General features: G+C 36.6%; 2 protein-coding genes and 1 long non-coding RNA gene across 4 annotated transcripts; all 3 read left to right on the forward strand.

Moving 5' to 3' along the window:
- Positions 1–379: 379 nt before the first annotated feature.
- On the forward strand, positions 380–25,985 carry LOC128548957 (uncharacterized). 2 transcript variants are annotated; one of them, XR_008367384.1, is made up of 10 exons: positions 380–492; positions 16,878–17,014; positions 17,329–17,394; positions 19,613–19,733; positions 20,080–20,159; positions 20,778–20,843; positions 21,204–21,283; positions 21,669–21,778; positions 22,017–22,102; positions 25,355–25,985. It is a non-coding gene; the product is annotated as an uncharacterized LOC128548957 (long non-coding RNA). The 2 variants fall into 2 exon arrangements; XR_008367383.1 differs by having other exon boundaries at positions 22,017–25,985.
- Positions 25,986–25,989: 4 nt separating this feature from the next.
- On the forward strand, positions 25,990–31,984 carry LOC123548074 (uncharacterized). The gene has a single exon (XM_053524762.1). It carries the CDS (start codon positions 29,215–29,217, stop codon positions 31,273–31,275), a length of 2,061 nt encoding a protein of 686 aa, XP_053380737.1. The 5' UTR covers positions 25,990–29,214; the 3' UTR covers positions 31,276–31,984.
- A 1,469-nt stretch (positions 31,985–33,453) lies between these two features.
- LOC123548085 (L-proline trans-4-hydroxylase-like) lies at positions 33,454–46,168 on the forward strand. Its single transcript, XM_053524763.1, has 8 exons — positions 33,454–33,610; positions 34,980–35,061; positions 38,049–38,159; positions 39,655–39,746; positions 42,091–42,181; positions 42,546–42,675; positions 44,001–44,152; positions 45,829–46,168. Exons 1-8 carry the CDS (start codon positions 33,519–33,521, stop codon positions 45,940–45,942), a joined length of 864 nt encoding a protein of 287 aa, XP_053380738.1. The 5' UTR covers positions 33,454–33,518; the 3' UTR covers positions 45,943–46,168.
- Positions 46,169–58,999: the final 12,831 nt, after the last annotated feature.

Below are 58,999 nucleotides of genomic sequence, written 5' to 3' on the forward strand. Positions count from 1 at the left end.
AGCTCTCACTGTTATTTGAATACTCTTAAGCAAAACACCATTCTATCATGTTTTATAAAGGCTTTAATGCTCATTATGTTAACTCATTAAGGCCTCACCAGATTAAAAAGTTATTCATCGGATTTGCCGCTCGTATATTTTCAGAACGTTTTTGGCTAATTGCGCTCGCCCCATTGGAAAAAATCAATCCACAATTTTTTGGTGCGCTACTTTTTACGGACGTAAAAGTGTATAAATGCTTATATAATTCCAGTCCTAGATTGTTCTCAGATGGATTTTAATCAAAATAAATACATATTACGCACACATCGTCTATAATAAATCATAACACTTATATTTAGTTGCATTAAAGTTGTTTCCCCTTGATGCAGTTACGCCATTTTCTTCAAATGTTTACCAAATTACATGCTACAAAAATTGATTTATTTCATTGAAAAGTGGATGAAGAAAAGCATACTAATTTATTTGATAACATCAATCTACATTATTTTGGTAAGGGTAAATACTTATTGATGCATGTCACTTATCTTTTTTCTGTTTTTTTTTCTGTCCAAATGATCAGCATTTGCATACAAAAGTTGGTGGGGTAAGGAATTTACATTATCACAGCAGTTTCGCCACAAGAGTACACAGCATGTATGCAGCAGGAGTACACAGCATGTACGCCGCAGGACTCGGGCCAGGAGTACACAGCATGTACGCCACAGGAGTACACAGCATGTACGCCGCAGGGGTAGTACACCGCAGGCTCATTTGCATGTGAAAAGTGTATGTGCCGCGTACATGCTGCGTACTATTTCCCGCATACTAAATTCCTCCAGCGTACATCCTGTGTACTATGTAGTCCACAGCATGTACGCAGCAAGTAGTACGCGGCAGAGCTCATTTGCATGTCAAAAGTGTACTACAAACGTACTATCGGTGTATGTGCGGTGTATATCCTGCGTACTATTTAAAGCCCTTGATTTCAGTACACATCATGTACGCATCATATACGCTGTATGTACACAGCAAGAGTACGCAGCAGGCCTTTTTCTTCTGTAAGGGACGTTAAACCCAAACTCAAACACACACACACACGTGTAGTTAAATGCATGACGACTGATCTACTATTTCACATCAATCAATCAGAAGCGTTTTGAAATCTAGACCGGAACTGCAACAGGGAGGTTCATCAAAGTTTTTTCTGAAATGTTGATAAAACTTAAACTATTATGCATTGTTTCTCAAAGATAAAAAATACTGAGGAATTGTGACTGGTACACAATGGAAGATAAATTATCACTTGTTCAATATCCATAGTATACATTTATTGCACTGCACATTTTAATTGAGAAATGCGCGATTGAAATGGGTTAGTGTATTTTCCCATTCATGACCATGGTTCTTAACGATACCCAGGGGTAGGGTATAATATGTACAGAGGCATTTTCTTTCTGGTCTGGTGCCAGTGATAAGATAAGCCATCTTAAGGACGGTTGCGGCAGTTTTGTAAAAAATAAAATCCAGTAATAGAATTTGTTTGATCTTTGTATAGTTTGTATATGAACAAAGTTTCATGTTAGAAACAGAATAATAAAAAAAATGCTTGTTCAGGAATTACCTGCCTGTGAATATGCAGATTTTAAGAAAAATCCAGTTTTAAGGGCAGCTAACTCTGAACAAGCACAGTAACCCGTGATTTCTTTTCAAAAATTGCATTTTTTAGTTTCTAACATGTTCATATACAACTGATGGGGAATATTTGCCCCATCTCTCACACAGCATCTTTAACATGGCCCTATGGGAAAAAAACAAACATACACAGACTCATATTGGAAACAAGATTGATTCATAACTCCTAATGGAATGGTCACAATATATGATATATCAAACGTGTACAATATATTTATATTTCATTTAATAACATTAGAATATAATATATAGTATGTTCCAACAGTCTGCAAGTCAAACAAGAGCCTTTTTTATTTTTAAACACATATGCCCCATCCCCAATGGTGACCTGTTGGGAGTCGAGTAGGTAGCTACGACCTTGACCTTTAACCAAATGACCTCAAAAATATGATCTCCTACAAAGACTGACAGCCAAAGTATTTTTTCATTATAGAGCAGAAACTGTTTACTGTCTCTAGATCACTTTCTCCTACTGAACCCCAAAACCATATGAGTCGTATACTTTTTTATTTCAATGTAAATGAGATGTGAAACCAAAATTTGTAGTTTTGTTTGGCACCATATAACCTATACTGTGTTGGTGCTTTGTAAAACCCAAATAAAAAAAATCATACACTGTCTACAGGCCGTCATCCTGTTAAGTTAAATCATAGTGAGACCAAACATGCTCCAGTTGTTGACCAGAAACCAAACAGTATACCAATAGACCTACTAATGCACAGCCAGACAGACAGTGAGTCCATCCATTTTGAAGGGGGGCATAATTAATTGATAACCATTCAGGGTTAAAAGGTGTGGCCATGACAAATGCCCCTAGATATTAAAATTATTCCATTCTTCTAAATGAACTCATTTCCGCAAAGCATACATATAAAATAAAGATTATAATAAGTACCATTACAAAAAAAAACACAATAATTATGAGGATACATGTATTAATTGAAATAAGCACCACAAACACTTTCTAACAAATATTGAATTATTGGCAGTTGTCCCTTAATTTAAAATAAACATCACAAATCCTAGGTTGTTTTGTGTGATGGTGTCTGTCTTAATTTGTGTTTATTTAAAACAGGGTCTTTCTGTTTTTTAATTCTTCATCTATAGGTGATTCCCTTCATAAGCCCAATGGCTGGAGTGTTAATGCTTGGATTTAGGAACTGAAAACGCCCAAAAGAAATATTTATACTAAATATTATCTGAGTCTTTTGGGCAAAAAGTTTCAATATTTATTATTAACAAGTCATCTTTAGGTATATACTTCGTATGAATTTCCACATTTTTCTTCAGGTAGTTCTGCACGTTCCCATCATTTTTTTTCTACAATGTAGAATCTGAATAAACCCTGACTTTTCAGAACTTTTTGCTAGACTGATCTTAAAAATTAGAACCTCACACAAATTTTCATTATGAAACTCTATGGGGAAATCACAATTTTCGTAACCTTTTCACCAATGGACATTTTTTCTATAATGTAGATTTTAATGAAACTTCTCAAGTTTTAAATATTCATATTAAGCCATTATTTTGAATTTTTTATGTGTCACATATTTTAACAATAAAAGGGCATAATTACTGGCTTTAAGCTTTTTATCTAGAAATACAATGTATGCACGTTTTGCGGCGGAAATATTGTGCAACTCCAGGATCACAATATATTTCTCTTAAGGAACAGCTGCTGTTTTTTTTCGACGCAAACCTAATAATCTTTTTATTTCACATATATTTACCAAAACTGATATTTAACAAGAAATATCTTTAAAAATGATGGTCGGCGAATTGTAATAAGGAAATAAGTTTATGAATTTTTCATCTAACATTCATCTTTCATCTAACATTTTTCAAATTGCAAAACTAAACACCGCACTTTAACAATTTAAATGGTTCTCTTTTATTTTTTCGCAAAGGTTTCGTAGGGTTGCAATTTTGTTTCGTTTATCCTTAGACGAATAATTACAGCAGTAGTTTGATGAAGATTCATGAAGCGGTTAATGAGAAGAGGTCATTAAACGTGTTTATATTATAGTCCCTATCCCCATTTGTAACAAAATAGCAGGAGACCTTACGATATTGTTACACATCCATTACATTTTAGTGGTTAATGCGAAGAAAGGCATATCTACTTTTAGCTATAGTGGTCCCTAATAGGGCCCAAGTTCCTATATAAATAAATTTGGAAGAGGACCTTATAATGATGCTCCAGACCAAGTATGACAAAGATCTACCAAGCTGTTCATGAGACCCTGTATAAAGGCATTTCTAGTTTTAGCTCTAGCAGCCCCTAAAAGGGGTCAAATGTCCCAGCTGAACAAAGTTGGCTGCGGGCCTAATAAAGATGCTACAAATCAAGTTTGATTAGAATACATGAGAAAAAATCAATTAAAGGATTTTTTTATTTATTATTTTTATTTATTTCTAAAATAGGCCAACTGATCCCGCTTTAACAAATGCATATTCGCTATTCATGAATCTTTGGACAATGACGTCACACATATAAAAAAGTGAAGGTCAAGCAAAACATACAATTGTAATTATTTCAATATTTCTGTTTCATAAGCAAAATTTGACCGTAGTCATATCACATAGATAAACTGTATGCAGCGTACCTTCATTTCAGTGTAATGAGATTCAGTCATTATATAGCATATATATAATGAAACAGATTTCAACTGAGTTCAATATTTGCATACCATACTAAAGAAAAATATTCATAATAAATCAGTTAAATAATTTATAACAAATATATCAAAGCAAACAAGTACTCATTTTAATATGCAATCTGAATAAGTCACAAAAGCAAGAAATCTTTTCATATACAGACAATTGTAACAAGGAAAATCTTTTAAAAAGCACTTCTCTACATAAAAGACTCTTATCACACCCTTATTCATGTGATACGCAGACCGTATTCAGCTCTTTCTTCAATTTGATATATGTTGGTATTTGAACAGGTTTTTATCATATTTATTAAACTTACTTATCATTTTGAGATATATCAATATTCTTGCTAAATATACTGAGCCAAAGTTAGCTTTAAAACTGTGAACAGCGTCGCTTAGGATAAACGCTTTGTCTACATTTCACTCAGCGTAGCACAATCAACAGAGTGAAAGAAATTGACACTCTCGTCCAATCAGGCAGAGTGTTGCATAAATCTTCCATTTTGATAAATTATCTATAAAGCGTTATCAAGTAGTTTGATTTGCAAACTGAAGTCACGTGGCATAGATAACGAAAACGAATTTAGACGGCGTCGCCGAAAAAATGTAAAAACTTTGTTCAAGAGCTTAAAGCGGTTAATCAGATTTTGGTCAACTAAAACTTGGTCAATGAATGGATTAGTTCAAACGTAACAACTAAGCATTTAGTTTATACAGAATTTATTTTAGGTCGATTGTGAAGGAAGTTCTACAACTTATATTAATCACTCTCGACACCTCACTCCTGATGGAATCCATCGCCACGAGGGTATGAGAGAAGAAGTCAGTTTCCCTTTAAATGCTGAGCGCCAAGCAATGTAGGTACTGGTACCATTTTTTTTTACGTCTTTGGTATGACGCGGCCTTGGATCAAACCCACGACCTCCCGCACTCGAAGCGGACGCTCTACCACTATAGGCTATCGAGGCATCATTTACTTATCTGTGTTCATAGTGTTCTTAATACATGTTAGATCTAGATTTTCACTGAAATTATTTTTGAAAAATTTTCCTACCAAGATGGCATTATTTTATTTAATAAACATATTTTGCCTGTTAGATTTTCACCGAAATTATTTTTGAAAAAATTTCCTACCAAGATGGCATTATTTTATTTAATAAACATATTTTGCCTGAGAACTAATATGAATATAATCACTACTGTAACAAATTTGTCAAAGATGTGCATTGAACAGTATATATTTTACCAAAACTCATTAGAAATTAGAAAGTTTATATAGTTATTACCTCCCTTTATCTATACTTTATATAAATACTTTTACATTAAAGGGAGGCAATTACAAAATTTCCTGAAAAGTAATAAAAAATAAATTTTGAGTAGGAATCTAACTATATGTAGTTGGTCTTTTTGTTTCTTAAAATAAATCTTTAACATAATACATGAAAACTGAAAAATATAAAATGTTGCTCAGATGTGATCGTCCACCCTTGAAAACAAATTGACAATACTGATGTTAATAAATAGTTTATCGCAAAGACACACATTAAAATGAAATCATGTGCAAACAATGAAATACAGATGTCAGTACAAAAAAAAGTCCACATTATCAGTTCCACTTCAACTTAATGGAGGATAAAAATAAGAGCTGTCTGACAGTAAGACAGCGCGCTCGACTTTTCTCAGTGCTGGACTCTGAATTTGAGCATTGCCAGTAAAATTTATTTATTTGGGTTTTACGGCGCACCAACACAGTATAGGTTATATGTTGGTGCGCCGTAAAACCCAAATAAATAAATAAATAAATTTTACTGGCAATTAAAAAGAAAATTCCTAGTTATAAAGGGACACAACTCTGTCAAAATTCAAACCAGAGTAATGGGGATTAAGTTTCAAGTCAAAAGCTTTAATGGTAACAGAGATATTAGACTTTATCAAAAATTTTAACAAAAAAATTTAAGTTAAAAAGGGGCATAATTCTGTCAAAATTCAAACAGAGTGATGGGGATTGTTTCTCGTGGTGTAGACTTTGATGGTAAATAAGTATATAAAGTTTCAAGTCAATAGCTTTGAAAGTAACAGAGATATTTGACTTTATCAAAAACTTTACCACCAATGCCGACGCAGACTGTAACCGGGGCGAGTGCAATAGCTCTACTTTTTCTTCGAAAAGTTGAACTAAAAAAAGCATGTAATAGCTCATGCTATCCTGGCGCTAGTGTCATATGATGTAGGTGACATCAAACAAATATGTTAAGTTTGAACCAAATCTGTTCAGTACTAAAAATCAGACTAGTTCAACAATTGTTTAGTGAGTTATGGCCCTTTGTTTATTTCTATAATTTACATAGATTTATATAGGGAAAAACTTTGAAAATCTTCTTGTCCACAACCACAGAGCCTAGGGCTTTGATATTTGGTATGAAGCATCATCTAGTGGTCCTCTACCAAGATGATTCAAATTCTTTCCCTGGGGTCTAATATGGCCCCGCCCCGGGGGTCACATGGTTTATATAGACTTATATAGGGAAAAACTTTGAAAAACCTCTTATTCAAAACCACAGGGCCTAGGGCTTTGATATTTTGTTTGTGACATCATCTAGTGGTTTTCTACTAAGATTGTTCAAATTATCCCCCTAGGGTCAAATATGGCCCTGCCCCGGGGGTCACATGGTTTACATAGACTTATATAGGGAAAAACTTTTTAAATCTTCTTGTCCAAACCACAAAGCCTAGGGCTTTGGTATTTGTAATGTAGCATCATCTAGTGGTTCTCTACCAAGTTTGTTTAAATTATCTCCCTAGAGTCAAATATGGCCCCGCCCTGGGGGTCACATGGTTCATATGGAAGCTTTTAAGGTATTGGACCCCTAATAGTAATGTTTAAAAACTTGCATTTGCTTGATATATTCTTAAAGTTGACCACGTTTCGCACTGTGTTGCAGATTTTAAACAACTTTTACCGTGTCGTTTTTTTTGTAAATTTTGTATGATGTATGGTATTTCCTCAAGCTCAAGTAGAGGCAAATTTCAGTGTGATGGTTACTATTAAAACGTTTGCAAAAATTCATTACAGCATTAATTTTGTTTATAAAAGAAACAACGGACTATTGTTAAACAATTATAAAACACAAAATACTAATGTAAACATCATTTTTTCTAGGGTGCCTCAAGTAAACAGATTTAATGAGACAGCATTCTAACTCCAACATTGAAAAATTAAGGTCGAATCCTGTGGGTCTGTTTTAAATTTTGCTCACTTCATTTAAAAATAACCTTGGGGCAGAGGTAAAAACTACCTGCATTTCTTTCGCAATATGTAATCTAAAGAATGAAGGCAAAATAGAGAACTTTTACCGCACGTAACTCAGGATTCTGAAAGATGTCTAACTCTACCCCTCCTGATTCAGAAGTAAATTCACTTTGAACAGCAAGAAATTGGTTATAAAATGAAAATTTTACACTTTTATACAAAACATCCATAATAAGTCTTGAAAGAAGTAAAAACTTACCAGAAAAAAGGAAAATATGGGAGAAAAAAATTGTTCCCAGTGGGGCTTGAACCTACAACCGCCCCCCCCCCCCTGAAAATAGCAGTCAAAGTAGGTTTATATTAGGAACTGAATACTCTTCAAAAAGGAGGTACTCTATTACGGGTCCAATACCTTAAAATCTTCTTGTCAATAACCTACAACATTCAAATTTGGACCACATGTATGGTTTTGAGTGGCAAGATGAACCTTGACATGAGATGACCTTGATTTTGACCTAGTGACCTACTTTCACATTTTTGAAGGTACAGGCTTCAACTTTGGACCACATGCATATTTCTGTGTTCCGAAACAAACTTTGACCTTGATTTTGACCTAGCAACCTACTTTCACATTTCTCAAACTACAGCCTTCAAATTTGGACCACTTGCATAGTTTTGTGTACCGAAATGAACTTTGACCTTAAGATTGACCTAGTGACCTACTTTCACATTTCTGTTGCTACAGGCTTCAAATTTAGACCACATGCATAGGATTGTGCACTGAAACAAACTTTGACCTTGACATTGACCTAGTGACCTACTTTCACATTTTTGAAGGTACAGGCTTTAAATTTTGACCACATGCATAGATTTGTGTTTTGAAGTGTAATTTAACCTTGATTTTGACCTATTGACCTACTTTCACATTTCTCAAGCTGCAGCATTCAAATTTGGACTACTTGCATAGTTTTGAGTACCGAAATAAACTTTGACTTTAAGATTGACCTAGTGACCTACTTTTAAATTTCTCAAACTACAGCCTTCAAACTTGATGCATATGCATAGTTTTGTGTACAAAGACCTTTGTCCTTGAAATTGATCTAGTGACCTACTTTCACATTTCTCAAACTACAGTTTTTGAATTTGGACCACATGTGTTGTGTACGGAAATGAAATTTGACTTTGAGCTAGTCAATAAGTCTTGAAATTTGGAACACTCAAAAATGACACTCTGTGATCTCTTGTTTTTTATAATGTCAAATATTTGAGTTAAAAACAACAAAGTTATTTCTGTTTTATTTAAAACAATATAGTTTTAAGACAACCAAGGCAGCAGCTCCTTTTCCCTCTGCTTTTCCAAGGACTTGGGACCTCCAGATTTTAAGTTTGTCATTGCTCTGATTAACATTTTTACATAGAGATTTTTTTCTATTGCTATCAACTTCCCATTAACAGCCAAATATAAACAGTCTCAATCAAGCAATTTTAGACAAACTTAAAATCGGGTAGCATTAGAAAAGAGTCATTTTTTCCCCAAAAAAATGTTTTTATTTATTTTGTTATTTTACATTACTGTAAAATCATTTAATTTCGTGGGCATGAAATTTCGTAGTTTTGGTCAAAACGGTATTTTCGTGGGGATATGAATTCGTGGATTTCAACTTTTGAATATAAAATGCATGGGAATTGTACTTGTTTGTTGGGCTTAAATTTCGTGGACTGACTCAACCACGAAAATTAGTCCCCCACGAATATTAAAGATTTCACAGTATTTTATTTATTGTGAAGAACTGATGAGATAATTCACTCACTTGACTTTTTGAAATCCAAATTAAATGCGATTTTTTTAGATTAATTTTTGCCCTTGTGAATCGTTCCTCCATGTGACTGCACATGGACAATAACTAAATGAAAAATGTTAACTTACTGATATATGTGTCCCCACTTTCAGAAGCTATTGCCAGGCTTGAAGCTGTTGTCAGGCTTTTTGTACATCAGCCGAAGACAGTCTTCCTAGGAATTATCAGGTTTCACCTCAACACACCTGAAAGAAATAAAGCATCTCATAACATAAACAATATCTGCCATTTACAAGACGCTTTTTTACATGAATCCTTAAAGTACCAGTCCATAGTTTGAATGACCTATTGTCCAGTACATAGTTAGACCTACTGACCAGTCCATAATTTAACTTATTGACCAGTCCATAGTTTGACCTACTGACCAGTTAATAATTCAGCACTATTTTGCTGTATTCAAGTCAAACTTGATGGGAACAGTTCTTACAAACAACCAAATATCATGGTAAGTCTGTAGCCCAACGGTACTTTAAGATATAAATTTTTGGTACAAATGATACTTAGTTATAATACTACGTAAGTTATGCATGTTCCAATTGTTATCTACAAAAATTGCAGAATTTTGAATAAAATTCTATCAAAACATGTCATCTGCTTGTCCATTCCTTTCTCTCCTGCATCTTTAATCACCCTCATCCACATTTCCCTGAAATATCTAAAAGTTAGAAAATACATCCTTAATTAGCAATATTACATTATGACTCACCATCTCATTGTTCTTGTTTATACTTTTCATCTGTCAGCTTCATTCTGACCTCCATGTCATCTGTTTGTCCATTCCTTTCTCTCCTGCATCTTTAATCACCCTCATCCACATTTCCCTGAAATAGCTAAAAGTTAGAAAATACATCCTTAATTAGCAATATTACATACTCAGCATCTCATTGTTCTTGTTTATACTTTTCATCTGTCAGTCTCATTCTGACCTCCATGTCATCTGTTTGTCCATTCCATTCTCTCCTACATCTTTAATCACCCTCATCCACATTTCCCTGAAATATCTAAAAGTTAGAAAATACATCCTTAATTAGCAATATTACATCATACTCACCATCTCATTGTTCTTGTTTATACTTTTCATCTGTCAGCTCCATTCTGACCTCCATGTCATCTGTTTGTCCATTCCTTTCTCCCCTGCATCTTTAATCGCCCTCATTCACATTTCCCTGAAATATCTAAAAGATAGAAAATACATCCTTAATTAGCAATATTACATACTCACCATCTCATTGTTCTTGTTTATGGTTTTCATGTCAGCTTCATTCTGACCTCCATGTCATCTGTTTGTCCATTCCTTTCTCCCCTGCATCTTTAATCGCCCTCATCCACATTTCCCTGAAATATCTAAAAGATAGAAAATACATCCTTAATTAGCAATATTACATTATGACTCACCATCTCATTGTTCTTGTTTATGCTTTTCATCTGTCAGCTTCATTCTGACCTCCATGTCATGTTTGTCCATTCCATTCTCTCCTGCATCTTTAATCGCCCTCATCCACATTTCCCTGAAATATCTAAAAGTTAGAAAATACATCCTTAATTAGCAATATTACATACTCATCATCTCATTGTTTTTGTTTATGCTTTTCATCTGTCCGCTTCATTCTGATCTCCATGTCATCTGTTTGTCCATTCCTTTCTCTCCTGCATCTTTAATCGCCCTCATCCACATTTCCTTGAAATATCTAAAAGTTAGAAAATACATCCTTAATTAGCAATATTACATACTCACCATCTCATTGTTCTTGTTTATCCTTTTCATCTGTCAGCTTCATTCTGACCTCCATGTCATCTGTTTGTCCATTCCATTCTCTCCTGCATCTTTAATCGCCCTCATTCACATTTCCCTGAAATATCTAAAAGATAGAAAATACATCCTTAATTAGCAATATAACATACTCACCATCTCATTGTTCTTGTTTATGCTTTTCATCTGTCAGCTTCATTCTGACCTCCATGTCATCTGTTTGTCCATTCCTTTCTCTCCTGCATCTTTAATCACCCTCATCCACATTTCCCTGAAATATCTAAAAGATAGAAAATACATCCTTAATTAGCAATATTACATACTCACCATCTCATTGTTCTTGTTTATGCTTTTCATCTGTCAGCTTCATTCTGACCTCCATGTCATCTGTTTGTCCATTCCTTTCTCTCCTGCATCTTTAATCACCCTCATCCACATTTCCCTGAAATATCTAAAAGTTAGAAAATACATCCTTAATTAGCAATATTACATACTCACCATCTCATTGTTCTTGTTTATGCTTTTCATCTGTCAGCTTCATTCTGACCTCCATGTCATCTATTTGTCCATTCCTTTCTCTCCTGCATCCTTAATCACCCTCATCCACATTTCCCTGAAATATCTAAAAGTTAGAAAATACATCCTTAATTAGCAATATTACACACTCACCATCACATTGTTCTTGATTATGCTTTTCATCTGTCAGCTTCATTTTGACCTCCATGTCATCTGCAAGTCCTAAGTTGTCCCTTTCCTTCGATGCTTGTCCCTCTCCTTCGATGCAAGTCCTAAGTTGTCCCTCTCCTTCGATGCAAGTCCTAAGTTGTCCCTCTCCTTCGATGCAAGTCCTAAGTTGTCCCTCTCCTTCGATGCAAGTCCTAAGTTGTCCCTCTCCTTCGATGCAAGTCCTAAGTTGTCCCTCTCCCACGATGCTTGTCCCTCTCCTTCGATGCAAGTCCTAAGTTGTCCCTCTCCTTCGATGCTTGTCCCCTTCTTCGATGCAAGTCCTAAGTTGTCCCTCTCCTTCGATGCTTGTCCCTCTCCTTCGAATCAAGGCCGTAGTTGTCCCTCTCCTTCGATGCAAGTCCTAAGTTATCCTCTCCTTCGATGCTTGTCCCTCTCCTTCGATGCAAGTCCTAAGTTGTCCCTCTCATTCGATGCAAGTCCTATGTTGTCCTTCTCCATCGATGCAAGTCCTAAGTTGTCCCTCTCCTTCGATGCAAGTCCTAAGTTGTCCCTGTCCTTCGATGCAAGTCCTAAGTTGTCCCTCTCCTTCGATGCTTGTCCCTCTCCTTCGATGCAAGTCCTAAGTTGTCCCTCTCCTTCGATGCAAGTCCTAAGTTGTCCCTCTCCTTTGATGCAAGTCCTAAGTTGTCCCTGTCCTTCGATGCAAGTCCTAAGTTGTCCCTCTCCTTCGATGCAAGTCCTAAGTTGTCCCTCTCCTTCGATGCAAGTTCTAAGTTGTCCCTCTCCTTCGATGCAAGTCCTAAGTTGTCCCTCTCCGTCGATGCAAGTCCTATGTTGTCCCTCTCCTTCGATGCAAGTCCTAAGTTGTCCCTCTCCTTCGATGCTTGTCCCTCTCCTTCGATGCTTGTCCCTCTCCTTCGATGCTAGTCCTAAGTTGTCCCTCTCCTTTGATGCAAGTCCTTAAAGTTGTCCCTCTCCTTCGATGCAAGTCCTAAGTTGTCCCTCTCCTTCGATGCAAGTCCTAAGTTGTCCCTCTCCTTCGATGCAAGTCCTCGATGCAAGTCCTAAGTTGTCCCTCTCCTTCGATGCAAGTCCTAAGTTGCCACACTCCTTCGATGCAAGTCCTAAGTTGCCACACTCCTTCGATGCAAGTCCTAAGTTGTTCCTCTCCTTCGATGCAAGTCCTAAGTGGTGACTCTCCTTCGATGCAAGTCCTAAGTTGTCCCTCTCTTTCGATGCTTGTCCCTCATTCAAATTTATATTTAGCAAGCAAACTCACATGAAGTGAGGGCCTGAAAGGGGTATGTAAAATGGGGACTGTACGAACGTTGACTGATGATAAATTCGACCACTTTGTCATTTACAAATTTTCCTCATAGTATTATATTGAAACTTTCCCAAAAATGCTGGAACAATCATTCCGGATCAAATAATGAAAAGTGACCCAATGTCAGGCCTTTATGTGTTGACAGTGAGCATGCTTAAAAAAACATCCTCTTCCCCAGAAATTTTAGATAAATATTTTGTTATACAGATAATTGTAAGTCTTTTATTTTACAGAATATTTACCAATTTTGTTTTTGTTTACACCAGTTGGTGTTATAAGTGGTTGCTATTAGATGGTGTGTTCAATTATATAAATAACCGATTGCAATCAAATAATTCCAAGGTGGTCGACTTTATCATCTGTCCGGGTCATAAGACAGTACCAGTAAGGCCGCATTTAAAAAAGTCTTTGTTTGCTGTCTCCTGAGCCTACTCTGTGAAGTTGGGTAGGTAGGTAGGCAAATTACTTTTAGCTCGACTATTAGTCTAGCTATTCTACTCACCCTGGCGTTAGCGTCGGCGTTCACACCTTGGTTAAGTTTTTGCATGCAAGTACATACAGCTATCATTTAAAGTCATTTAGCTTTGAAACTTATTTTTTCTTTTTCTAGGTCAATTACCAACCTCACTGGGTCAAGTCCCATAACTCTGATATGTATTTTGAGCAAATTATGCCCCCTTTTGGACTTAGAAAATTCTGGATAAAGTTTTACATGCCAGTTGTAACTATCTCCTAATCTAATGCAGATATTGAATTGAAACTTCACATGTGTCTTTGGGGTTATAAAACTAGTTGATAGCAGCAAGTCCCATAACTCTGACCTTCATTTTGGCCAAATTATGCCCCCTTTTGGACTTAGAAAATCCTGGTTAAAGTTTTGCGTGCAAGTACATACAGCTATTACTAAAAGGCATATAGATTTGAAACTTATTTTTTCTTTTTCTAGATCAATTACCAACCTCACTGTGTCAAGTCCCATAACTCTGACATATATTTTGGGCAAATTATTCCCCCTTTTGGACTTAGAAAATTCTGGTTAAAGTTTTATATGCAAGTTACTATCTCCAAAACTAATGCAGATATTGAATTGAAACTTCACATGTGCCTTCGGGGTTATAAAACTAGTTGATAACAGCAAGTCCCATAACTCTGACCTTCATTTTGGTCAAATTATGTCCCCTTTTGAACTTAAAACTCTTTTGATATTTAACCTTTTTGGGTAATATTTTCCTGCTTCTGGACAATATTTTAAATCGTCGAGCTAGGCTGTCTTACGGACAGCTCTTGTTTTTTATTCCAGTGCTACTTATAACTAATTGTTTATATTTCTCATGAAGATAAATGAATAAAATATGAAAAGATATCTTATGTCATTTTATATCTGATTGTAACATGATACTTTTGCGAATATTTGAAAAAAAAATCTAAATTTTAAATGATACAATTAAACTTCTTTCTGCTCTTCTACAATAATGACTAAAATTCTAAATTGTTGTAATCATTTATGTTGGAGAGTCTGGGTAGGATGTGTGGTGGTGTAAAACATATTTCATTTTGTAGGGTTGAGCTTTTTTTGATAATTTAATATTGCTCATGTTTGATTTAACAGACGAACTTAAGGTATGGGGAGAGAGAGAGAGTGATATCTGATGAGGCTATGGATCCATGGTAATGTAGTTTAAAAGTCACACTCCCAATCTCCGGACGTCGATCTAAAAAATTTCCATCCGTAAATACTGTGTGCTAAGACAATCTACATTTCTGAAACTTTACTTAAAGTAATTTATATAAGCCTTTAAATGTTGAAATCTATGTGCATAAACAACAATGTTAGAGGAAAATATGCACACATTTAATTAACAGAAAACTTACGACATGAAACGCACGTGTATTGTTTTCCCGCCAAAATATAATATTTACAGAGTGCTAAATGCGGTATCGGGGTTTTTTTAACCAAGAGGGGAAGGGGCCCGGCCCAGGTCTGTGATTTGGGGAAAAAAATAGCTCAGTATTTGGGCAAAGGGGAATAAAAATCCTGATATAAAATCAATTTTTCGGGAAAACTGCATGATTTAAAAGAGATTTTCTGAGAGGAAGGGGCCTGTTAGGGGCCCATATTTTTTGGAAGGGAAAAAAAACCTGTGTATGTTCATGCATATATCTAATAGCTGCTTTTTCTGTAGTTCAGTTCATGAGATAAATGTATTACATACAGCAATTTAAAATATTTCTTCCATTTCTTATATTCTGGAGCTCACAGTTTATGTTTGGATATTTGTCACTAATAATTACGCCTGTTTCTAGACAAGGTTGAGTTGGACATAAAAATATCATACTGAAATAATGATAATTACGTCAAGAGTTGGACAGAAGAGAAAGTTCAATTATTGCTTAAGGGATCTTGCATAGACAAGTTAATATCACCAGTTCAATACCAGAAGACAATCACTAAGGGTTAAGACTAAATGTAGTAGCTTAAGGGTGCACATATACTTCCTTGCTATTGAGCTAGCTTTTATAGCAATGTGGTAGAGTGTCTGACCTTAGGTGTAAGAGGTCCCGGGTTCGATTTCCGGTCAGGCTTGAAGTATTTTCAGCCTGTTACACAAACACTTCTAATTATAGCACATGTACCAAGGTTTAGTTTCAGAAACTATGGAATGCTGCACTGGACATCATTGATACAGTGTACGAAATTCAGATTTGAATCCAATAGCCCGTTCGGGCTACCAGATTAAAAAATTTCCAAGCCCAACACCAATTTCACTAGCCCGAACTTTAACACCTTAAAATACATAATTTTTGCACCATATAACATTTTGTTTTACAGACATCTCTATGCATGTTTGAAGTAATAAAAAAGACATACAGTATATGTTTGCCATGTTTTTGAAAAATTTTAACTCGAAATACTCCAGTCCAGATCAGCATCGTCAGAATCCAAAAGCATCGGACATGACACTCCTTGCCAAAACGAAATCTAAACTGTTATGCCCGATTTTTTAGGATCCGCACTCGCCAATTACTGCAACTCGGACTGTTGACAATTTGTAAGATGTAATACCGAGTGCTGAATACACATTACACACACGCTGATAGCATAATTTAAGCTCCACCTACTGCAGGTACTTGTGAGATTTTCGCGAGAAGTGTGAAAGCTAATCAAATTATCCGTTACGCTAGAGGTGATTGTGTTCAGCCAATTAGAGCTGCGGTTACGTCTTTGACACTGTGTTTGATTGTCAACATGTAAGAGTGCAAAAACCAATAATTCCATAAGCGTTTCTCAGTCTGGAAAATCACGATGCAGTACTCGATTAATTAGCATGTTTTTTTTAAACAAATGAGGAAAATTCGGTAGCCCAGTCGGGCTTGTACCTGTGGAAAATCGGTAGCCCGAGCTGAAATTTGGTAGCCACGGGCTGTCGGACTACCGTGAATTTCGAACACTGTTGATACTTGTGCCTTTTAACCATAAGAAATTTGAACCTATAAGGAAAGAACAAGTACCAGAATAGCTCACACTTGTTCTCTAATCAAATCTCTGGCAGTCTATCCAACTGAAATAGATTATTTTTACTTATATGTGCAGTAACTTTATGAATGTGCATCTATAGAACTTCTATGGATTTGCTAAACACTTCTGAAAAAAAAGCCTCTTCTGTTGTAGTGACAAATGTGAAGTTCACATACTATAGTAACAGTACAGGCCATGGTGTTCAGATATGAAGAGATGCAGGTCTACATTGTTCAACACAGTGTATGAGGGAAACAGAGTGGATGGCAAGGATAGAAAACATTTCACAAGTAAAAGATCATTTGTATTTAGTACCAGTTTTCTCTAATCCAGCTGCACTTAGATTGTAGAAGAGCTGAATACTTTCAATAAGTGTTTTAAAAGTGGAAGGGAGGTAACCCAGTTTTTAAAAAAGAACACTAAATTGCCCTTGCTTAATTTTATTTTGGTAAACTACAGGGTTTGTTTGTTACAGAAATGTTCACTTAAACATTTAAGTTTCGGATCCAGTATGAACTACATTAGTACAAATAATAGAAAATATTTAAAATAGACCTTGAATAGAAAAAGAAATATAAAATTGTGTATTTTTCTATTGTTCTAGTTTTACAATGATCAAGTTGCCTGTGATGACTGTTCTTGTTGTGGCTCTAGTACCAGCTTTTATAATGTAAGTTGTTCCTTTCATTCCAGATTGGGAATTTTGTTCAGTTCTCATGCAAAATAAGAAACCCTTTACCTTTTTTATTCACAAACGTTGACTGGACACTATATGTATGATCCCAACTGGCTAAAAAATATGTTCTTTAATCCAAAGTTCATCATGTCAGGTACATTATTGATACATGTACATATTTCACCATAAAGGGTTTAAATCTATGAGGAAAGAACATGTTCCAAAACAGCATTAGACCAAGAACACTTTTGATATTACATGTAGCTGTTTTTCAGACTTCTTTCCACATACTAGAACCCTTCGTGTTCTGTGATGCAGAAAGTCTACTGTGAAATCATTAATATTCGTGGGGGACTAATTTTCTTGGATTTTGTTGTTGAGTCAATCAACGAAATTTAATCCCAACGAACAAGTAAAATTCCCATTCATATTATGTTCAAAACTTGAAATCCACAAATTTATATCTCCACAAAATTGCCGTTTTGACCAAAACCACGAAATTTCATGCCCACGAAATTAAATGATCTTATAGTATTAAAATACTAGAGTCATTTTACCATTGTTATATAATTTAGAGGTTAATACGCGACAGAGCCGGGCCGGAAGGTGGTTATCGGCGGAGAAAATTAATAATGGCCCGAGGACTTTAGTCCGTGTATTAATGTTTTTAATACATACTGGGTACGTTTGGTTGCATTACAACTCCTGTGTGGAGTCCTGAAGCTAGTTTTCAGTGGATAAATAGTTTGGGGGTACTTTTGTCACAAAATCTGTGTTTAGTCGTACCTGGAAGGAATTATAGTGTCAATATGGGGAAAATGCAAGTGAGTGCACTAAACTTATTCTTGCACATTTAGACAAATTACAGACTTTCTTGATGGTAAGGAGCGCAGTAAATTCATATTTATGTACCTACCAAACTCATTAAATGGTTTGCCATTCTACAAATATGAAATAACACATGCTATTTTCTCATATTCTCAGGGGCTTAAGGGGTTGTTTTATTCCCAGTAACAGATTAAATATTTGAGAAACAGTATGTGGGGGTAATTTTGTAGAAAATTTACTTGTCTTTCAGACGGAGCCATTACATGTTACAGAAATTATCCCATTGAATTATTTTGTTATAGTATTTGATTCTACCCTCACAGAAATGGACAAAGAGTTTCCTGTATTCCCGTGGATTTAGATTTGTCTCTTCGTCACCAACAACTTGTAGAATTTAAACATCAAAATTACCATGGTGTAATAAAAATATATATTCTGTATTAAATGCATCAAGAAATACATGTATGACAATCAATTGCATAGTGAATAATTTAAAGCAATTTTGCTTACACCTCAAGAAAAATTTTCAGTGTGTCTGTTTTGTACCATACCTGTGTAGAAGATAACAAACATTATATGATTTGACAATTTTAAGGCAAAAACACGAGAATATGAAAAACCCTGAGAATACAAGAAACAGGTATAATTTGAGCCATTCCATGAAAAAAACTGCAGTTTTCTTAGCAGTAGATCTGTGTTTATGAAAAGCAGTCATAACATTTTCACTGAGAAGAAACCTAGAACTTTGTCGGAATTTTGATATTGTGTGGTGCAAATCATGCTTTTTTACACCACATACCCTAACACTGTTGAAACTCAGAATTCTAGCTCCAATGTAAAGTATGTGTATGTCCTATTTTATTACTAAAAACCAAGCATTGTAATTCTGCGATAAAAAACAGTTTAACGTGTAGACCAGTGACAGACCATTATGACATCCAGTAAATGACTCCAACGTCCGCTAGGTTGCCATGTTGAAAGCACACTGACCATGATAACATTTTATGTAGCCATTGGTTTCACGCGCATATGTTCACCGGGCGGATTATGATTATGAGTTTTTTGCCCAGGCCGATAAGTGATAATCAGTGCGTGAACGCAATAACCTGCTAAAATCATTCATTTTTATTACTATATATAGTAACATGTATTAAACCAGGCTTTGAATTCTATATATATATAATGTCAGACATAATGCTTTAATAGTATCATCAGTCTTTTGCACACTTGTTTCTGATCAGTCTGTCTGGTAGTCTATCCAACTGAGGTAGATTATTTTCACTAATTTGTGCAGTAACTTTTTGAATGTGCATCTTTAGATCTTCTATGGATTTGCTAAACATTTTAGAAAAAAATATCTCTTTTTTTTTTCTTTTTTTTGTAGTGAAAACTGTGAAGTATCAGTGCAGACCATGAAGTTCAGAAATGAAGAGATGCAGGTCTAAATTGTTGAACACAGTGTTCGAGGGAAACAATGGATGGCAAGCATAAAAAACATTTCACAAGTAAACAGATCATTTGTATTTAGAACCAGTTGCCTCAAATCCAGTTGCACTTAAGAGCTGTAGGAGGGCTGAATACATGCAATAAGTTCTTTAGAAATAAAAATATTACAGTTGAAGGGAGGTAACTCAATTAAAAAAAAGACTACCAAATTGCCCTTGCTTAATTTTATTGTGGTAAACTACATTGTTTTTAAAGAAATGTTCACTTACACATTTAAGAAACAAATCACATTTTTAAGTTTCTGTTCCAATAAGAACTACATTAATACAAATAATGAAAAATATTTATAATAGCACTTGAATAGAAAAAGAAATATAAAATGTAAGTATTTTTCTGTTGTTTCAGTTTCTCCTGATCAAGTTGCCTGTGATGGCTGTTCTTGTTGTGGCTCTAGTACCAGCTTAAGCTGAACTCTGTTTTATAGTGTAAGTTGTTCCTTCCATTCTAGATTGGGACTTATGTCCCCATTCCCATGTCCCAGGTAAAATAAGAACTTACCTTCTGTTATTCACAAACATTAAAATGGGCTCTATGATCCCAACAGACCAGAAAAATGTGTTCTTTAAGCCAATGTCCATAATCTCGGGTACATCATTGATTTTTGTGCCTATTTGACTATAAGAGGTTTAAATCTATCAGGAAAGAACTTGTACCAAACAGCATTAGTCTAAGAACACTTCCCTGTTGGAACCTGTCTTGATATTACATTAGCTGCTTTTCAGACTCCTTTCCACATACTAGAACCCTTTGTGTTCTCTGATGCAGAAAAGTTTGTTTGAAGCCCGCCCTTTGAGTCATTTTACTATAGTTGTATAACCCCAGATTTATTGATGGTACCTTTGAATTCTATGTATATAATGTAGGACATAGTGCTTTAATATCATCAGTATTTTACAAACTTGTTTTCTGATCAAATGTCTGGCAATCTGTGCAACTGAAATAGATTATTTTCACCACTTTGTGCAATAGATTTATAAATGTGCATCTATAGAACTTGTATGGATTCGCTGAACATGTTTTAAAAAATACCTCTTCTTTTGTAGTGAAATCTGTGAAGTAAGAGTACAAACCATGAAGGTTGGAAATGTAAAGATAAATTGTTCAACAAGGTATACGGGTTAAAACCTAGTGGATTGCAAGCGCAGTAAACATTTTTACAAGTAAACAGGTCATTTTTATTTAGAACCAGTTTCCTCTAATCCAGCTGCTTTCACAGTTGTAGAAGAGCTGAATACATGCAAGAAGAATAAAGAGAGTACAAATGAAGGGAGGTAACTCGGTTTTAAAAAAGAACCTGCTTTTATGCCGGTAAACTTTAGGGCTTTTTACAGAATGTTAAGAAACAAATCACACTTTTAAATTTCTGTTCCAGTATCAACAACATTAGTCCAAATAATAATAAAAAAAATCGTAATAGCACTTTGATAGAAAAAGAAATATATTTTTTTTGTATTTTTCTATTTCTCTAGTTTTACCTGATAAAGTTGCCTGAGATGACTGTCCTTGATGTGGCTCTAGTACCAGCTTAAGCTGAACTCTGTTTTATAGTGTAAGTTGTTCCTTCCATTCCAGATGGTAACTTTTGTCCCCTTCCCATGCAAAATAAGAAACCTTAATCTTCTGTTATTCACAAACATTGACTGGACACTATGATCCCAACTGACTAGAAAATATGTTCTTTAATCGGAAAACCCTACATTTCAGACTTCTGTCCACATGCAACATCCCTTTGTATTCTCTGATGCATTTTACCATTGTTATACAACCCCAGATTTGTTGATTTTATGTTTATAATGTCAGATATAATGTTTATTACATACTTTTTCCCTAATGGAATGTCTGGCATTCTATCCAACTGAAATAGTGTGTGCATCTATAGAATTTTCTCTGGATTTGCTCAACATTTTTCTTTAAAATGCCTCTTCTTTTTATAGTGAAATCTGTGAAGTAACAGTACAGATCATGAATAAATGCAGGTCTGGATTGTTCAACACAGTGTATGAGAGAATCATAGTGGATGACAAGCATAGAAAACATTTCACAAGTAAACAGATCATTTGCATTTAGAACCATTTTCTTCTAATCCAGCTGCACTGAGTTATGTAGGAGAGCTGATTACATGCAGTATTCTTTTTTTAAATAGGAATATTACAGTTAAAGGGAGGTAACTCAATTAAAAAAGAACACTAAATTGCCCTTGTGGTAGACTACAGGGTTTCTTTTCACAGAAATATTCACTTGAATATTTAAGAAACAGATCACATTTTATGTTTCTGTTTCAGTATCAACTACATTGGAACAAATAAAAGAAGGTTTAGGGACATCTTGATAACTTTTTGATAACTTGTCAACCACTGCAAAATATCAGGTAAGAAAATAAGACTTTCCGCTGAACAGTTAAGGCTAGATCTACATAAGCATGTGGCTGAAGGTCTCCATACACCTACAAACAAGCCATTATTCATACCCTATATTTATAGTTCTGTTCTTTCTCTTTATGTCATTTGTCTTTTAAAGATTTGTGTCTGACAGTCTGTCCGTAAACCTTGAATTCCCTTTTTAGCTCCACTATTGAGAGAATAAGGGTGCTATTCTACTTGTTCGGCGTGAGCTTTCTTGGTTAAAGTTTTTTGGCAACCTTTGTTTTTCTTTGTTAATATTGCTTATTAGTCCCCTACTGGTTGAAAACCAGTTTCGGGGACTATAGGAATGTGCTTTTCCGTCCATCCGTCCATCTGCAATTTCGTGTCCTGTCCATAACTCTGTCATCCATGAAGCGATCTTAATATTACTTGGCACAAATGTTCCCCATGATGAGACGATGTGTCATGCCCAAAACCCGGACCCCTAGCTTAAAGGTCAAGGTCACAATTCGAAGTCAAAGGTCAACATGGCTTTTTTCCTGTCCGGTCCTTAACTCTGCCATCCATGAAGGGATTTTAATATTATTTGGCACAAATGTACCTCATAATAAGATAATATGTCATGCACAACTTTCAGACCCCTAGCTCAAAAGTCAAGGTCACACTTGGCAATCAAACATTAACATCGCATGAACAGGGTCTGTTTCGTGTCCAGTCCACAACTCTGTCATTCATAAAGGGATTTTAATATCACTTGGCACAAACGTTCCCCATGATGAGACGACGTGTCATGCGGAAGTCCCGGACCCCTGGCTTAAAGGTCAAGGTCACAATTGGAGGTCAAAGGTCAACAGGGCTTTTTTCCTGTCCGGTCCATAACTCTACCATCCATGAAGGTATTTTAATATTACTTGGCACAAATGTTCCCCATAATAATAGGACGTGTCATGCGCAAAACCCGGACCACTATCTCAAAGGTCAAGGTCACAATAGGAGGTCAAAGGTAAATAGGGTGTTTTTCCTCTCCAGTCCAGAACTCTGTCATCCATCAAGGGATTTTAATATTACTTGGCATAAATGTTCCCCATGATGAGACAATGTGTCATACCCAACACCCAGAACCCAAGTTTAAAGGTCAAGGTCACACTTGGAAATCAAAGGTCAATAGGACATTTTTCCTGTCCGGTGTATACTTTGTCATGCAAAACAGGATTTAAATATTACTTGGCACAAATGTTCATCACTATGAGACGGAGTGTCATGCACAAGAACCTTGTCCCTAGGCGAAGGTCAAGGTCACACATAGAGGCCAAAGGTCAGATACAAGAATGATTGTCTGGAACATTTCTTCTTCATGCATGGAGGGATTTTGATGTAACTTGGCATAAATGTTCACTACCATGAGACAGATTGTTGTGCGCAAGAACCAGGTCCCTAGGTATAAGGTCAAGGTCATACTTAGAGGCCAAATGCCAAATTCAAGAATGACTGTCCGGAGCATTTCTTCTTCATTCACGGAGGGATTTTGATGTAACTTGGCACAAATGTTCACCACCATGAGGCACCGTTGTTTTTAGAATTATGTCCCTTTGTTTTTACTATAAATAGCTTATATTGTAACTTATTTATTACAGGCCGTAGGGAAAAATTGAGACCAGTTTTCTGTTGTACAACATGCATGTTACATCCAATTTTTAGGTGTATTTTGACTTATATCTACCTGGTAAAGAGGTTTGTGTGGACTTATATAGAATTTTTTTTTCTTTAATATAAATAACTTATATGTTACCTTTTTGATAATCGGCCAAAAAAATGCTATATGAAAACAACTACAGGCTTTTATATATACAAATTTTAATCCAAGTGTTTTGTTATAACACATTGTATAAATAGTACAATATTGTTTATACATTATTGACAGATATCAGTTCATTATGTTATACTGCAGTAGAGAAAATTAGGTGCCTTCCAGTTGGGGACTTTGTATTGCATGGCAATACTTCATTCACTTGTTTCTTCGTGTTACTTCACATTAACATTGTTCAGCATTTTGGACAACCTTTGTTTTTCTGTCATATCTTTGTTACTATTGCTTATACCTTACTGTAAGTTCACATAAACATTGTCCAGCATACAAACAAAGTATTTGCAGGGGCTGGGCCCATTATACCCAAGGTCAAGGTACCCAAGGTATTACACTTGGGTTAAACTTATGGTTAAAGTTTTTTTGGCAACCTTTGTTTTTCTGTCATATCTTTGTTGCTTATATCTTACTGTGATTTCACATAAACATTGTCCAGTGTACAAACAAAGTATTTGCAGGGGCTGGGCCCATTATACCCAAGGTCAAGGTCACTAAGGTATTGTACTTGGGTTATTTTTAAGGTTAAAGTTTTTTGACAACCTTTGTCAACTTTTTCTGTCGTATCTTTGTTGCTATTGCTTATATCTTACTGTAAGTTCACATAAACATTGTCCAGCATACAAACAAAGTATATGCAGGGGCTGGGCCTATTATACCCAAGGTCAAGGTCACCAAGGTGCTATACTTAGGTTATTTTTAAGGTTAAAGTTTTTCGGCAACCTTTGTTTTTCTGTCATATCTTTGTTGCTATTGCTTATATCTTACTGTGAGTTTACATAAACATTGTCCAGCATACAAACAAAATATTTGCAGGGGCTGGGCCCATTATACCCAAGGTCAAGGTCACCAAGGTGTTGTACTTGGGTTATTTTTAAGGTTAAAGTTTTTTGACAACCTTTGTCAACTGTCATATCTTTGTTACTATTGCTTACATCTTACTGTAACTTCACATAAACATTGTCCAGCATAGAAACAAAGTGTGTGCAGGGGCTGGGCTTATTGTAGTCAAGGTCAAGGTCACCAAGTTGTTATACTTGGAATTATTTTCATGTTAATTTTTTTCGAAAGCTTCGTTTATAGACATATCTTTGGTACTTTAAAAGATAATGACTTGAAATTAAAAATATTTCTTTATAATCATCATCTACATGTGTGGTTTCAATCCCCATAACTCTAATTGTATTCTATAAAAAAAAAAACGATATGTGATGCCCAACACCCAGATCCCTAGTCCAAAAATCAAAGCCACACTTGGAGGTGAAAGGTCAGTAGGGTTTCTTTCTTGTATGGTCAATGACCCTGTCATTCAGCAAGGGATTTTAATATAAATTTGCTCAAATGTACCTCATAATGAGACAATGGCTTATGCAACACTCTTATTCCTATTTCTTAGGTCAAGGTTACAGTCGGAGGTCAAAGGTCAGTAAGTTTTTTTTAGCTCATCTGAATTAAGGGTGAGCTATTAGAATGGGTTGGATGGTAAGGGGTCCGTCATCCATCGTCCGTCGTCCACATTTTTACTTAAACATCTTCTCCTCAGAAACTAATGGTCTGAATAACACCAAATTTGGTCTGTAGCATCCTGTTGAGGTCCTTTATTGAGGTTTGTTCAAATGGGGACATTTGTCTCCTTTTAGGGGCCGCTAGGGCTAAAAACAGAAAAATATTTAAACAACTTCTTCTCATGAAACGCTTGATGGATCTGCATCAAACTTGGTCTGTAGCATCATTATGAAGTCCTTTCCCAAATTTGTTCAAATGGGGGCACTTGACCTCTTTAAGGGGCTGCTAGAGCTAAAAATAGAAATACCTTTAAACAGCTTCTTAACATGAACTGCTAGATTGATTTTCATAAAACTAACTTTAGCATCATTATATGAAACTCTTATCAAGTTTGTTCAAATGGGGGCACTGGCCCCTAGAGCTAAAAATAGAAATACCTGTAAATGACTTCTTTTCATGAACTGCTTGATGGATCTTCATCAAACTTGGTCTGTAGCATCATTATATGGTCCTCTCCCAAGTTTGTTCCAATTGGAGGGGGGGGGGGGGGGGGGTCTGTAGCATCATTTTATAGTCCTTTACCAAGTTTGTTCAAATGGGGGCACTTGGCCCCTTTTAGGGGCTGCTAGAGCTAAAAATAGAAAAACCTTTAAATGACTTCTTCTGATGAACGGCTAAATGGATCTTCATCAAACTTTGTCTGAGGCATCATTATAAGCTCCTACAAATTTATTAAAATGGGGGCACTTGGCCCCTTTTAGGGTCCTCTAGAGCTAAAAATAAAAATATGTTTAAACGACTTCTTATCATGAACCGCTTGATTGATCTCATTGAACTTGGTCTGTAGCATCATTATATGGTCCTCTCCGAAGTTTTTTCAAATGGGGGCACTTGGAGCTAAAAATAGAAATACCTTTAAACCACTTCTTCTCATGAAACGCTTGATGGATCTTCATCAAACTTGGTCATCAAACTTGGTCTGTAGCATCATTTTAAGGTCCTTTTCCAAGTTTGTTCAAATGGGGGCACTTGGCCCCTTTTAGGGGCTGCTAGAGCTAAAAATAGAAAACACTTTAAACAACTTCTTCTCCTGAACCGCTTGATGGATCTTCATCAAACTTTGTCCGTAGCATCATTAGAAGGTGCTCTCCTAAGTTTATGCAAATGGGGGCACTTGGCCCCTTTTAGGGGCCACTAGGGCTAAAAATAGAGAAACCTTGAAAGGACTTCTTCTCATGAACAGCTGGATTGATCTTCATCAAATTTGGACTGTAGCATCATTATGAAGTCTTCTCCCAAGTTTGTTCAATGGGGGCACTTAGCCTCTTTAAGGGGCCACTAGAGCTAAAAATAGAAATACTGTAAAATCATTTAATTTCATGGGCATGAAATTTCGTGGTTTTGTTCATAATGGCAGTTTCTTGGGCATATGAATTCGTGGATTTCAACTTTTGAACATAAAATATATGGGAATTTTTCTTGTTCGTTGGGATTAAATTTCGTGGATTGACTCAACCACGAAATCCATGAAAATTAGTCCCCCACGAATATTTATGATTTCACAGTACCTTTAAACAACTTCTTAACATCAATCACTGGATTGATCTTCATCAAACTTAGTCTTTAGCATCATTATATGAACCTCTATCAAGTTTGTTCAAATGGGGGCACTTGGCCCCTTTTAGGGGCCTCTAGAGCTAAAAATAGAAATACCTGTAAACGACTTCTTCTCATGAATTACTTGATGGATCTTCATCAAACTTGGTCTGTAGCATCGTTATATGGTCCTCTCCCAATTTTGTCCAGGAACGGCCTGTGGCCAAAACTATGAAGGGCATCTAACTTCACTCCACTCATAGTAAAAGGAGAGGGGCGATTGAAATGGGGTTGTGGGGCTGGAGAGAAACACCAGCCAGTACCAATACAAAACAGACAAAAACAAGTTTAAATAGGGACATCGCCTCGGAATGGTCAGTAACATATATAAAGGAAACTGGGGATTTAAATGTGTTTAAGTTATGCCAAAACACATGTGAAGGTGTTGCTTTAAACAAAATGATTGCAGTATATTTTTCCTCTCTTGTTTGTCTGCTACGAACTTGCTTCAAGTAACAATACTGCTCAACAGACAATAATTAAGTATTTGTATCAACCTTTAACCTTAAAAAAGAATTTCAGTCACTGTTTAAGAGGAATCCCAATATACATATGTATATATTTAGTTTTGCAATGCATTCATGATTGACTGCAGTAGATTAGTGTCTTTATGAATCAATTGAATGTGTTGTCTTTCAACTAATGTAACATCTGTTAGATACATTTTAACAGGTATACACAATAAATATATACTTAAAGACTATAGTGTTTAAACATCAATTAAATATAGAATTTTTTTTGTAGTTTCTAGAATGCAATGACTTTATCATTCATCAAATCATTTGTATTCATTAACTGTTCAAAGCTCTTTCTAGATTAAGAACTGATTTCTAGTATTACTAAGCAGAATCCTTTATTTTGATGCAAGTTGACATGAACTTTTTAGAAGGAAGAAACATTTCCAAAGGATTTTACAGGAAAGTGAAGTACTTCTTTTTCATTATGCCCCCGAAGGGAGGCATATAGTTTTTGAACCGTCTGTCTGTCGGTCTGTCGGTCTGTCAGTCTGTCGGTCTGTCGGTCTGTCCGCATTTTTCGTGTCCGGTCCATATCTTTGTCATCGATGGATGGATTTTCAAATAACTTGGCATGAATGTGTACCACAGTAAGACGACGTGTCGCGCGCAAGACCCAGGTCCGTAGCTCAAAGGTCAAGGTCACACTTAGACATTAAAGGTTATTGCATTGATGGGCGTGTCCGGTTCATATCTTTGTCATCGATGGATGGATTTTCAAATAACATGGCAGGAATGTGTACCACAGTAAGACGACGTGTCGCGCGCAAGACCCAGGTCTGTACCTTAAAGGTCAAGGTCACACTTAGACATTAAGGGATAGTGCATTGATGGGCGTGTCCGGTCCATATCTTTGTCATCGATGGATGGATTTTCAAATAACTTGGCATGAATGTGTACCACAGTAAGACGACGTGTCGCGCGCAAGACCCAGGTCCGTATCTCAAAGGTCAAGGTCACACTTAGACATTAAGGGATAGTGCATTGATGGGCGTGTCCGGTCCATATCTTTGTCATCGATGGATGGATTTTCAAATAACTTGGCATGAATGTGTACCACAGTAAGACGACGTGTCATGCGCAAGACCCAGGTCCGTAGCTCAAAGGTCAAGGTCACACTTAGATGTTAAAGGTCTTTTTTCATGTTAGTGCATTGATGGGCGTGTCCGGTCCATATCTTTGTCATTCATGCATGGATTTTAAAATAACTACGCATAAATGTGTGACACAGTAAGACGACGTGTCGCGCGCAAGACCCAGCACCGTAGGTCAAAGGTCCTAAACTCGAACATCAGCCATAACTATTCATTTAAAGTGCCATCGGGGGCATGTGTCATCCTATGGAGACAGCTCTTGTTAAATATATATTTTTGTCATTTTACACCAATTTCAGACTTCATGTATATAAATCAATACCTTTTACAATTAAAATGAAGAGTATGATCACACATAGCAATACCTCATTAAATCTAATGAAATTTAATTAAGTTGCATGGAATTAAAGATCAGTAAACCATACTATAAAGAATGTGTGTTTTTTCTTATAATAACTTATTTTATTTCTCTGATTAATTTTTAGATGTTTAAAAGAGGGTCAGTGCAGAACGCGCGTCGAAAAATAATACTCACTATTATACTGACAGCTGGGCTTACCGTGTTATTCGTATTGGTGATCAAAAATTACTCTAATTTAGCTATTTTTGAAAAGGAAAAACACTCGCTTGACTCGCACTTTGTGTCCAGACAAGTTCAAGGTAATCATGCTTTTCGGAAATCTTTGTTTCTTCATGAAAAACGAAACGTTAGCAGAAGTCCTAGAAAAACCTACATCGTTAATACTCCATACTGCAAGATTCCGAATTTTCATCCATTTCACCCGAGGATTAAAAAGTTTGTCCAGATTTTGGAGCCAGCCAGGTGCAAATGGAATGCACCTCTTGTGTATCAAAGTGGATATTATTTAACAGTCAATCTGAGGGCAGCCAAACTGCCTCCTTATAGTAACAATGTGAAATTTTGCACATACAAACCAATATATCGTCCAGCCATTCTACCCACACATAAAAATTTCATATGGTACGGAGAAGAGAGTGCTCCATTCAATATTTCAACCAAAGTTCCATATGAATTTGTGCGTGTGAACTGTTATGATAAGCAAAATAATTGTCTGTATTTTAATTTTCATGCATTTGTTCAAAATAATGTGCATTTATACAATATGTTCAAACGACGCTTGGAAATGCATTTGAAAGAAAAAGTGTTGAAGAAGTATATGAATGTAATGTTAGTTGGAATTGATTCTCTATCCAGATTGAGCTTCATGCGTCAAATGGTAAAAACTAGAGCATTCCTTAAAGAAAACCTTTCAGCCTTTGATATGATGGGGTACAATAAGGTTGGGGATAATACATTTGTTAATATTGTGCCTTTGACACTGGGAAAATTTTTTGAAGAAATTCCATGGAATAGAAATAAAACCTTTGATGAATTTAAATTCATTTGGAAACAGTTTGAGGAGAAAGGATATCGGACCCTTTTTGCCGAAGACCGACCTGATATATCTGCATTTGATTTCATGAAGAAAGGGTTCAGTACCCCACCTTGTGAGCATTATTATCGCCCAATGAGTATAGCCATGTTTAATGAGGAAGGTCATTGGACAAAAAACCATACTTGTTTTCAGGACAGACTGGAAGTTGAAATAATTCTTAATTATACTTATGATTTTGTTGATACTTATAGAAACAATGCACAGTTTTCTTTCACATTTCTATCTGGTGTAACCCATGATAATCAAAATGGTGCTAGTGAAATTGATGATATTTATTACAATTTTTTCAAACGTTTACATTGCAACGATCTCATCCAAAATACTGTTATATTTTTCTTTAGTGACCATGGTATTAGATACGGCTCTGTACGGGAAACATTTATTGGTAAACTTGAGGAAAGACTGCCTCTTATGTATTTAATAGTCCCCGAATGGCTTCGCAAATCATATCTAAGTTTATCAAGTGCCTTATACATTAACCAAAATCGATTGGCATCACCTTTTGATGTGTACAAAACGTTAAAAGATATTCTGTTTTTTGACGGATTAACAAAGCCAACAAATGAAAGTTCTCGTGGAGTAACTTGGTTCAGAGAAATCCCGTATACCAGCTCCTGTGAATCAGCTGGTATCGCGCCTCACTGGTGTACATGTCTTCAACATAAAAAAGTAAAAGTCAACAACCCAGAAGTTGTTAATGCCAGCAATGTAGTGTTAAAAGAAATTAATAAGCTTTTATTTCAATACGAGTCTCTCTGTGAAGAATTGTCCATTTACGAGATTAAAGATGCTATACATATTTATGGATCAGATTCGATTATTATGGGTTCTAAGGGCAACATTTATGATATTACTCTAGAACATGATTTGAAAAATAAAAGAAAAGAATCAACAGAGTATGTTCAAGTTACAATTGAGACCATTCCCGGCCATGCACAGTTTGAGGCTACAGTTCAAGTAGAGTTACTTAAAAAGCACAATGTCATGCATTACAGACTGTCCGGTGATATCAGCAGAATAAACATGTATATGAAACAATCCTCCTGTGTGGAAGACTTCCATTTAAAAAAATTTTGTTTCTGCAAATGAACATGGAAACTGGAAAATTAAAGCTCCTGAAGTTCAGGTTGCATACAAAGGCAGTGATTGGAGCGGTATTTGTCAGGTTAGACCACTTTGCAATTGATCCAGGCCTGATTCTCAGTCACAACTGATATCCTGACTAGTGTTCACTGTTGATTACGTTATATTTATATTTTGACAACTTTGGTTGTTTGTGTTACGGCGACACTTACACAATGCCTGTATGTTTAAAGCCAACCCATGACAACTGTGTCAGGAAGTTGACTCGATGGCCCGGTGGTAAGAACATTGGACTAGTACCCGAGCGAACCAAGTTCAAATCCTGCCACAGGCAGCTGGGATTTTTTGTCATAAAATGCTATGCTATTTGATTTGTTGCAATTAAAAGTAGAAAAAATTGCTTCAAGTCTTACTTGAAATAACTAAAGAAATACTTAAATAAATTTAAACTTGGAAAAAAACTGTTTTAATGCATATTGTTTACTTTTCCATCAAATGTTTAAAAGGGAAAGAGTCAAACAAAGGACAATGGTGTCATGTGGTCGACTTTGTAAACAGTGTTTTCCATGTCATCTTTTTACAGCTATTAATAGACAGCATTTGAAATGTAATGTGATTATGTCAGATCACAAAAGGGGCATGTCTTTTGTACAAACCAAAGAGAAAAATGCAGTATGAAAAAGTGTAAATTCAGTGAATACATTTACATTTTTGTGCCCCCTCCACGCACCCCCCCCCCCCCCCATCCCACTCCGTGAATTGTGGGGGCATAGGATTTGGTCTTGTCCATGCGTCCGTCCAATGTTTGTGATGTGCATAGCTCAAATAGTATTTGATATAAATTGATGAAACCTTACACAAGTCTTTATGATAGTATGAACTATTCACCTCCTATTTTTTGTCTGCCTCCGCCTCCTATTTCCAGAGTAATGGCCCCTGAAATAGTCAGAAATGCACATTCTCACCTTGTGACGCGCCTAGCTCAAAAAGTATTTCATATAAACTGATGAAAACTTGCATGAGTCTCTATCATGATATGAACTTGCGCATCTCTTATGTTTCGTCTGGTTTCAATCCCAACTTTTTAAGTTATTGCCCCTGAAATAATAAAGAAATGCACATTTTCACTTAATGACATGCCTAGCTCAAAATGTATTTGATGTAAATTCATTAAACCTTGCTTGAGCCTTTATCATGATGTGACTTTGCACTTTTTGGCATTCTTCTTGAGAATCTTAGCGCTTATTACAGAGTTATGGCCCTTGAACTCATAGCTCAAAAAGTATATTGCCTAGAATAATGAATCCTTTACCGGTATGTTAAATGTTTGTTGAGGCTGTGCCCCCTTAAGACAGCAAACATTTGAGTTATTGCCCCTTATTTGTGATGTACCAGTGGGGGGCACACCCTGTGCCCTACAGACACATTCTAGTTTGAATATGTTTTTTGTTGTACACTGCAGAAAAAAATGACAAAAAAACAGCTACCAATGCGAGAGATCTTAGCACTTTGTACTGGATTCTGGAGGTGACATATTTTCTTCTTACAAGCTTTACATGTATTATCTGCAACGGAGATGGACTGTGTACCATTATATTTAAGTTTTATACTTGTATTCATAATATTGATTGCTGAAACAAAATATATAATAATACAACTGACCCATATAATGCAAGTTATATGCTTAGTATTACATTTGTTTATTGTAACAAAAACATTAGGGCTTATTTAGTTGTCTGTTTTCAAGCTTCCCTGTAGTTGCAATATGTGTCATGGAAAATGATTTAAAAGCAATTATTTATCAAGACTGATATGTGTTTTCTATTTCATTAAGATTTGCGCAATTTCATTTCAGTTTTAACACTACCCCTTGTAATTTTCCCAGTTTTTAGAAATAGAGTATTATTAATTTTCCCAAAATGGACAGGCACTTCCTAATATTTGTAAAAAAAAAAAAAAAGCCCTGATTACAAAATATATTTAATAAAATATATTTCATTAAAATTAGTGATATCTTTGAATATGCTGTATTTTAAGATATAAAAAGGTACATTCAATGCAAATTAAGGATATCACAATGAAAAATATAAGATATTACGACATATTGAATGACCCCATAAATACTGTCCATATTGTAACAAAATTATAGTAAATGATTTTGTTATCATTATCATTTCAAGGACAGTGTCTCAAGTTGCTGATAATATTTTAAGGTGTTTGTATTTATCACAAGTTATAGAAAAGTCAAAATGGAAGTTACATACAACATTAATGATAAAACTTTAGAAGTAACGGAGGAAATGAAAGATGCTTTTGCTAAAGATGGATACATAATAGTTAGGTAATATTTGAGAATGTTTTGTGTTTTATGTTACATGGCAAGTATAATGCGAGCTTTTACAAAAAGTAAACAGTTATAGTGATCAGTGCTATTTGTATTTGAGACTGATTGAATTGTTAACTGTCGACTCATTTTCAACTTATTGTCTGACTGCTTTCATGATTGTAACTGTGAACTCTATTTTAACCCTTGTCCTGCTAAATTTCTATAATGAACTTGTCCATCTTTCAATTTGGACAGTACCATTAACTGTTAAAAGGGGTGCTTACCAAAAAGATACTGACTGAATGGCGAGCAGTGCAGATCATGATCAGATTGCATGGATGTTCAGGCTGATTATCATCAAAGGCAGAATCAGTCGTATCTAGCATGATATTAAGGGTTAAATATTATTACAAATGAACTACATATTGTTGATCCGCAGTTGACTCTTACTGACATATGACTTGAAATATATAAACTAGTCATTGATGATGTTGGTACAGTGTAAATATAATATGTATGTGTTGCCATGTTCTGATGGATCATTTTATCCTCAGACCTACCAGTTTTGTTGAAATGAGTTCTGTGAAATGTATGAAGTATATTAAAGGTAAATGCTAACATGCCATAAGTTGATTCAACTCTATAGCTACAACAAATATTTAAGAAATGAAATTATTTTTTTCGGTGTTCATGCGAAATGAACAACAGAATAGGATCGGCAAATCAGTGAATCTCGCTAGCGATTCATGTTTAATTTGCCGATCCTATTCTATCGTTCATTTCGCATGAACACAGAAAAAAATAGTTTCATTTCTTATATTTACATTATATTTCCCTTCCATTTGTAGACAAGATAATATTATATATTGCACATATTTTGTGGCATTTAACATTAAAATCAGCTTCCCGGCCATTCTGTTCACCACACGGAACAACTGCGACGTCATCTAAGGAACGTTCTCCCTGACTATACGTGGACATCGTCAAAACAGCAGTTGGTTATCACTAAGTAGCGATGACGTAAATTTCGCGCCTTTCCTTTTGCTGTTCATGCGAAATGAACGTCATAATTTTCAATGGAAAAGAATAGGGCGAATGTAAATATTTATAAATGAATAACAAAGGAAATTGAAAATATGCAAGGTAGCAAGGTACTTCTAATAATTAAACAGGGGTAGTTAGTAACTAATGCATACATTCATTTATAACACTGTTGTGGAAATTTCCTATTTTGGTAAAACCCTTTTGACAGCAGATAATGTCTTTGTACATGATAAAAGTGAATGCATTGCATCTGTGATGCTAGAATGACTCAATTTGTATACAAAAAAAACTTTTAAGTAAAGTCATAGCAGACCCAGTGAATTGATTTTGTTCTTTTCAGAAAGTTATTTGAAAATGAGGAACTTGTGAAAATGAAGAGAAATTATGAGGAGGGTGAAGATTATCACAAGTTTAAGTTTATGGTCAGTATAATTATGTGACATTATTCGTAGGACTGATAGTAATATACCTGTATATAAGTATTTTCATTTTTGTTTTATTCAGATTTTGTATTTACGATGCCACACACGTTTCACTGTAAGAATTTTTTATGATTTTCGAAATGACAGCACAGTCGAAGCATTGTTTCAGTTTTTGTATCACTAGGTAGGATGTACTGTAGGCGAAGAAAACCAACAACAGGTACTGGAATAAGTTAGTCCTGAAGTTAAAGACATCAAATTTAATCATTATTAATCTCTAAAATTAATGTACATGTAAATATTATGTTGCATCAACACAAAATACAATCATTATTTATTGTCATTCAGACAATTTTTCATAAAGCATCCCCTAAATGAATTTGCCTTCCAATGAATTAAATATAGAATAGAAACATCTTCCGTGCCCTGTTGTAAAAAAAAGTCTACACCAGATATCTGACCTTCAAACCATGATAAATGTATAATGAACTTATTTTTATGCCCCCCTTTGAAAAAGGAGGGGTATATTGTTTTGCAGATGTCGGTCGGTCGGTCTGTCGGTCGGTCGGTCGGAATGTAGACCAATCCGTTTCCGGATGATAACTCAAGAACGCTTGGGCCTAGGATCATGAAACTTGATAGGGAGGTTGGTCATCACCAGCAGATGACCCCTATTGATTTTGAGGTCAGTATGTTAAAGGTCAAGGTCACAGTGACCCTGAACAGTAAAACCGTTTCCGGATGATAACTCAAGAACGCTTGGGCCTAGGATCATGAAAGTTGATAGGGAGGTTGGTAATGACCAGCAGATGACCCCTATTGATTTTGAGGTCAGTATGTTAAAGGTCAAGGTCACAGTGGCCCTGAACAGTAAAACGGTTTCCGGATGATAACTCAAGAACGCTTGGGCCTAGGATCATGAAAGTTGATAGGGAGGTTAGTAATGACCAGCAGATGACCCCTATTGATTTTGAGGTCAGTATGTCAAAGGTCAAGGTCACAGTGACCAGGAACAGTAAAATGGTTTCCAGGCAATAACTCAAGAATGCTTGGGCCTAGTGTCATGAAAATTGATAGTTAGGTTGGCCATGACCAGCAGATGACCCCTATTGATTTTGAGGTCATTAGGTCAAAGGTCAAGGTTACATTGGCCAGGAACAGTTAAATGGTTTCTGATCTTCTTATCCAAAACCATAGGGCCTAGGGCTTTGATATTTGGTATGTAGCAAAATCTAGTGGTCCTCTACCAAGATTGTTCAGATTATTTCCCTGGGGTCAAATATGGCCCCACCCCTAGGGTCACATGGTTTATATAGACTTATATAGGAAAAAACTTTGAAAACCTCTTGTCCAAAACCACAGGGCCTAGGGCTTTGATATTTTGTATATGACATCATCTAGTGGTCCTCTACTAAGATTATTCAAATTATTCCCCTAGGGTCAAATATGGCTCCGCCCTGGGGGTCACATGGTTTACATATACTTATATAGGGAAAAACTTTGAAAATCTTCTTGTCCAAACCACAAAGACTATGGCTTTGGTAATTTGTAATGTAGCAACATTTAGTGGTTCTCTACCAAGTTTGTTCAAGTTATCCCCCTCGGGTCAAATATGGCCATGCCCCAGAAGTCATATGGTTCATATAGACTTATACAGGGAAAAACTTAGAATCTTCATGTCCATAACTTACATCATTCAAATTTGGACCACATGTATAGTTTTGAGTGGCAAGATGAACCTTGACATGAGTTGACCTTGATCTTGACCTAGTGACCTACTTTCACATTTCTGTACCTACAGCCTTCAAATTTGGATCACATGCATAGGTTTGTGTACTGAAAAAAAACTTTGACCTTGTCATTGAGTTATTGACCTAGTGACCTACTTTCACATTTTTGAAGGTACAGGCTTCAAATTTGGACCACATGCATAGATTTTCGTTCCAAAATAAAATTTGACCTTGATTTTGACCTAGTGACCTACTTTCACATTTCTCAAGCAACAGCCTTCAAATTTGAACCACAAGCATAGTTTTGTGTACTGAAATGAACTTTGATCTTGAGATTGACCTAGTGACCTACTTTCACATTTCTGAAGGTACAGGCTTCAAATTTTGGACCACTTGCATAGTTTTGTGTTCCGAAATGGAATTTGACCTTGATTTTGACCTAGTGACCTGCTTTCACATTTCTCAAGCTAGAGCCTCCAAATTTGAAGCACACGCATAGTTCTGTCTACCGAAATGAACTTTACCTTGAATTTGATCTAGTGACCTGCTTTCACATTTCTCAAGCCACCACTTTCAATTTTGGACCACATACATATTGTTTTATACCTAAATGAAATTTGACCTTGATTTTGACCTTGAGCTAGTCTTGAAATTTGGAACATTCAAAAATGGCTCAGCGGATGGCGCCAAGATCAATCTGTAATCTCTTGTTAGGTTAATAGGTTAAAGGTCAAGGTCAGTTTAAACCAGAATGGTAGAACTTTTGTTTACAGTGAGCATATAATTTCTGTTCCTTGTGCAATTACTGAATGCATCAAGGGGGGCATTTCGTGTTCGACGAGCTCTTGTTATTAGTTAATCTTTCTGTAGAGATACAACTTACACAATGTCATGTAAACATATGTGTAGTCAATGCTCACACGTACAAGAAATACAGACTGGCATCATCGCCAGCTTATCCATGTGGTGAAGAAGATCAGACTGCGGAGCATATACTTCAGAGATGTAAAAGGCATGACCAGGAGCGAGCTGTGACTTGGCCGATAGATACCTCAATCCACCAGAAACTGTATGGAGGCATTGAGGATCTGCAGCAAACCACAAGTTTCATCGAGGCTACTGGTCTGACAGTGTAGTCACTAACGACAAGAAGAAGAAGAAGTAGAAGATGTAAACATATTTTTATATATGCAAATACCACATAAGTAGTGTTAAGTAATGTCACTCAGTTGTTAAAAAGTTGATGATTAATTAAAGGTGAAAGACAAAGATGGCAACCAGAGCGCACAGATCACATGGAATTTTCCTGGGAATGATGTGTTTGGTATGGCTGCAAGGTGTGAAAAACTTGCAGGAACTTGCCAACAGGTATAAGATTTACAAATGATTACGTCTCCCCCCTTCTGGGGGAGACATATTGTTTTTGCCCTGTCCGTCCATCACACTTCATTTCCGATCAATTACTGGAGAACCATTTGATCTAGAACCTTCAAACTTCATAGGGTTGTAGCGCTGCCGGAGTAGACGACCCCTATTGTTTTTGGGGTCACTCCATCAAAGGTCAAGGTCACAGGGGTCTGAACATTGAAAACCATTTCCGATCAATAACTAGAGAACCACTTGACACAGAATGTTGAAACTTCATAGGATGATGAGTCATGTAGAGTAGATGACCCCTATTGTTTTTGGGATCACTCTGTTAAAGGTCAAGGTCACAGGGGCCTGAACATTGAAAACCATTTCCGATCAATAACTTGAGTACCACTTGACCCAGAATGTTGAAACTTCGTAGGATGATTGTACATGCAAAGTAGATGTCCCCTATTGATTTTGGGGTCACTCTGTTAAAGGTCAAGGTCACAGGGGCCTGAACATTGAAAACCATTTCCAGTCAGTAACTTAAGAACCACTTGACCCAGAATGTTGAAACTTAAAAGGATGATTGTTCATGCAGAGTAGATGACCCCTATCGATTTATGGGTCACTCTGTTAAAGGTCAAGGTCACAGAGGCCTGAACATGGAAAACCGATAATTGGACATGCAGAATAAATGACCTCTATTGTTTTTGGGGTCACTCCATCAAAGGTCAAGGTCAAGGTCACAGGGGTCTGAACATTGAAAACAATTTCCGATCAATAATTAGAGAACCACTTGACACAGAATGTTGAAACTTCATAGGATGATGGGTCATGTAGAGTAGATGACCCCTATTGTTTTTTGGGTCACTCTATTAAAGGTCAAGGTCACAGGGGCCTGAACATGGAAAACCATTTCCGGTCAGTAACTTGAGAACCACTCGACCCAGAATGTTGAAACTTCATAGGATGATTGATCATGCAGAGTAAATGACCTCTATTGTTTTTTGGGTCACTCCGTTAAAGGTCAAGGTCACAGGGGCCTGAACATTGATATCATTTCCAATCAATAACTTGAGAACCTCTTGATCCAGAATGTTGAAACTTCATAGCAGAGTAGATGACCTCTATCTATTTTGGGGTCACTTGATCAAAGGTCAAGGTCACAAGAGCCTGAACAGTGACTTGAGAACCACTAGGCCAAGAGTGTTGAAACTTAGCGGGATGACTGAACATGCCAAGTAGATGATTCCTATTGCAGCCAACCATCAGTGTCTCTTTGACTTTCGCTCATGACTCCTATTGACTTCTTGCCTATACGACTTTCCATTTGGGGAGACATTCGCTTTTTTACAAAAGCATCTTCTAGTTTAATCTGAGTTAATTTTATTTATTAAAAAACTAGTCATACGGGATAAAAATGATCAGGAAAAAAAACACTTCCATTGTTCTGAAATTATTGAGATGAATGCATATTTTGTTGTTAACTGAAAAGAACCTATTTCAGCTTTTGGGTGGTGAAGTGTACCATTACCACTCCAAGTTTGTTGTCAAAGACCCAAAGACAGGCGGTCAGAGAGCTTGGCACCAAGATTATGGGTAACTAGAATTTAGTTATCAGCAGGCTATTTTTCTTTAGATAATTATGTCTCCCACCACACAGTGGTATGGGAGACATATTGATTTACTCCAGTCTGTCTGTCTGTGTGTGTGTCTGTCTGTCACAAAGCTTGTCCGCACTTTAAGTCAAACATTTCTCATCCGATCTTCACCAAACTTGAACAAAATGTGTTTGACCATAAGACCTCGGCCAAGTTGGATAACTAGCCAAATCGGTCCAGGCATATTGGAGTTACGGCCTTTGAATTACCAAATATTGGCCTTTTTAGCTCACTTGTCACATAGTGACAAGGTGAGCTTTTGTGATCACCCTTCGTCCTTCGTCTGTCCAACCGACTGCGTCCGTCAACAATTTTTTGTCTGCACGATAGTGGTTTCATTTATGATTTTATTTTAATCAAACTTGCACACAACTTATATCACCATAAGATCTCGGTTCCTTTCTGGAACTGGCCAGATTCCATTATGGGTTCCAGAGTGATGGGCCCCTGAAAGGCCCAAAATTAGCTATTTTGACCTTGTCTGCACAATAGTAACTTTATTTATGATTTAATGTTTACCAAACTTGCACACAACTTGTATCACCATAAGATCTTGGTTCCTTTCTTGAACTGGCAAGATTCCTGTATGGGTTCCAGAGTTATGGCCCCTGAAGGGGTCAAAAATAGCTATTTTGACCTTGTCTGCACAATAGCAGCTTCATTTATGATTTGATTTTAACCAAACTTGCACAAAACTTGCGTCAACGTAAGATCTTGATTCCTTTCTTGAACCGGCCAGATCTCCTAATGGGTTCCAGAGTTATGGGTCGGAATTAGCTATTTTGACCTTGTCTGCACAATAGCAGCTTCATTTATGATTTGATTTTAACCAGACTTGTATCACTATAAGATCTCGATTCTTTTTTATACGCCCGCAGGGACGTATTATGTTATCGCCTCGGTGTCCGTCTGTCTGTCTGTGTGTTGGTTAGCAATTTCCCTTCCGCTCTGTAACTCTTGAACCCCTTGATGGATTTCAGAGAAACCTGACACAAATGTTCACTCATTGAAAGGATGTGCAGAGTGCATGTTTCGGATGGCTAAATTCAATGTCCATGTCACACTTAGGGGTCAAAGGTCATATGACTTTTTTTTATGTGAATATTGCTGTGCATTTGCGTTGCATTGCAGTGCTCTTGTTTTTATTTGGCAGATCCTTCTTTTGTTCACTTACAATATTTTTTTTTATTACTTCCCTTTTATGTTACTATAAATAGCTTATTTAGTAACTTTTTTATTATTGGCCGTAGGGAAAAACTGAGACTGATTTTTAGGTGTATTATGACATATCTGTACCTTGTAAGAATTTTTTCTTTTTGTTTTTGGTTAAAGCAATGGTACTCAGGTGAGCGATATAGGGCCATCATGGCCCTCTTGTTACTCTTGTTCGCACTCTAAGTCAAACATTTCTTTTCCGATCTTCACCAAACTTGAACAAAATGTGTTTGACCATGAGACCTCAGCCAAGTTTGATAACTAGCCAGATCAGTCCAGGCATTTTGGAGTTACGGCCCTTGATTTACCGAAAAATCGGCCTTTTTAATCTTGTCTGCACTCTAAGTCAAACATTTCTCATCGATCTTCACCAAACTTGAACAAAATGTGTTTGACCATAAGACCTTGGCCAGGTTCGATAACTAGCCAAATCAGTTCAGGCATTTTGGAGTTACGGCCCTTGAATTACGAAAAAATCGGCCTTTTTGCTGTTGTCCGCACTCTAAGTCGAACATTTCTCATCCCATCTTCACCAAATTTGAACAAAATATGTTTGACCATAACACCTCAGACAAGTTCGATAATGAGCCAAATCGGTCCAGGCATTTTGATGTTCTGGCCCTTGAACTGTAGTGAGTAAACAGTATATAAAGACCGACCTGCTATTTAGATGATAAGGCAGTTGTGGGAGACATTCACTTTTCTTCCTTGCATCTCTAGTTGTTGAAAGGATATGAATAAAATGCAAGGTACATTATTAAAAACTATACATGTTGAGTAATTTAGTTGTAAGTATATAAAGTATGGTAATTTGCAAGCATGTGAACTAAACGTAAAGCTGGGCTCATACCCTTTCAAGCATGTACTCTTAGACTAAATAGCTCAGGAGTTCTTTGCTAGCATGTAGCTAGAAAGCTAGGAAAAATATGGAAACTTGCGAAGAAGTGCACTTAAAGGCTTGAAAATAAGACATCTTGCAAGCATGCTGGTCATAATCTTAGTTTTGCACATTTATATATTGTTTTGCATACATATATGTTTATGCAGTAGTAATATTTTTGTTGTAGATATTGGTACAAAAATGGCTGCCTTTTCCCTGACATGATGACAGTATTTATTGCTATAGACCCGGTCAATAAAGGGAATGGTTGTCTTCAGGTAATATCATGCAGTATAGTTGAACATTGTTACATTCTTTAATTTGGTCTTCTTACTGCCTATAAAAACAAAGGGTTACCAAAAAGAAAATCATCTTTATCGCATCAAAAGAAGTAACAATTGGGAAATGTAATAAAAAGATGGCTGAAATACTTTGATTATTGCAGGTAGAAGTGCTTATAAAATTCTCACAGACATTTCAATAGTGAAAATATATCTAAGTTTTACCTTGCAATGTATGTAAAGAAAATTCAACATTATGATGTACGTATAATATTCAAAAAGTCTTTGATATGTCTCCTTGCGTTGAACTTGAGTACAGTCTGTTAAAATTGTATCACTTGGTATGCTTGTATTTTAAAAGGTGTTGCAAGGATCACATCGGGCTGGCAGAGTGGAGCACGGACAGTTTGGTGGTGAGCAGGGTGCGGACATTGAGCGTGTTGAAGAATTAAAAAAATTCTGTCCACTCAAGTTTGTTGAGATGGATCCAGGTACTGATAAGAAAATGGTTTCACCCCCATTTTCAATTATTAACATTGACTAGAACATGGGTATGCAGTAATGAAAAGATACATTTCAACCGAGGATATGTGCTGAGAAGTAGATACGCAGAGGTAATTGTTCATTAAACAGACATCCATTCACATTGATATGGGATGATTGCCTGTGGTCAGTAGATGGCCCCTCTTGTTTTTGAATCAGTAGTCAAAGGTGAAGGTCACAGTAACCTTGAGTCTGAACAATAACTGAGCCATGCCATGAGAAAACCAACATAGTGGGTTTGCGACCAGCATGGATCCAGACCAGCCTGCGCATCCGCGCAGTCTGGTCAGGATCCATGCTGTTCGCTTTCAAAGCCAATTGCAATTATAGAAACTGTTAGCGAACAGCATGGATCCTGACCAGACTGCGCGGATGCGCAGGCTGGTCTGGATCCTTGCTGGTCGCAAACCCACTATGTTGGTTTTCTCATGGCACGGCTCAACTAAAGATTGCTTTAGCCTACAGTTTTCAGACTTCATAGGATGATAGCCCATAGTAGGTAGATGCCTCCTATAGTCTTGTGGTTCAGTAGATCAAAGGTGAATGTCACAATGACCGAAGGACTGGAAACAGTTTCCTCTCAAGAACTATAGTGCCTTGGCTTACAGTTGTCAAACTTCATTGGTCAGTAGATGATCCCAGTGGTGGTCAGTAGGTCAAAGGTAAAGGCCAAAATGTTTTTGAGACTGACAATAGTTTCTACTGCATAACTAAAGAACTCCTTGGCCTACAGTCCACAAACTTCATATGTTGATTGCCTGTGGTCAGCGGATGACTCATTATGTTCAGGTCACTAGGTAAAGGTCACTCTGACCTTGACACAAAAACAGTTTCAGCTCCGTAACTAAAAACATTTTAGCCTTGAATCCACAAACTGTATAGGTTGATTGCCTGTGGTCAGCAGATGGCTCTTTTTTTTGTTTAGGGTCAGTAGGTTAAATTGCACGATCATAGTGATCTTGGGACTGAAGATGGGAAGGCTATCATGGGGGCCAATCTTGTTTTACAAACAGCTCTTGTTTTATTTTAGTTTTTTCTATTTTTTAATTTTTTGCTATTTCTATCTCAGCAAAGTCCCTCTTAGCTTGAATAGTCTCAGGAACTACATTTTATGAACAAACATAATGTCTGAATACAAACTGTATGGACACATTTTAATGAACCAGGTGGAAAAAAAGACCAGATGATAAAAAAGCAGATCTTGTTGTTTCTTAACTCTAATATTCTATATCAATAGTAAAGTCTTGATAAGTGATAGCCATTGTGTTTTCAGGGGATGCACTGTTTTTCCACTGCAATCTGTTACACACCAGCGACATCAACTCTAGTGATGGCAGACGTCTGGCGTTTCTTCCAGCATACAACAGGAAGTCAAATGATCCTGTGATTGACAGTCACCATCCAAGATATACACCCTTAGAGATGGTTAGTATAATCTTAAAAGCAATAACAATTTTTAGCTCGACTATTCAAAGAATAGTCTAGCTATTCTACCCTGGCATCGGCATCACACCTTGGTTAAAGTTTTGCATGCAAGTACATATGCCTTCATTTAAAGGCATATAGCTTTGAAACTTATTTTTTGTTTTTTCTAGGTCAATTACCAACCTCACTAGGTCAAGTCCCATAACTCTGACACGTTTTTTAGCCAAATTATGCCCCATTTTGGACTTAAAAAAAACCCTGGTTAAAGTTTACATGCAAGTTACTATCTCCAAAACTAATGCAGATATTGAATTGAAACTTCACATGTGTCTTCGGGTTATAAAACTAGTGAAAGCATCAAGTCCTATAACTCTGACATGCATTTTGGCCAAATTATGCCCCCTTTTGGACATAGAAAATCCTGGTTAAAGTACATATAACTATTACTTTAAGGCCTTTGAAACTTATTTTTTCTTTTTCTAGGTCAAGTACCAACCTCACTGGATCAAGTCCCATAACTCTGACATGTATTTTGGCCAAATTATGCCCCCTTTTGGACTTAGAGAATCCTGGTTAAAGTTTTGCATGCAAGTTACTGTCTCCAAAACTAATGCAGATATTGAATTGAAACTTCACATGTGTCTTTGGGGTTATAAAACTAGGTGATAGCATCAAGTCCCATAACTCTGACGTGCATTTTGGCTAAATTATGCCCCTTTTTGGACATTGAAAATCCTGGTTAAAGTTTTGCCTGCAAGTTAATGTCTGCAAAACTAATGCAGATACTGGATTGAAACTCCATAGATATTTTAACATTTAGGGTAATATTGCTGCTTCCAGGACAACAGTTCGAAAAGTCGAGCATTGGTTGTCTTAGGGACAGCTCTTGTTGATTTCAATATTTATCACATGACAAATAATTTTCTTTTTCAGTGCTTCAGTAAAATGTTTCTTATTATATTCCCACATGTACAATATTAACAACAACAGTGAGCCAGTACAATATTGGTTAATTTTCGATATAACCCTTTCTCATAAAATGATTCAGAAATCTGTTTTCAAAAACAAGAAATAATTGTGCAGTATTTTAAAGAACCTTCCGCTGTTTTTTATGAACATCATCTACACTTGCACAGAGAAGCATGGTAAAATTATGGCAGAATTCATCAATGTTCCAAGTATGAAATACAATAAGCTGCTTGGTGTATATTTCTAATATTATTATTATTTACTGTCAATGGTTTCTGTATCTTTATAATGTTATTATAATATTGATCACATGTTTGACATTGCTGGAGTGAAATAAAGTTATTACATAAATTTGATAATACACTTAGTGTAATAAAGCTTGGACGTTGACATCGTTTATTAGTAGGAGACATTGGTCGAATTTACTTGGTCTGTAATAGGTAAAGAAAGAAGGAATTTTGATGTTTCAATAAGAAATGCTTACATGTGATAAAAAGAATATTACATTTGTGTCTTTCCACATTGAATTTATTAAACTCGTTGAATAAAATTGATAAAATGCTCGACAAGCAACAACCGGCTGGATGATATTCAAACAGTTATCACACCTTGGTAGTGTGTGAAATGTAATATTAAAAATAAATTCCTGATAGCCTATAGAAATTCTACATATAGTATATATCATAATGTCACTTTTATTACCACAGGTACCGAACAATGCAGTTCTCGAGTGTGACAATTATACAGGTATGGAGGGAAAAGGTTTCCTGGACATGGCCAATCTAAAGACACTGAAATCTCAAGTGCAATTCAACAAGTAGATTGGTGCAAATCGAATTCTAGGAAAGACTTAAATTTTATGTTGTCAGAATATGTTGCTTGACCTCCAGTTGTTTAATTTAACAAGTTTGTGCATTCTTTACATGTAAAAAATGGTTCAGTTAAATTATTAGAAAAACAAGTATTTTGTCTGCTTTATAAATCATTCCCATTGTTGCTTTCATTCATTTTAATTTTCTTATTATTGTAATAAAACCATGAAAAGCATTATTCGTAAAACATATATGATCCTATGTGGCCTGTCAGGGGTAACTGGGTGTGTATTCTTATGCCCCCGAAGGGAGGCATATTAGTTTTCAACTGTCCGTCCATTCGTTCGTTCGTTCGTCACAACATTAACTTTTTGCATGAAGGCATTTTTCTCGCGAACCACTGCACCCAGGACATTCAAACTTAACATGCTGATAGTACTTATTGAGTACACCACCTCTACTGACTTTGGGGTCACCAGGTCAAAGATCAAGGTCACAGGGGCCAACGTTAACTTTTTGCATGAAGGCACTTTACTCGCGAACCACTGCACCCAGGACCTTCAAACTTCACATGCTGATAGTACTTATTGAGTACACCACCCCTACTGACTTTGGGGTCACCAGGTCAAAGGTCATGGTCACAGGGGCCAACGTTAACTTTTTGCATGAAGGCACTTTACTAGCGAACCACTGCACCCAGGACGTTCAAACTTCACATGCTGATAGTACTTATTGAGTACACCACTCCTACTGACTTTGGGGTCACCAGGTCAAGGTCACAGGGCCAACGTTAACTTTTTGCATGAAGGCACATTACTCGCAAACCACTTCACCCAGGACCTTCAAACTTCACATGCTGATAGTACTTATTGAGTACCACCCCTGCTGACTTTGGGGCCACCTGGTCAAAGGTCAAGGTGCTGCGGGGGCATTTATCACCATTAGTGACAGCTCTTGTTGTATGCTGTCTTTGACCCAAAAAACAACGAAGGTCGTCTACTGACCATAGAAAAATATCCTATGGTGACTCACAGTCAAAGCATCTTGACTTATTAAACAGAAACTGTTGTCCATCTAGAGGTCACTGTGACCTTGACCTTTTATCTATGTATCCCTAAAACAGTAGGGTCATCTACTGACCACAATCAATCATCCTATGAATTATGACCACTGAAGATCAAAGCATTCTTTAGTTATTGAACAGAAACCATTTTCAGTCCATTTGGCCTACTTACCAGAAGCAATTATCCCAAGAGGTCTGACCATTGAGACCAAGCATTCCTTGGAAATTACTGTGTAGTAAATTTGCACAGACCATAAGCCAGTAAACAGTAACAAACAGCCTGAAACTCCATTTATATACTCAAAATACTGCCTATACTTATGATGTAAAGAGACTTCCAAGTATTTTTAGCTCACCTGTCACAAAGTGAAAAGGTGAGCTTTTGTGATCGCGCGGTGTCCGTCGTCCGTCCGTGCGTGCGTCCGTCCGTAAACTTTTGCTTGTGACCACTCTAGAGGTCACATTTTTCATGGGATCTTTATGAAAGTTGGTCAGAATGTTCATCTTGATGATATCTAGGTCAAGTTTGAAACTGGGTCACGTGCCTTCAAAAACTAGGTCAGTAGGTCTAAAAATAGAAAAACCTTGTGACCTCTCTAGAGGCCATATATTTCACAAGATCTTCATGAAAATTGGTCAGATTGTTCACCTTGATGATATCTAGGTCAAGTTCGAAACTGGGTCACGTGCCTTCAAAAACTAGGTCAGTAGGTCTAAAAATAGAAAAACCTTGTGACCTCTCTAGAGGCCATATATTTCATGAGATCTTCATGAAAATTGGTCAGAGCGTTCACCTTGATGATATCTAGGTCAAGTTCAAAACTGGGTCACGTGCCCTCAAAAACTAGGTCAGTAGGTCAAATAATAGAAAACCTTGTGACCTCTCTAAAGGCCATATTTTTGATGGGATCTGTATGAAAGTTGGTCTGAATGTTCATCTTGATGATATCTAGGTCAAGTTCGAAACTGGGTCAAGTGCGGTCAAAAACTAGGTCAGTAGGTCTAAAAATAGAAAAACCTTGTGACCTCTCTAGAGGCCATATATTTCATGAGATCTTCATGAAAATTGGTCAGAATGTTCACCTTGATGATATCTAGGTCAAGTTCCAAAGTGGGTCACGTGCCATCAAAAACTAGGTCAGTAGGTCAAATAATTGAAAAACCTTGTGACCTCTCTAGAGGCCATATTTTTTACAGGTTCTGTATGAAAGTTGGTCTGAATGTTCATCTTGATGATATCTAGGTCAAGTTCGAAAGTGGGTCACGTGCCTTCAAAAACTAGGTCAGTAGGTCAAATAATAGAAAAACCTTGTGACCTCTCTAAAAGCCATATTTTTCATGGGATCTGTATGAAAATTGGTGTGAATGTTCATCTTGATGATATCTAGGTCAAGTTCGAAACAGGGTCATGTGCGGTCAAAAACTAGGTCAGTAGGTCTAAAAATAGAAAAACCTTGTGACCTCTCTAGAGGCCATACTTGTGAATGGATCTCCATAAAAATTGGTCAGAATGTTCACCTTGATGATATCTAGGTCAAATATGAAACTGGGTCACGTGCCTTAAAAAACTAGGTCAGTAGGTCAAATAATAAAAAAACCTTGTGACCTCTCTAGAGGCCATACTTTTTATGGGATCTGTATGAAAGTTGGTCTGAATGTTCATCTTGATGATATCTAGGTCAGGTTCGAAACTGGGTCAACTGCGGTCAAAAAACTAGGTCAGTAGGTCTAAAATTATTAAAATCTTTTGACTTCTCTAGAGACCATATTTTTCAATGGATCTTCATGAAAATTGATCTGAATGTTCACCTTGATGATATCTAGGTCAGTGACGAAACTGGGTCACTTGCGGTCAAAAACTAGGCCAGTAGGTATAAAAATAGAAAAACATTGTGACCTCTCTAGAGGCCATATTTTTCATGAGATCTTCATGAAAATTAGTGAGAATGTTCACCTTGATGATATCTAGGTAAAGTTCAAAACAGGGTCATGTACCTTCGAAAACTAGGCCAATAGGTCAAATAATAGAAAAACCTTGTGACCTCTTTAGAGACCATATTTTTCAATGGATCTTCATGAAAATTGGTCAGAATTTTTATCTTGATAATATCTAAATCAAGTTCAAAACTGAGTCACATGAGCTCGAAAACAAGGTCACTATGTCAAATAATAGAAAAAACGACGTCATACTCAAAACTGGGTCATGTGGGAAGAGGTGAGCGATTCAGGACCATCATGGTCCTCTTGTTTTCCAGTTGGCATATTTTTCGAAATTTTTACATACATCTACTTCAGTATGTACTCGTCAGTTTCAATGATCATTTTGGTATGCCCATTTTAAAGGGCAAGGAACACCTCAAACAAGTTGATTTTATATGAAAGCTGCCCTCAAGCATTTCGAGGGCTTAGAGCGAAACTGGTCTATCTGTATACAGAAATAGAAGCAGATAGACCAGTTTCGCTCTAAGCCCTCGATTTCGTAACACTGAATCTGACCACAACAGTGTAACAAAAATTGCAAATTTTTAGCTCGGCTATAGGAAGTATATGGAGAGCTATCCTACTCAACCCGGCATCGGCTCCGTGTCCCCACCTTGGTTTAAGTGTTTTTACACTTTCCCCTTATCTCTGTAATTACTTGATGGATTTGCTTTAAATTTAAAACAGTTATTCCTCATCATCACCCACATCTTCTGGCATAAGGGCCATAACTCTCACACCAATATTTCATGAATTATCCCCCTTTTTACTTAGAATTTCAGGTTAAAATTTTGGTGCACTTTCACTCTATCTCAGTTATTACTAAATGCATTTGATTCAAATTTAAAATAGATTGGTCCACATCATCACCCACGTCATATGACACAAGGTCCATAACTCTGGCACCAATTTTTCATGAATTATCCCCCACTTTTACTTATAATTTCAGGTTAAAGTTTTGATGCACTTTCACTCTACCTCAGTTATTACAAAATGGATTTGAATCTAACTTAAAATAGTTGTTCAACATCATCACTCACATAATACAACACAAAAACTATAACTCTTGCACCAGTATTTCATTAATTATCTCCCGTTTTTACTGAGAATTTCAGGTTAGTTTTGATGCACTATCTGTTATTACTAAATGGATTTGATTCAAACTTCAGATAATTGTTCCACCTTATCACCCACATCATATGACACAAGGTGCATAACCTTGGCCCCAATATTTCATTAATTATGCCCCCTTTTACTTAGAATTTAAGGTTATTTCTGAAGCATTTCACTATATCTCTCTTATTACTAAATGGATTTGATTCAAACTTGAAGTAGTTGTTCCACATCATCACCCACATCGTATGACACAAGGTGCATAACTCTTGCAACAATATTTTATGAATTATGCCCCCTTTTGCATAAAATTGTACTTATTTAGTGTTTTGATACACATTATCTCTCTTATTACTTAATATTTTTGACACAGACTCAAGCTGTTGTGCAATATCTTCATCCAACACTGGAGTCATTAAACACTCCAGTGAAAGCTCCAGCTTCCTCAGAAGTGCCCAATTTCACTATCCAGTATGGAAATAGCACGCTGTCTCCTGTGACAGCTCTTGTTTTCATACTTTTTGCAGTAGACATCTTTTTATACGCCTGAAGGGACGTATTATGTTATGGTCCCGGTGTCCGTCTTTCCGTCCATTAGCAATTTCGTGTCCACTCTGTAACTCTTGAACCCCTTGAAGGATTTCAAAGAAACTTAACACAAATGTTCACTACACCAAGACGACGTGCAGAGCGCATGTTTTGGATGTATCATTTCAAGGTCAAGGTCACACTTAGGGGTCAAAGGTCATATGAGTGTGTTTCATGTCCGCTCTGTAACTCTTGAACTGCTTGAATGATTTCAAAGAAACTTGGCACAAATGTTCACCACACTGAGGCGACGTGCAGAGCGCATGTTTTGGATGACTTGCTTCAAGGTCAAGGTCACACTTAGGGGTCAAAGGTCATATATGGCTTTGCTTTGTGTATATTGCTCTGCATTGCAGTGCTCTTGTTTTTATTTTGCAGATCCTGTTTTGTTCTCTTACAATAATTTTTGTTTTTGAATAACTTCCCTTTTTTGTTACTATAAATAGCTTATTTTGAAACTTTTTTTATTATTGGCAGTGGGGAAAAACCACTACCACTTTTCTGTGATACAACATGGATGGTACATCAAATTTTTAGATGTATTTTGACATAACTTTACCTGGTAAGAATTTTTTTGTGGACTTAGAAATTATTTTTTTTTGGAATTTCTTTTTTTAGCTCACCTGGTGACAAGGTGAGCTTTTGTGATCACCCTTCGTCCGTCGTCAGTCCGTCCGTCCGTCAACAATTTCTTGTCTGCACGATAGTGGTTTCATTTATGATTTTATTTTAACCAAACTTGCACACAACTTGAATCACCATAAGATCATATTTCCTTTCTTGAACTGGCCAGATCCCATTATGGGTCCCAGAGTTATGGCCTCTGAAAGGGCCGAAATTAGCTACTTTGACATTGTCTGCACAATAGCAGCTTTATTTATGGTTTGATGTTTACCAAACTGGCACACAACTTGTATCACCATAAGATCTTGGTTCCTTTCTTGAACTGGCGAGATTCCATTATGGGTTCCAGAGTTATGGCCCCTGAAAAGGCCAGAATTAGCTATTTTGACCTTGTCTGCACAATAGCAGCTTCATTTATGATTTTATTTTAACCAAACTTGCACACAACTTGTATCACCATAAGATCTTGGTTCCTTTCTCGAACTGGCAAGATTCCTTTATGGGTTCCAGAGTGATGGCCCCTGAAAGGGCCAGAATTAGCTATTTTGACCTTGTCTGCACAATAGCAGCTTCATTTATGATTTGAATTTAATCAAACTTGCACAAAACTTGTGTCACCATAAGATCTCGGTTCCTTTCTTGAACCGGCCAGATCCCATAATGGGTTCCAGAGTTATGGCCCCTGAAAGGGCCAAAATTAGCTATTTTGACCTTGTCTGCACAATAGCAGCACCATTTATGATTTGATTTTAACCAAAGTTGCACACAACTTGTATCACCACAAGATCTTATAGTACTTATTTGAAATTTCATTATTGTTATTAGTTGGACTGAGACAATCAGGGTAGATAACTATGAACTGATTTTATGTCAAATTACCTCCCTTTATTTCAAATTAAAATGGGTATATCTCCATAACTAATGAAGATACTGATCTGAAATTTCATTTATGTCAACAGATTTATTTGGCAGATCCTTCTTTTGTTCACTTACAATATTTTTTTTTTAATTACTTCCCTTTTACGTTACTATAAATAGCTTATTTTTAGTAACTTTTTTATTATTGGCTGTAGGGAAAAACCGAGACCACTTTTCTGTGGTACAACATGGATGGTACCTCCAATTTTTAGGTGTATTTTGACATATCTATACCTTGGAAGAATTATGTCTTCCCCAGGAGACATATTGTTTTTGCCCTGTCCGTCCGCCCGTCTGTCCGTACGTCACACTTCATTTCCGAGCAATAACTGGAGAACCATTTGACCTAGAACCTTCAAACTTCATAGGGTTGTCGGGCTGCTGGAGTAGACGACCCCTATTAATTTTGGGGTCACTCAGTCAAAGGTCAAGGTTACAGGGGCCTGAACATTGAAAACCATTTCCGATCAATAACTAGAGAACCACTTGACCCAGAATGTTGAAACTTCATAGGATGATTGGCCATGAAGAGTAGATCCTCTATTGATTTTGGGGTCACTCCGTCAAAGGTCAAGGTCACAGGGGCCTGAACATTGAAAACCATTTCCAATCAATAACTAGAGAACCACTTGACCCAGAATGTTGAAACTTCATAGGATGATTGGTCATGAAGAGTAGATGACCCCTATTAATTTTGGGGTCACTCCATCAAAGGTCAAGGTCACAGGGGCCTGAACATTGAAAACCATTTCCGATCAATAACTAGAGAACCACTTGGCCCAGAATGTTGAAACTTCATAGGATGATTGTACATGCAAAGTAGATGACCCATATCTATTTTGGGGTCACTCCATTAAAGGTCAAGGTCACAGGGAACTTCATAGGATGATTGGTCATGCAGAGTAGATGACCCCTATCGATTTTGGGGTCACTCCATTAAAGGTCAAGGTCACAGGGGCCTGAACATTGAAAACCATTTCCAATCAATAACTAGAGAACCACTTGACCCAGAATGTTGAAACTTCATAGGATGATTGGCCATGAAGAGTAGATGACCCCTATTGATTTTGGGGTCACTCCGTCAAAGGTCAAGGTCACAGGGGCCTGAACATTGAAAACCATTTCCGATCAATAACTAGAGAACCACTTGGCCCAGAGTGTTGAAACTTCATAGGATGATTGTACATGCAAAGTCAATGACCCCTATCGATTTTGGGGTCACTCCATTAAAGGTCAAGGTCACAGGGGCCTGAACATTGAAAACCATTTCCGGTCAGAACCTGGAGAACCACTTGACCCAGAATGTTGAAACTTAATAGGATGATTGGTCATGCAGAGTAGATGACCCCTAACGATTTTGGGGTCACTCTGTGAAAGATCAAGGTCACAGGGGCCTGAACATTGAAAACCATTTCCAGTCAGTAACTTGAGAACCACTTGACCCAGAATGATGAAACTTCATAGGATGATTGGTCATGCAGAGTAGATGACCCCTAACGATTTTAGGGTCACTCTGTTAAAGGTCAAGGCCACAGGGGCCTGAACATGGAAAACCATTGCCAATCAATAACTTGAGAACCTCTCGACCCAGAATGCTGAAACTTCATAGGATGATTGTTCATGCAGAGTAAATGACCCCTATTGTTTTTGGGGTCACTCCGTTAAAGGTCAAGGTCACAGAGGCCTGAACATTGATAACCAGTTCCGATCAATAACTTGAGAACCACTTGACCCAGAATGTTGAAACTTCATAGGATGATTGAACATGCAGAGTAGATGACCCCTATTGATTTTGGGGTCAGTCTATTAAAGGTCAAGGTCACAGTGGCCTGTTTATGTAAAATCATTTTTTGGAAATAACTTGAGAACCACTTGACCTACTATGTTGAAACTTAATAGGATGATCGGACATGCAGAGTAGATGACCCCTATTTATTTTGAGGTCACTTGATCAAAGGTCAAGGTCACAGGAGCCTGAACAGTGACTTGAGAACCACTAGGCCAAGAGTGTTGAAATTTAGCGGGATGACTGGACATGCCAAGTAGATGATCCCTATTGCAGCCAACCATCAGTGTCTCTTTGAATTTCGCTCCTGACCCCTATTGACTTCTTGCCTATAGGACTTTGCATTGGGGGAGACATGCGCTTTTTTACAAAAGCATTTTCTAGTTTTTTTTTCTTTTTGGTTAAATTTCTTCGCTTTGTTGTTCCTGTCCTTTGGACTTAGATATTTTTTCTGAGGACCTTCTTGTCCTCATGTGCAATGAAAACAGGTGAGCGATATAGGGCCATCATGGCCCTCTTGTTTGTTTCTGTCCTTTGGGCTTCAACAGTCAAATTCTTTAAATTTTGCTCCCATCCTCTGATGTAACCCTTCGGGTGTATATTGCCCCGCTTGGCGGCACTCTTATTTTAATATACAAGTAGATTATATTGTGCACGACACTCCGTCTCATAATGGTGAACGTTCATGCCAAGTTACATCAAAATCCCACCATGCATGAAGAAGAAATACTCCGGACAAACTTCAATTTGACCTTTGACCTCCAACTGTGACCTTGGCCTTTGAGATAGGAACATAATGTTTTCGATCATGACTCACCTTCTCATTGAGGTAAACATTCGTGCCAAATATAAACAAAATTGGTCCATGCATATCAAAGTTATGGTCCGGACAAAATCGGACTCATGCATGCACGGACAGACACTGAAAGTGGCGACAATATCTTGCTTACAATTCTTTACTTTTCATCTTACTGGTAAACAGGCATCTCTGATTTCACTGTATCTGCTTTTGATTGCATAGATAGAAACCAACCTTTTGGCTTTTTACCCACCAAAAACATTTTCACACCTAGTTTGAAAAGCTTTATAGTAATTCTAGTAACCCATACTCCTTTAGAGAACTGTAAGTGGGAGGACAGTGCAAGATACAGAAGACATTCTAATTCCAGAAGCTTCCCTGGTTCTTTAGCACACCAGGTGTAGAAGTGGGAGCTCAACCTTATGACACTTTGTTTCACAGACAGTGTTACCAATGGACCACTACATCCACTTTTTTTATACTGTCTATAAACTATTCAGTTTCATATTTAACTAAAAAGGAGAATCAATAAGTAACAGGCAAGTAACTGTGCTAAAGGCTGTACCAATTGTCATAAATACCTTTAATAAATTTGGTACAGGAGACCATGCTACAATACATTCTGTTTAGGGTCAGCTGTTCAATGTACTGTTGCTGCAGACTGAAGCAGTCTCTAGATATTCATCAGAAACCTTTTTAGCCTTAAAGTTACTGAGTGACCTTTCACCACTGACCACAAAATGATTGGGGTTATCTTCTGATCACAAGCAGTCATTTTATGAAGTTTGACCACTTGAAGCTAGTGTTTTCAATTATCGATTAGCAACTTTTCAGTCTAACACTTAAACAGACTTCATTCGAACAACAAGAGGACCATGATGGCCCTATATCGCTCATCTGAGTACCATTGCTCTTAATTATAAGATCAAGTTTTGACATAGATCACATAGGCATACACATTAAATATCATCAGGATAAATATTTTCTTGTAACAGTCCCTTTTGACCTATGACTCACGTACTAGTCGGGGCCAATCTCCACAACAAGTCAGAGGGTCCTAGGCTCAGATGCTGCATTTTGTACTAGCATGACTATTTCTTACCCTGGAAGACCTGAATAACATTTAAAACCAATCTCATTAGATGCTGCTGAGGTATATTCATTTACATAAAATAAAGGGAGTTAATTTGTCATAAATTCAGTCAAAAGTTATCTACCCTGATTGAGTTCATCTGATGGCATAAATGACATTACTGAGATACACCCATTTTAATTTGAAACAAAGGGAGGTAATTTGACATAAAATCATCCCATAATTACCTACCCTGACTGTCTCAGTCCAACTAATGACAATAATGAAATTTCAGATGAGTCCTATAAACACTTACTGAGATAAATCCATTTTAATTAAAATCAGGGGAGGTAATCATGCATTCATGTAGAAGATACAGAGTACAAGCCTTTACAACAATATATAAGAAAAGTAAGTAAAAGTAGAAATTTCTTACCATGGAAGACATAAATAACGTTTCAAACCAATCTCATTTAGAAGCTGCTAGGTATATGTATATTCACTGATTGTCCAAGTCCATCTGATGGCATAAATGAAATTTCAGATCAGTCTCTTCAACAGTTACGGAGATATACCAATTTCAATTTGAAATAAAGGGAGGTAATTTGACATAAAATCAGTCCATAGTTATCTACCCAGATTATCCGAGTACAACAAATAACAGTAATGAAATTATAAATGAGTCCTATAAGTACTTACTGATACAAATCCATTTTGATTAAAATCAGGGGAGGTATCAAATATAAAATAACTCCAGAGCCTATAACTGGATCTGACAGATTCATCATGGAATCCAAGATTTATTGTTGTTGAAGATATTTTGCAAGTTTGTATCAAATCAAACCATAAATGAAGTCTCTATATGGCTACAAAAGCCAAAATACCAAATTTTGGACCTACAAGGGGCCATAACTCTGGAGCCCATGATGGGATCTGGCCAGTTTTCGAAAGGAACCGAGATATGCCAATACAAGTTGTGTGCAAGTTCGATTAAAGTTGATTGCAAAATGTTGTGTCTATTGTGTTCACAAGCAAAAAATAGCAAATTTTGGCTCTCTAAGGGGCCATAACTCTGAAACCCATGATGGGATCTGGCCAGTTTTCGAAAGGAACCAAGATACTATGCTAATACAAGTTGTGTGCAAGTTTGATTAAAGTTGATTGCAAAATGTGGTCTCTCTTATGTTCACAAGCCAAAAACCGCAAAGTTTGGCCCTTTAGTGGGGCATAACTCTGGAACCCATTAGGGAAATTTGGCCAGTTTTCGAAAGGAACCGAGATATTATGCCAACACAAGTTGTGTGCAAGTTTGATTAAAATTGATTGTAAAATATTTTCTCTATCGTGTTCACAAGCCAAAAATAGCAAATTTTGGCCCTTTCAGGGGCCATAACTCTGGACCCTATGATGGGATCTGGTCAATTTTCTTACAGAACCGAAATATTATGCCAATACAAGTTGTTTGCAAGTTTGATTAAAATCAAATACAAAATGTGGTCTCTATCATGTTCACAAGGAAATTGTGGACGGACGAAGGGCGATCACAAAAGCTCACCTTGTCATTACGTGACAGGTGAGCTAAAAATGGCAGTCACTCAAGGATAATTCAAGTGAAATTATTCTAAAATTGCACCAGCAGTTTCTGAATTTTCCTCTCTACAAATACAGTGTATTCGCGATGCTACGAATCGCAATTTAACAAAATACCGGTATACTACGAAAAGGTGTTGTGGTCCCGGCTGCTTTCCTTCTTATTTCTATGTAACAAAGTTGCGGTTTTACGAAAATGCAATTTTACGAAAAATGCTCTCCTACGAAAGTACTGTTATGCCCTCAAAGCCTGTTTTCAACTTGTTTTAGTTGCGATTTTACAAATGTACCGTCTAAGTTTTCACACCTTCCATAACGGCGTGAAAATGCTTTTGAGTAGAAAGTGTCACTATCATTTAGCTGGGCGTAAACAGCGATTAAAGTGTAAAAACTAATGATATTCGAAACACATACGCTGTACACTATAAAACAAGTTAATGGTTAATTTTTTCCCCTATAACTATCCGATCAGATGGCATACAAGTCACACTTGCTTCGATATCTATACATCTCAGTCACTGCATAAAGAAAATAAAACAATATTTAAGTCATGATTGTCTGTATATTGTCGTTTTATTATACCAAACAATTCAGTAAAGGGTAGCTGAGGGTACAGGAATATGCAATTGCGATTTTTTTTTCTCGTGCAACAATGTACCCTGTATATGTTTTATGTACAGTGAATAAAAAGTGAAGAAAAAAAGACAACCCGTTCTACATTCTACATACCATCTGAGTTCAGATCCGAATAAGATTTGTAGTAAACCCAGATGTACATATAAAATTGGTATACATGTACTCCGATACGAAAATCACATGTTTAAATATCACGGGTTACGAAGTGTAGATATTAAGGTGCTGTATAGCGAAATTTCCTATGCTACGCTCGAACGAAAATACGATATTACGAAAACAACGACCGGTCCCTTGGCTTTTCGTTGGATCGCGATTGTACTGTATAGGGAAAAGTGACCATGGTTCCTAGTAACCATGTATTTTTATGAATCAGAATAATTTGAAAGATTTTGGAAGGCTGTCACCTTAGGCACAATTCTGTCAAATCATTTTAAAATTGGACCAGTGGTGTGAAAATTTTTTTGTTTTGTGCCCCGACTCATGTTTTTTGCGGGAATCTGAAAAACTTGAACAACCTTGACAGCGGGTCACCAAAGGGAGAAATTACTTGATTTCTGTAAGTTTCAACTATATTCATATTGGAGAAAAATGACAACACATCCTGGTGGGCAGGTTTTTTGATGAATCTAAAAAATTTGAAAAATCTTTGCAAAGGGTCATCAAAGGAACATTTCTGTTGAATAACTTTGAAATTTGGTAGGTGGTTAACGAGAAGAAATTTATTAATGTTTTCCTTATCATGGCAACAGAGTTCTCTGTGGAATAAAATGTTTTAAAAAATTCTGGCCGAGGACCATCCAGGCCAAGTTTCATCAACTTCTACCAAGTAATTACAAAGGAGATGTGGTTTGAAGAAAAGTGTGGACAGACAGACAGAAGATGACTGATCAAAACAGA

The sequence above is a fragment of the Mercenaria mercenaria genome, chromosome 15 (genome assembly GCF_021730395.1).
Source record: "Mercenaria mercenaria strain notata chromosome 15, MADL_Memer_1, whole genome shotgun sequence".
Lineage (NCBI taxonomy): Eukaryota > Metazoa > Mollusca > Bivalvia > Venerida > Veneridae > Mercenaria > Mercenaria mercenaria.

Bases quoted from the DNA above. Each gene is read 5' to 3' on its own strand.
- LOC123548074 (XM_053524762.1), top strand. From the start codon at position 29,215: ATGTTTAAAAGAGGGTCAGTGCAGAACGCGCGTCGAAAAATAATACTC.
- LOC123548085 (XM_053524763.1), top strand. From the start codon at position 33,519: ATGGAAGTTACATACAACATTAATGATAAAACTTTAGAAGTAACGGAG. The intron at 33,611-34,979 runs GTAATATTTGAG...TGTTCTTTTCAG, and splicing joins GATGGATACATAATAGTTAG to AAAGTTATTTGAAAATGAGG. The intron at 42,182-42,545 runs GTAATATCATGC...GTATTTTAAAAG, and splicing joins AAGGGAATGGTTGTCTTCAG to GTGTTGCAAGGATCACATCG.